Genomic DNA, 58,183 nt, shown 5'->3' on the forward strand with positions numbered 1-58,183 from the left:
CACCTTTGCTGGGGACAATAAAAGGCCACTCTATAATGTGCAGTTTTGTCACACAACACCACACATCTCAAGTATGAGGGAGTGTGTAATTGGCATTCTGACTGCAGGAATGTCCACCAGAGCTGTTGCCAGAGAATTGAATTATCATTTCTCTACCATAAGCCACCTTCAACGTCATTTTGGAGAACTTGGCAGTACGTCCAACCGGCCTCACAACCACGGACCACGTGTAACCACGCCAGCCCACATCCGGCTTCTTGACCTGCGGGATCGTCTGAGACCAGACCCTGAACAGCTGATGAATGTGTGGGTTTGTACAATCAAAGAGTTTGTGCAGAAGTTATCTCAGGGAAGCAGGCATAAGCTACGGACAACAAACACAATTACATTTTATCGGCGGCATGCACAAAGATACTGTGACGAGATCCTGAAGTCCTTTGTCGTGCCATTCATCCGCCATACATCACCTCATGTTTCAGCATGATAATGCTCGTCCCCATGTTGCAAGGATCTGTACGCCATTCTTGGATGCTGAAAATGTCTCAGTTCTTCCATGGCCTGCATACTCACCAGACATGTCATTCACGGAGGATGTTTGGGATGCTCTTGATCGATGCCTATGACAGCGTGTTCCAGTTCACACCACAGGTGTGGAGATCATCCGTTCACCTACTTTGCGTCTCAAAGACACGGTTGGAACCAAAATTTGGACTCATCAGTCCAAAGGACAGCTTTCCACCGGTCTAATGTCTATTTCTCGTGTTTCTTGGCCCAAGCAATTCTTTTTTTCTTGTTGGTGTCCTTTAGTACTGGTTTCTTTGCAGCAATTAGACCATGAAGGCATGATTCACGCAGTCTCCTCTGAACAGTTGATGTAGAGATGTGTATGTTACTTAAGCTATTTGGGCTGCAATTTCTGAGGTGCAGTTAACTCTAATGAACTTAACCTCTGCAGCAGAAGTAACTCTGAGTCTTACTTTCCTGTGGCGGTCCTCATGAGAACCAGTTTCATCATAGCCCTTGATGGTTTTTGCGACTGCACTTGAAGATACGTTCAAAGTTCTTGACATTTTCTGGATTGACTGACCTTCATGTCTCAAAGTAATGATGGAATGTTGTTTCTCTTTGCTTATTTGAGCTGTTCTTGCCATAATATAGACTTGGTATTTATCAAAATAGGCTATCTTCTGTATACCACCCCTACCTCGTCACAACACAACTGATTGGCTCAAATGCATTAAGAAGGAAAGACATTCCACAAATTAACTTTTAACAAGGCACACCTGTTAATTGAAATGCATTTCAGGTGACGACCACATGAAGCTGGTTTAGAGAATGCCAAGAGTGTGCAAAGGGTGGCTTCTTTGAAGAATCTCAAATATAAAATATATTTGTTGAAGACTTTTTTTTGTTACTACATGACTCCATATGTGTTATTTCATATTTTTGATGTATTCACTATTATACTACAACATACAAAAATAGTAAAAATAAAGAAAAACCCTTGAATTAGTAGGTGTGTCCAAACTTTTGACTGGTACTGTATATATATATAGTGTCCTTTATTTTAAAGGGTTTGAAGACTTCACTTTTTTCCTTTCCCTCCTGTTTGGGCATTCATCCCTTTTTGGAATATTTGTTTGAACTGCAGATTACCCCCTTTAACCTAAAATAGTCTCCTACCTCGCATACAGCACACAACCATTCATTGACTGAGGTATAAAAGTAAGCACACAACTCACCTAGCTAGCTAGTTAGGTTGATAGCTGACAGTGGCCAACAAATTGATAAGTAAAGTTACCATACTTGCTAGCTTACACATAGTTGATTACTAAAGAAGCACTATTTTCTTAGTTGTTGGGCGCCACAAAGTAGTTCAAAGTAATTCAAAACAGATATTGGCTGTAAAAGTTAATTACAATAACGTATCAAAACCTACTAGTCTTCTTTATCAAAACTGTCGAAGTAGCTAGCTGGCTAAGAACTTCACTTGCTTTGTTTACAAAATGTGGTGCTCTGTCCTGTCCACAGAATGTAAGTTAAGGGTCAGCATACATAGGTTTGGTTTGTTCATAGCAGAAATCAGCTAGATGAAGCAAACTTCTGCGCTTGCATTCTCCCTTTTTTTAAAGCGGCAATATTACTGTTGTTTTTCCTTCTTGCGCTACCGTAGCAACAACATAGCCATAAGACTTCCTGAAACTAGTTAAATAGTTAAGCAGAACAGTCCTTAGGAGGGAGTTATCACACAATAATCCCTGGGATCGAGGGCCTTGCTGCTTTTATATAATGGTTGCCAAAATATTTATAAAAACATTATTTTAATGAGTAAATACGTTTTTGCATTCTTAAGATGCTACCCAAGCCGCTGGTCATTAGTTATTTTCTCATGTTTTGACCAAGTCGTTAATCCTAATCCTAATCATTTTCTTCATTGCTATGCTAAACAAATCATTTCCATTTAGCTACCTAGTATAGATTTAAGGATAATGAGAGGCAAGAATGTCAATAAATAATGATTTAAAGGTATCAAATAGGCCTACATTGGCAACAACTATTATGGTTAACGAGTCTGAGCTAATAAAGCTATAGTGACATTTCCGTTGATGGCAAGTGAGTGGAAGTAATGTCAGTGGTCCTGGTGATGGAACCCTAGTGGTTAGAGCGTTGGACAAGTAACCGAAAGGTTGCAAGATCGAATCCCCGAGCCGACAAGATTAAATCTGTTGTTCTGCCCCTGAACAAAGCAGTTAACCCACTGATTAGCTCAGTTCCTAGGCTGTCATTGAAAATAAGAATTTGTTCTTAACTGACTTGCCTAGTTAAATAAAGGTAAAATATTGACAGTCAGTGCTTGCCTCTTCTCGTCCCACTCACATCGTTGCCAGCTAAAATGGCCCAGCACTTTTCTGTTCTCAATTAGGGGCTGCCAATAAATCTCACAGCCATTATGTTCCTTGCTTGCTGGCATGTATTGGATAACTTTTGCATTTTGAAGTTTCTACCCAAGTGGGATGGTCTTTAGTCCTTCTCTCATGTTTTGACCCAGTCCTTAATTCTATTCATTCAATGTTGCTAAGCTAAACATATTCAAATAAAATAATATCCAATTGGCCTACATAGGCCATTGGCACTGTGCTGGTTAATGAATTAATGGAATAGCGAGTATTTACGGTTTTCATGGTGAATTATTAGTTCCATGTTTATTCTTGGGCTAGCTAGCCTGCTGGCATGGGAGTGATAGCATTTTTAAAATGACACATTGTTGCCCAGAATGTAGAGGCAGACAGGTAGGTTTATACAACCCCCAACTTTTGCAAACCAAATAGTAGCATTTGAAAATATATATAATGTGCTTTTTTCCCCGAGGGAGATGAAGTTTATGAATTTCTTCCCTGGGCTGTGGGTCAGTGGAATTAGGAGATTAACATGTCATGGTGTCCCTCAACTCATGCATATCAACCAATCAGCATCCAGGATCTAAACAACTAATTTTATATTCAAAATTAATCATTAAGATAAATCAAGAAATCTGTAATTAATTTAAACATTTCTGTTGAGGAGGTTTCTGGTTGAATCACAGCAAACACTTAATTGAAAAATCCTGTCCATAGTTCCCAGCCCTACTGTTGATCAATCACAGACGAAGGGGCGTAGACTTCGGCTACTGAACTTCAACTTGCCTTAAGATAAAAACATTTTATGTTGTGTGTGCGAACAGCCAAAAAAAATATCAGTCGAACACCAAAACAAACAAAAACATCACACATTTTAATTTAGGCATAATATAGACACAAACTGTTTCGACTCGGAAGCATGCAACAGGCTTAACGAAAACATGCTTATGTCGATGCAAAAACGCAATCGTATTGGTTACTTTTTTAGTGTGTTTTGTGGAATCAGGACTTTCTGATGACCACCCATTCTGTCTGTTGAAGCAGGTAGGGCAGCTAGGCAATCATGATTTTCATTCATTTCCTTTAGGTTTGTAGTAATCATTCAAGTAGAGATAAATAAATGCACATGTTTACATTAGGGTCACATTGATTTCTCAATTTAATCATTTTCTCAACTAACTGTCAGCAAAGAGTCAAACAAAAGAGGATATTTTATTAGATGTTGATACCGAGATACAGATACTAATGTGTTTATTGGGGCATTTTAAGCATAGCACAATTAAAATACATCAAAGACAATGACGCTAGTCGCTAGCTCATTTTACCTGCTTCATGCGAAAGCAGAACACAAGATAGCGCAAAGTCCGTGTGTAGGCTAAGTATCAATAGATTACCCCATCTGTGTTTTAAGCCTGTAGAATATAGAACAAAACAATGCAGCACTAAATATATACTGTAGGATCTTGCCATACGTTCTCTATCCCCATTGTAAAGTACGATCAAAGCTCCATCTGTTTCTGTTGCATATTTTTGGGCAAAGTCTTTGCTGACATTCTTTGTCATCAAAAATCTCTATCCTCCTTTGTACTCAGACTCAGAATAAGTACTTGGACAACTGGCACAACTATAAACAAAAAGACAAAAAGCACAGCAGGTTACTGTAATGGAATTAATTTTGCTGGTGTGCGGTCCCCCCTCTGCTTCTCCTACCCAATCCATGGGTACCAGTGTTCAAATGCGACCACTCTTCGGAGGGTGTACCACAATTATTAACAGTCTCCCTCATAGTAGAATGGCTTTGTCATGGTAAGTCTTTGTAAATCACCTCTTTGTTGAGTCCAATGCTGCTGCAGACTACGAGACTAGGAGGTGGCAACAGCTCAGCACTCCTTCCTGGTTCTCACTGTCTTGCTGCTGTACTTTATGGGGATCCCCCAGCGTCTCATTAGATAGACATCAAACATGTAGGCTACCCCAGGCTCCAGGCCCCCGATCACGGCCGTCGTGACAGCCCGCCGAGGGTTTAGCTCCTGGAAGTATTTACACAGGACTCTCTCAGTGTCCGACCGTGACTCAGGCCCCAGGCAGGGTGCCGTACCTCCCTTCTCGCCCTTACCCAGCCTCCGGCGGTACACGCAGTATAGGCTCCTCTCCTCTGTGCCCATCCAGGCCAGGGTGATGGAGTCACAGCTCCTCAGCCTGTTGAAAGACTTAATCTGCAGGGTGGTGGGGAGCGAAGGTACCCCTTGACGATGGTAAGCAGAGGATGCCTGCATCTTAACAGAGGCCTTCAGTGCCCCTAGAGCAGCTTGTCTGGGGGGCGCAGGTCCCTTTCTCTCCAGGTGGATGAGGTAGGAGGGGCTGCCCTGGAGCCAGATCTGAGCCAAGTCTTCTCCCACAGCCTGGGAGCTAAGCTCTTGGCCCTTGCTGGAGATGGTGACCTTGATCTTCTCACTGCTTCCGCAGCTCTGGAGAGTGAGCAGGCCACTCTGCTGCCAACCCCGGGGACGGAAGCTAAAGAACTCCCCAGAGGTTGAGCCTCCATCCCGGAAGGTCACCCACCGGAGCTCCCCTTCCCTGAGTGGTGTGATAGCTGGCCGTGCCTCCTCATGTGTTTGAGCGAACGTTCCAGTATATGCTGCACTGGTTCCATTTAGCCTGTCAATCAAAAAGACGTCAAAGTAGTACTGCGTGTCGGGGACAAGCTCTGAAACAGTGCACACGCTCTCTGTTCCCATACAAACACATTGGAGATCATCATGCTGGTCACGGAGCGCAGCAGGTGACCGGACATCTGTTTCAGCATCCCACTGCTGCCACCACCAGTTTTTGAGAATGGGCCACACAGTTACTTTCCTTTGTTTGTCCTTCTTCTGCCGTTTCTTGTCTTTCTCCTGCTCTTTCCTGATACCCTCCCGGGCGGCACAGAGGTTGCGGTAGTTGTGTTTGCGGTTGACAAGGACACAGTAGTCATAGCTGCGTTGGGTGTGTGGCAGTCTTGTGAGGGAGGTACTGGGGCCCCAGCTGAGGGTGACACTGGTCATTCCTACACCCAGGGTGTGGACATGGGGGTCAGAGGGAAGCTCCGGGAAGGCCCCTGAGGGCCCAGAGCCCTGATGGAGGTACATGGTAGCCCTGGTGTCCTGGTCCTTAGGGCGCAGTCTGAGGATGTAGATAGATGCTGGGGCATAGGAAGGACCTGTGTAGGTGTCCATGGCATTGCCAGTGTAGGTGTGTATCTTGGCTTCAGTTCCAGGCCCTCTCCACCACACCTCTGGCACACTCTTCTTGGTACTCCCTGTGCAGAAAACACTGTTAAGCCACGGGTCATTAATATTCTGCCTCATACATCCGCACACATACTTACATTCACTAGACAGAACATACATTCACACTCATTGAAGATACAGTCTTACAGTTCAATACGTATCCTGATTACTTTAAATGAATACAGTAGTCAACTATAATCAATGAAGTGCAAAGACGATTGTCCCTTATTCATATAAACCCCTTTTCACCATCATCCATTATAATTTCTCCTTACCTTGGGAAATAAAAAGTGACCAAATGTTACACAATCGAAGTGAATAATTTAGGCAGACTTTGGGGAACATAGGGTTCAAACTCTGAATGATTTATGTGTCACAGTATAACTTCATAAAGCTGTTCATTTGTCCATCTAGAATACCCACTGATTTTAACTAAGCAGGCTGGTGAGGGCCATGTTGCATAACATTGCTAGCCTAAATAGGCTACTTTTGGTAACTGTCCTTTTTGTGCTCATCGAGAGATTATTATTATTTTTTAAATTGAATTTTTGTAGCTTAGACTTAGCTCAGCTTAGTTTAGACTTAGACTTAGACTTAGCTTAGACTTATCTGTTCTCTATTTAACCCTCAAGTTCTATTTCTGCAACTCTTTGAGAGGTTTCCACCAGATTTGCTCTATTTTGGGTTTTGCTTAACCCATAGTAGCGCAAATAAAATCTATTTGGCATGAATATGAGACATTTTCAATTAAATGGTAAACGTCCGAATTTAGCTGAATTTCAGTTTGTACTGTATAGGCTATTACTTGCATTCCGTTCTGTACAAATCTATCAATCTTATAAAAGTTATTTTAAAAAGCAGAACCCTCTCTATATGTGTTATTTTAAATGACAAATTTAAAAACCCTTATCCTCAAGTATTGGCAATACAGTGCCTTGCAAAAGTATTCATCCCCCTTGGCGTTTTTCCTATTTTGTTGCATTACCTGTAATTTAAATGGATTTCTATTTGGATTTCATGTAATGGACATACACAAAATAGTCCAAATTTGTGAAGTGAAATGAAAAAAAAAATGACTTGTTTAAAAAAAACACAAACAAAAAAATATAAAAACTGAAAAGTGGTGCGTACATATGTATTCACCCCCTTTGCTCTGAAGTCCCTAAATAAGATCTGGTGCAACCAATTACCTTCAGAAGTCACATAATTTGTTAAATAAAGTTCACCTGTGTGCAATTTTAGTGTCACATGATCTGTCACAGAGTCTGCAACACCACTAAGCGAGGGGGATCACCAAGCAAGCAGCACCATGAAGACCAAGGAGCTCACCAAACAGGTCAGGGACAAAGTTGTGGAGAAAGACAGATCAAGGTTGGGTTATAAATAATTATCAGAAACTTTGAACATCCCACTGAGTACCATTAAATCCATTATATAAAAAAAAATAAGAATATGGCACCACAACAAACCTGCCAATAGAGGGCCACCCTCCAAAACTCATGGACCAGGCAAGGAGGGCATTATTCAGAAAGGCAACAAAGAGACCAAAGATAACCCTGAAGGAGCTGCAAAGCTCCACTGCGGATTTTGGAGTATCTGTCCATAGGACCACTTCAAACCATACACTCTGCAGAGCTGGGCTTTATGGAAGAGTGGCCAGAAAAAAGCCATTGCTTGAAGAAAAAAATAAGCAAACATGTTTGGTGTTCGCCAAAAGGCATGTGAGAGACTCCCCAAACATATGGAAGAAGGGACTCTGGTCTAATGTAGGTTTTTGGCCATCAAGGAAAACGCTATGCCTGGCGCAAACCCAGCACCTCTCATCACCCCGAGAATACCATTGGCAGGGACTGGAAAACTGGTCAGATTTTATTAAGGAATGATGCATGGTGCTCTAGTCGGCTGGCCCTCGCTACATATTCGTCGCAAGACCCACTGGCTCCAGGTCGTCTACAAGGCCATGCTAGGTAAAGCTCCGCCTTATCTCAGTTCACTGGTCACGATGGCAACACCCATCCGTAGCACGCGCTCCAGCAGGTGTATCTCACTGATCATCCCTAAAGCCAACACCTCATTCGGCCGCCTTTCGTTCCAGTACTCTGCTGCCTGTGACTGGAACGAATTGCAAAAATCGCTGAAGTTGGAGACCTTTATCTCCCTCACCAACTTCAAACTTCAGCTATCTGAGCTGCTAACCGATCGCTGCAGCTGTACATAATCTATTGGTAAATAGCCCACCCATTTTCACCTACCTCATCCCCACAGTTTTTATTTATTTACTTTTCTGCTCTTTTGCACACCAATATCTCTACCTGTACATGATCATTTATCAATCCAGTGTTAATCTGCAATATTGTAATTATTCGCCTACCTCCTCATGCCTTTTGCACACATTGTATATAGACTCCCCCTTTTTTTCTACTGTGTTATTGACTTGTTAATTGTTTACTCCATGTGTAACTCTGTGTTGTCTGTTCACACTGCTATGCTTTATCTTGGCCAGGTCGCAGTTGTAAATGAGAACTTGTTCTCAACTAGCCTACCTGGTTAAATAAAGGTGAAATAAAAATAAATAAAAAGTGCTAAATACAGGGAAATCCTTGAGGAAAACCTGTTTCAGTCTTCAAGAGATTTGAGACTGGGATGGAGGTTCACCTTCCAGCAGGACAATGACCCTAAGCATACTTCTAAAGCAACACTCGAGTGGTTTGAGTGGAAACATTTTAATGTCTCGGAATAGCCTAGTCAATGCCCAGACCTCAATCCAATTGGGAATCTGTGGTATGACTTAAAGATGGCTGTGGAACCCATCCAACTTGAAGGAGCTGGAGTTGTTTTACCTTGAAGAATGGGCAAAAATCCCAGTGGCTAGATGTACCAAGTTATAGTGACATATCCCAAGAGACTTGCAGCTGTAATTGCTGCAAAAGGTGGCTCTACAAAGTATTGACTTTGGGGAGGTGAGTAGTTATGCACTCTCAATTTTTCATTTTTTTCTCTTATTTCTTGTTTGTTTCATAATATAAAATATTTTGCATCTTCAAAGTGGTAGGCATGTTGTGTAAATCAAATGATACAAACCCTCCAAAAATACATTTTAATTCCACATTGTAAGGCAACAAAATAGGAAAAATGCCAAGGGGGGTGAACACTTTTGCAAGCCACTGTACTATATGTGATCCAGATATAATCCTACTTTAATACAAACGTCCTTCTAATCTCTCTTACATTCAGGATACAAGTGTGACATTTAGATATTATTGTCCTTCTTGCTTGGAAGGTAAAATGGTTGGACAGATTGTCCAGTGATATACTAGTCCTGGGCTCAGTACTGTGTGTGTGTGAGTAAGAGATAGGGAGAGAGGAAAAGAGAAAGAGGTGGAAAGGGAGAGCAAGACCAATGGACTGATTTAAGTCTCTCCTATCTTGTAGACATTTATGACCAGGGTCAGTCTTTAAATGGACACTATGTCAAAAGTAAATGGCTCCAGTGTGTATTGGATTGAGGTGTAATGAAACTGAATTGATATGAATAGGAATTGCATGTGAGAGGGTGTTGTGTGTAGTTGCTTTTATTTTCTATCAGTGTTTCCCACTTACAGTGTGGACTTTTAGGCGGTTTGTCCTTCAGGGTTCGGGCTGCGAGGGTCCATTCGATAGGGAGGTCACAGGGACTGACGGTCACAGACATCATCACAACCTTCTTCTTCAATGTGAAGTACAGTCTGCACGAAGATAGGTACCACACGAAAAAGGGATTGTCTATGAAATTCTCATGTATTTTTCTTCCCCCTTACAAATGTAATAACATACGGTACTTAAGAAAAGTACTGTAACATGTAGCCGTCAAAGCATTCCAAGTGACATTCTGGTCTCCTTCTACAAGCTTATTGTTCATCTCCTTCACAATAAAATTAGATTCAAACTCACCAATTAACCATGACTCTCATTGTCAATCGCCGACTCAGACATCAATATTTGATCATCTTTGTATTTTCACCAACATAACTCATCAAGGTGAGACATTCAATATTGAGATGTAATTGACCTCTATGTTGTCATAGGCTCTGGGATATTTACTCTGCCCATTGAAAAATAGTATCATTCTTCTGCATGTATTTTCTGGCTCAACTGCTGATGTGCTGCAGTTTATCAACAGCTGTGCCATGCTAATATTGTCAAGGGCAATACATAGTTTAACTGATTGATTAATTCGAATCATAATTAGCAGATTTTTTTCTAATTTAAAAAAAAAAATTTTTTTTTTATGCCTGTCTGCATGGATGGACAGATGGACAGCTCACAGGGATGCCCATATTCCAATTTACTGTTCCCAGTGTTAGAGCTCTACCACTGACATGATCAGCAGAGCCCGGGCCAAGTAGGTTGCTCTTACTGCCCATGCGGCCACACTATGCTCAACCACTGCCTTTCCAACAACCAAAGAAATGGCGATAAAGATTAAGGCTATCATTGTTTTTGCTCAAAACAATGAAGAATTACGCAGGAAATTACCATTTAGGTAGCTTGTAATAAGTGTTTCAATCTTTGTCCAGGACACGGAACATAAACATTCAGTGTGCAATACTATCCACCTCCCCTGACGTGATCTCTATACTGTACCTCCGGGTGCGTCCTTTGGGCAGATGTATGGAGGTGACCTTTCCATCAGGCAGCCAGGCAGTGGGGTGGAGTGGCACCTCATTCTCAGGGGCCAGAGCCGAGTGTCCTTGGGGCCAGGAGGGGCCACAGAGGAGAGTCACGGCCAGGCAGAGATACCAGGACAGGGCCATTGCTGCCATCATTCACACTGTCAACACTCTGCCGTCTCCCAGGGACTGAAAGAGCAGGGGAAAGGTCAAAAGCATCCATCAGTTCCATCACATACAGTTCTGCTCCTACTGTTCATGATGTACTAAAGGGGTCTAGCAGCAGATGATTCATTGATATGAGGAAACATTTCAGCTATTCACATGGAATTATTCATGCGGGAAAGCAAATTGCCACACTATATTACTGGGATCTGTATAGCGCAGCTTGACACTTGGTGAAAAATCACTCATCGTACGACTTTCAAAGCGTGAAGTGGGTTGCAAATATCTCTCAGAAGTGGATTCATTTGAATATATAGATCTATGTATAGTATGCCAGTACAAATGGGTTTGTTCTCTAAATAGAGGGTATTTTTTCATGGTCGTTGCAGCCTTTGTTAACGGAAATCCGCCAATTTAGTTTGGAAAAACACAAACAACATCTGGAGGTGCTTCAGTATAATCCAATTGGAAGACAGATTCTCTTGACAAAAGCAGGCAAAGCCACAAGAACTTTGGAACAGATTTCAGATTAGGCTGTTTTTTCTTTTCTGTTCTCACTGTTGTGATGATTTGAAGATATGATTACAGGTCTTGGCTCTTGTCCCCAGAGAAAAAAATGCATTCATTCAAAGTCACAGTCTTCAAAAAACGCCTGCTTCTCAACGTGTGTTTGTCGGCGTCAAGGCTGTGCCCTGCAGATCAGATGACAATTGTACGTAGGTTCTAGGCATATGCATCTGAGTCTTGATGGGCCTGGGAACTCTGAGTTACAACAACAGTTGCATCATTACAAAGTACGGAGGATCTCATTATCCCAGTAGTGGAGTGAACAACCCATAAAGCTTTTACAGAGAGGGAGGAAGGGAGATAGGGCGAGAGAGAGAAATGAGAGAGGGAGGTGAGAGTGAGAAAGATTGAAAGAGAGAGAAATGAGAGACACGGAGTGAGGGAGAGTGAGAGAACATTTTGAGAACTGAGGTGAGGGGGAGGATGGGGTCCAGAGTAATGAATGAGAAATGGAGCAAAAGAAGGCAAAGTGTGATGGAGGCACATCAATTATTGGTGTTTTCTACAGCTTCATGTCTAAAATGTTCATAACTGGTGCCACATATCGTACAGTGCACTCGCAAAGTATTCAGACCCTTTCACTTTTTCCACATTTTGTTATGTTACAGCCTTATTCTAAAATTTATTTGTTTTAATTGTCCATATAAATCTAGACACAAAATCCCTTATTGACAAAGCAACAAAAAAATCAACAAAAAATTCCTCCATTTTTTAAAAAGAAATAAACTGAAATATTCCATTTACATAAGTATTCAGATGCTTTACTGAATCCAAAGCGTCACATCTGGAGAAAACCAGGCACCACACCTGGCCAATACCATACGGTGAAGCATGGTGGTGGCAGCATCATGCTGTGGGGATTTTTTCAGAGGCAAGGACTGGGAAACTAGTCGTTCTTGAGGGAAAGATGAACAAAGTACAGAGAGATCGTTGATGAAAACCTGCTACAGAGTTCTCAGGACCTCAGGCTGGGGCAAAGGTTCACCTTTCAATAGGACAACGACCCTAAGCACACAGCCTAGACAACACAGGAGTGGCTTCGGGACAAGTCTCTGTATGTCCTTGAGTGGCCCAGCCAGAGCCCGGACTTGAACCTGATCGAACATCTCTGGAGAACCCTGAAAATAGCTGTGCAGCAACGCTCCCCATCCAACCTGACAAAGCTTGAGAGGATCTGCAGAGAAGAATGGGAGAAACTCCCCAAATAATTCAAATCAAATTTTACATGTCACATACACATGGTTAGCAGAAGTTAATGTGAGTGTAGCGAAATGCTTGGTTTTCTAGTTCCGACAGTGCAGTAATATCTAACAATAATATCTAACAAGTAATCTAACAATTCCCCAACAACTACCTAATACACACAAATCTAAAGGGGTGAATGAGAATATGTACATGTAAGTATATGGATGAGCGATAGCGAAGGAGCAATAGATGGGATAAAATACCGTATATACATGTGATATGAGTAATGTAAGATATGTAAACATTATTAAAGTGGCATTATTTAGAGTGCATTGTATAAAGTGACTTGTGATCCAGTTATTAAAGTGGCCAGTGATTGGGTCTTAATGTAGGCAGCAGCCTCTCTGGGTTAGTGATTGCTGTTTAGCAGTCTGATAGCCTTGGATAGAAGCTTTTTTTCAGTCTCTCAGTCCCAGCTTTGATGCACCTGTACTGACCTCACCGTCTAGATGGTAGCAGTGTGAACAGGCAGTGGCTCGGGTGGTTGATGTCCTTGATGATCTTATTGGCCTTCCTGTGACATTGGGTGTTGTAGGTGTCATGGAGGGTAGGTAGTTTGCCTGCAGTGATGCGTTGTGCAGACCACACCACCCTCTGGAGAGCCTTGCAATTGAGGGTGTTGCAGTTGCCGTACCAGGCTGTGATACAGCCCGACAGGATGCTCTCGATTGTGCATCTGTAAAAGTTTGGCAGGGTTTTGGGTGACAAGCCAAATTTCTTCAGGCTCCTGAGGTTGAAGTGGCGCTGTTGCGCCTTCTTCTCCACACTGTCTGTGTGAGTAGACCATTTCAGTTTGTCTGTGATGTGTACGCCGAGGAACTTAAAACGTTCCACCTTCTCCACTGCTGTCCCTTTGATGTGGATAAGGGGGTGCTACTGTTTCCTGAAGTCCACTATCATCTCCTTTGTTTTGTTGATGTTGAGTGAGATGTTGTTTTCCCGACACCACATTCACCTCCTCCCTGTAGGCTATCTCGTCGTTGTTGGCAATCAACTGTTGTGTCATCTGCAAACTTTATGATTGAGTTGAAGGCGTGCATGGTCACGCAGTCGTGGGTGAACAAGGAGTACAGGAGGGAGATGAGCACGCACCCTTGTGGGGCCCCAGTGTTGAGGGTCAGCGAAGTTGAGATGTTGTTTCCTACCTTTACTACCTTGGAGTGGCCCGTCAGAAAGTCCAGGACCCAATTGCACAGGGTGGGGTTGAGACCCATGGCCTCCAGCTTGATGATGAGCTTGGAGGGTACGATGGTGTTGAATGCTGAGCTGTAGTCAATGAACAGCATTCTTACATAGGTATTCATTTTGTCCAGATGGGATAGGGCAGTGTGCAGTGTGATGGCGATTGTGTCGTCTGTGAATCTGTTGGGGTGGTATGCAAACTGAAGTGGGTCTAGGGTGAGGTGAGGTGGAGGTGATATGATCCTTGACTAGTCTTCAAAGCACTTCATGATGACAGAAGTGAGTTCTACGGGGCAGTAGTCACTTAGTTCAGTTATCTTTGCCTTCTTGGGTACAGGAAAAATGGCAGCCATCTTGAAGCATGTGAGAACAACAGACTGGGATAAGGAATGATTTAATATGTCCGTAAACACACCAGCCAGCTGGTCTGCGCATGTTTAAGGATGCGACGAAGGATGCCGTCTGGCCCAGCATCCTTGCGAGGGTTAACACGTTTAAATGTTTTACTCAAGTCAGCCACAGAGAAGAAGGGGGGGCAGTCCTTGTTAGCGGGCCGTGACAGTGGCACTGTATAATCTACAAAGAAGGTGTTTAGTTTGTCTGGAAGCGTGACATCGGTGTCCGTGACGTGGCTGGATTTCTTTTTGTAGTCCGTGATTTCCTGTAGACCCTGCCACATACATCTAGTATTTGAGCCGTTGAATTGCTACTTCACCTTGTCCCTGTACTGGCATTTCCCTTGTTTGACTGCCTTGCGGAGGGAATAGCTACACTGTTTATATTCAGACATTTTCCCAGAACTCTTTCCATGGTTAAATGCGATGGATCGCGCTTTCAGTTTTGCACAAATGCCGCCATCCATCCACGGTTTCTGGTTAGGGTCGGTTTTAATAGTCAAAGTGGGTACAACATCTCCAATGCACTTCTTTATAAACGCACTCACCGAGTCAGCGTATAAGTCGATGTTGTTCTCTGAGTCTGACCGGAACATATTCCATTCCGCGTGAGCAAAACATTGACCACATCAACCAGGTGTGCCAAGCTTGTAACGTCATACCCAAGAAGACCCGAGGCTGTAATCGCTGCCAAAGATTCTTCAACAAAGTACTGAGTAAAGGGTCTGAATACTTGTGTAAATGTAATATTTCAGTATTTTGGTTTTAATAAATTTGCCTGTTTTTGCTTTGTCGTTATGGGGTATTGTGCGTAGATTGATTAGGGGGAAAAAACAATTTAATGAATTTTAGAATAGGGCTGTAATGTAACAAAGTGAGAAAAAAAGTGAAGGGGTCTACTTCTATTTACAAGACTGAGTTCTGATCTAGGATCAGCAAATCAAGCGTCTCAAAGTAGGAGTTTTTTATTTATTTGAACCGTCAATTTTTACACAATGCTTTTTTTTCTGCATTTTTGACTGGATTTATATATCTGAAATAAAGACAACCTCTCTTTTAGTAGAGTATATCTGGGCCTCAATGTCACTTGTTTACAGAAAAATGTTTCCAGAATATTTTTTTTTTATTATTTTTTTATTTCACCTTTATTTAACCAGGTAGGCAAGTTGAGAACAATTTCTCATTTACAATTGCGACCTGGCCAAGATAAAGCAAAGCAGTTCGACACATACAACGACACAGAGTTACACATGGAGTAAAACAAACATACAGTCAATAATACAGTATAAACAAGTCTACATACAATGTGAGCAAATGAGGTGAGATAAGGGAGGTAAAGGCAAAAAAAGGCCATGGTGGCAAAGTAAATACAATATAGCAAGTAAAACACTGGAATGGTAGATTTGCAATGGAAGAATGTGCAAAGTAGAAATAAAAATAATGGGGTGCAAAGGAGCAAAATAAATCAATTAATTAAATACAGTAGGGAAAGAGGTAGTTGTTTGGGCTAAATTATAGGTGGGCTATGTACAGGTGCAGTAATCTGTGAGCTGTACTGACAGTTGGTGCTTAAAGCTAGTGAGGGAGATAAGTGTTTCCAGTTTCAGAGATTTTTTTAGTTTATTCCAGTCATTGGCAGCAGAGAACTGGAAGGAGAGGTGGCCAAAGAAAGAATTGGTTTTGGGGGTGACTAGAGAGATATACCTGCTGGAGCGTGTGCTACAGGTGGGAGATGCTATGGTGACCAGCGAGCTGAGATAAGGGGGAATTTATCTAGCATGGTCTTGTAGATGACATGGAGCCAGTGGGTTTGGCGACGAGTATGAAGCAAGGGCCAGCCAATGAGAGCATACAGGTCGCAATGGTGGGTAGTATATGGGGCTTTGGTGACAAAACAGATTGTACTGTGATAGACTGCATCCAATTTGTTGCGTAGGGTATTGGAGGCTATTTTGTAAATGACATCGCCAAAGTCGAGGATTGGTAGGATGGTCAGTTTTACAAGGGCATGTTTGGCAGCATGAGTGAAGGATGCTTTGTTGCGAAATAGGAAGCCAATTCTAGATTTAACTTTGGATTGGAGATGTTTGATGTGGGTCTGGAAGGAGAGTTTACAGTCTAACCAGACACCTAAGTATTTGTAGTTGTCCACGTATTCTAAGTCAGAACCGTCCAGAGTAGTGATGTTAAACAGGCGGGCAGGTGCAGGTAGCGATCGGTTGAAGAGCATGCATTTAGTTTTACTTGTATTTAAGAGCAATTGGAGGCCACGGAAGGAGAGTTGTATGGCATTGAAGTTTGCCTGGAGGGTTGTTAAAGAGGTGTCCAAAGAAGGGCCAGAAGAATACAGAATGGTGTCGTCTGCGTAGAGGTGGATCAGAGACTCACCAGCAGCAAGAGCGATCTCATTGATGTATACAGAGAAGAGAGTCGGTCCAAGAATTGAACCCTGTGGCACCCCCATAGAGAATGCCAGAGTTCCGGACAGCAGACCCTCCAATTTGACACACTGAACTCTATCAGAGAAGTAGTTGGTGAACCAGGCGAGGCAATAATTTGAGAAACCAAGGCTGTCGAGTCTGCCGATGAGGATGTGGTGATTGACAGAGTCGAAAGCCTTGGCCAGAAAAATGAATACGGCTGCACAGTAATGTTTCTTATCGATGGCGGTTAAGATATCGTTTAGGACCTTGAGCGTGGCTGAGGTGCACCCATGACCAGCTCTGAAATCAGATTGCATAGCAGAGAAGGTATGGTGAGATTCGAAATGGTCGGTAATCTGTTTGCTGACTTGGCTTTCGAAGACCTTAGAAAGGCATGGTAGGATAGATATAGGTCTGTAGCAGTTTGGGTCAAGAGTGTCCCCCCCTTTGAAGAGGGGGATGACCGCAGCTGCTTTCCAATCTTTGGGAATCTCAGACGACACGAAAGAGAGGTTGAACAGGCTAGTCATATGGGTGGCAACAATTTCAGCAGATAATTTTAGAAAGAAAGGGTCCAGATTGTCTAGCCCGGCTGATTTGTAGGGGTTCAGATTTTGCAGCTCTTTCAGAACATCAGCTGAACGGATTTGGGAGAAGGAGAAATGGGGAAGGCTTGGGCGAGTTGCTGTGGGGGATGCAGTGCTGTTGACCGGGGTAGGAGTAGCCAGGTGGAAAGCATGGCCAGCCGTAGAAAAATGCTTATTGAAATTCTCAATTATGGTGGATTTCTCAGTGGTGACAGTGTTTCCTATCTTCAGTGCAGTGGGCAGCTGGGAGGAGGTGTTCTTATTCTCCATGGACTTTACAGTGTCCCAGAACTTTTTTGAGTTAGTGTTGCAGGAAGCAAATTTCTGCTTGAAAAAGCTAGCCTTGGCTTTTCTAACTGCCTGTGTATAATGGTTTCTAGCTTCCCTGAACAGCTGCATATCACCGGGGCTGTTCGATGCTAATGCAGAACGCCATAGGATGTTTTTGTGTTGGTTAAGGGCAGTCAGGTCTGGGGAGAACCAAGGGCTATATCTGTTCCTGGTTCTAAATTTCTTGAAATGGGCATGTTTATTTAAGATGGTTAGGAAGGCATTTAAAAAACATATCCAGGCATCCTCCACTGACGGGATGAGATCAATATCCTTCCAGGATACCCCGGCCAGGTCGATTAGAAAGGCCTGCTCGCTGAAGTGTTTCAGGGAGCGTTTGACAGTGATGAGTGGAGGTCGTTTGACCGCTGATCCATTACGGATGCAGGCAATGAGGCGGTGATCGCTGAGATCTTGGTTGAAGACAGCAGAGGTGTATTTAGAGGGCAAGTTGGTTAGGATGATATCTATGAGGGTGCCCGTGTTTAAGGCTTTGGGGAGGTACCTGGTAGGTTCATTGATAATTTGTGTGAGATTGAGGGCATCAAGTTTAGATTGTAGGATGTCTGGGGTGTTAAGCATGTTCCAGTTTAGGTCGCCTAGCAGCACGAGCTCTGAAGATAGATGGGGGGCAATCAGTTCACATATAGTGTCCAGAGCACAGCTGGGGGCAAAGGGTGGTCTATAGCAGGCGGCAATAGTGAGAGACTTGTTTTTAGAGAGGTGGATTTTTAAAAGTAGAAGTTCAAATTGTTTGGGTACAGACCTGGATAGTAGGACAGAACTCTGCAGGCTATCTTTGCAGTAGATTGCAACACCGCCACCCCCTTTGGCATTTCTATCTTGTCTGAAAATGTTGTAGTTTGGGATTAAAATGTCAGAATTTTTGGTGGTCTTCCTAAACCAGGATTCAGACACAGCTAGAACATCCGGGTTGGCAGAGTGTGCTAAAGCAGTGAATAGAACAAACTCAGGGAGGAGGCTTCTAATGTTAACATGCATGAAACCAAGGCTATTACGGTTACAGAAGTCGTCAAAAGAGAGCACCTGGGGAATAGGAGTGGAGCTAGGCACTGCAGGGCCTGGATTCATCTCTACATCGCCAGAGGAACAGAGGAGGAGTAGAATAAGGGTACGGCTAAAAGCAATAAGAATTGGTCGTTTAGAGTGTCTGGAACAGAGAGTAAAAGGAGGTTTCTGGGGGCGATAAAACAGCATCAATTTTTGTTTTACCTTTCATTTAACTAGTCAAGTCAGTTAAGAACAAATTCTAATTTTCAATGACAGCCTAGGAACAGTGGGTTAACTGCCTTTTCAGGGGCAGAACGACAGATTTGTACCTTGTCAGCTCGGGGGTTTGAACTTGCAACCTTCCGGTTACTAGTCCAACGCTCTTAACCACTAGGCTACCCTGAGTGATGAAGAGAGAGATATTGTCTCTGGAAACATCATTGAAACCAGGAGATGTCATTGCATGGTTGGTTGGTGGAACTAGTAGGTTGGATAAGGTATAGTGAGTAGGACTTGAGGCTCTACAGTGAAATAAGCCAATAAACACTAACCAGAACAGCAATGGACAAGGCATATTGACATTAAGGAGAGGCATGCTTAGTCGAGTGATCAAAAGGGTCCAGTGAGTAGAGAGGTTGGTTGGGGGTATATGTGGGATTGAAGATGCAATGTTCAGAACTGCAGCCAGATAATTAACCCTCTTCGCCACCAGGGATAGCTTTGGCCTTGTGGAGCTTTTTCATTAGTCAAATATGGTCAATAAGGACACATAACACAATTTCTGAGTTATAAAATGTTCACATCCTCTTCAAATTCAGTGTTCTTGTAAGACTGTAATTTGTGATTTTCTTTCTTCATCATGTGTTGAAAGTCTTGTGAAATGTGATTTTAGTTGGAAAGAGCTTCCTTTATATAACTTGTTTTCTTATGTATTCATATGCTTTTTAAATACAGACTGAACCATCAAACTAAATACATTTTCTTTTTTTACCTTTTCAAAATTTCAAAATCACATTTCATAAGATTTTCAACATATGTGATGAAGAAAGAAAATCACAAATTACAATCTTACAAGTACACTGAATTTGAAATGTGTTCTGGGAATGTTCTTTTAACATCAAGTGAATGTGTTTTAATCCCTAAAAGAAGCTCCGTACAATCATCTGCACAATTGGACAGTTTTTGTTTTTTGGGAATATATATTTTTGTTCTCATTAGACTCTTCCCACAACCTAATGAAACATTCTAGGAGCCTTTAAAAAACAGATTAAATGTGTTCTAGGGATGTTCTTGCAACATCAGGCAAATGTTTTATACAAACATTCTATAATCATCACCACGACTGGACAGTTTTTGTGTTATGAGAAGATTTGCTCAGACCTAACAAATATTCTGGGAACTTTCACAGAATTAATTTTGGTTTGCTTTGTTATCGTTATAGACACTGTGTCAGATGTCTTCTGCCCTAGACTTAGGGGGTCCCATCTGCCTCCTGTGAGTGGGTTAGAGGGACAGATTAAATGGCATGGGTAGGTCCCCAAAGGATTTGTGTATCCTCACCAACATGGGATATGGTTTGGGGGGACATGATATGGCGAGGTGGTGGGGGGTGGAGTGTAGAGGGTTCTTCTACCCAACTGCTTGTGTGTTTGAGTGTGTTAGCCGTCTTTCTCCCTTATATCCACCACCCCCTCTTTCTCACCCTCCCTTTCGCTCTCTATCTCACACTCTCGCTCTCTCTCTCTCTCTCTCTCTCTCTCTCTCTCTCTCTCTCTCTCTCACACACACGCACACACACACGTTATTGCTGGATCTCTCTGATGTCCTCCTTCATTATGTCCTCTTTCCTTCTGCTATCACTTCCCACTACACAATCACACTTAGCAACTCTTATGGGGAGCTAGAGGAACAGACTGAGATACCGCCTGACAGAGAGACAGAGAAAAAGGCAGGTTGACTGCCAGAGAGACATAGAAATGATTGACAGACAAGCGGTCATAGTGAAACATACAGTGGTTTAGAGGAAAGCTACAGTATGTAGAAAATGAAGTAAATAAAACCCAGAAAAAATACATAAAAGCTTCACTATTTGCATCATCTATTTGTCCCACCGACAACAAACGCAAAGTACTCCAAACCCCGACACAGCTTTTTCTAACCTCCCGAGGCTGAGAGAAAAAAATAAACTGCTCTGATGTAGAAACAAGTTTGAATAACATCCAGACTTGTTTATCGAAATGAACATTTCAAGATGATGCACACACAGGCACTTGACAACAACATGCTTGTCCTTACCTCACAGTGCAGACAGACTCTCCCACTCCAGAGCAGAATATGAGGGATGAGAGGAGAGATGGATGAAATAAAAAGGCAGGTTGACTGACAGACAGACAAATGATTGACAGACAAGCAGTCATAGTGAAACGTACAGTGGTTTAGAGGAAAGCTACAGTATGTAGAAAACTTTGTAAATAAAAAACAACAAAAAATACATAAAGCTTCATTATTTGCGTCATGTATTTGTCCCACCGACAACAAACCCAAAGTACACCAAACCCCCACACAGCTTTCTCCAACCTCCTGAGACTGAAAGAAAAAAATGAACTGCTCTGATGTAGATACAAGTTTGAATAACATCCAGACGTGTGTATCGATATGAACATTTCATGATGCACACACAGGCACTTGACAACAACATGCTTGTCCTTACCTCACAGTGCAGACAGACTCTCCCACTCCAGAGCAGAATATGAGGGATGAGAGGAGAGATGGATGGAAGGAAGGAGGATAAGAGATGGACGGGAGGAGGAGCTTGAGCAAACAACACAGGTTGTTGTTGGATGCCCCTTTCCCTCCCCTGGAGCTTGCTTTCTGCTTTAGTCGGTGTCTGGCTGCCTCAGCACAACTCCCAGTGTGGTGTCAAGTCCCAAAGCACAGTATTGGGTATCTGTACGTCTCACTCAGTCACATGTGGAGCCTTATCCCATACGAGTCCTACAAGATCTGTGATCGCTATGTGAATGTCAGCATCTGTGAGTGAAGCTTCTCTCTCCTCTCTTCTCTATCCTCTTCTCCTATTTCTCTCTAGTTTTTTCCCCCTCTCCAATGTCTCTTCTCCAGTTCAGTTCAGATCTCAGTGAGCAGCACAAATCAAACTGAGGTAGGCACACGTGCGTAGTGTGTGTGTATGTGTGTTCATGAGTGAATGATGATACAAAACTTGCCCACATTAACCATTTGCTGGAGGATCTGATAAGATCTATATTAAGTATGAACCTTGGGAGCTTGACATCACGTTTTCTTCTGCCACAGCAAAGTGTTGTAAACTGAAAATGTACACAACGTAGGGCAAGAAACATAAAAATCTAAGTTGGGGTGGAGTGGTGTGGTGTTGTATAGTGTGAGGAGGTATGGGTCAAGTACAGCTCTCGGAGGAGCAAGGTGCACATTGACACACAAAGACGCACAATGGAGAACTGCATGTAGGTACTCTTTCTTCCGGTCTTCAGTCAATATCATCAGATAACCAAAGAGGCCATTTGCATTGTGTGCTAACTTCCCTCTCTTTTCTCTCGCCAGGGCTTTTCCCACCCATTCTCTAGCTACTTCAGTGGGACTATTGAGGTCCTCTGAATGGAGCCACTTCACCCAGAGGGAGTATTGTCTGTCCTTAGACAAACCTGAGAGCCCTCTGCAATATGGGGGCTTAAAGCAAAACCTCCTGGAAAAAAATAGATGAATATATTAATGATCAGAGCAGTGGCAAAATCTGTTTCCCCTTTTAGGAAGGACCCCTCACTGCTGCTGGACTCTCTTTCAAAGCTAACAGCTCTCCCCTCTCTTTCTCCCTGGCCCACTTTAGAATCCCTCTGAAGTTTTAAAAGTTGACAATCTGGCAGAGCACGATATGGCTGATGCGTTTGAAGGCAAGATTCTGATTAACCTTTTGGGGTTATAGCCTATATACAACTGACTGTCCGTATATTTAATTTATTTCAGTGCTGCTGTTTAGTGCAGGAAATGGATCAGCGTATCTGATGGAGCCAAAGTCATGTCAGAAGAATATTCCTGTCCCCATAATTCACCTCTCTCACATTGCATCTGTAAGGTAACCCAGCCTGCATGCTAGCATATGACAGGTATATCAGGACAGACATCCACAAAACGCACACTCTCTCTCCATCTGTCATTTTCTATCTCTCTCTGGTGGGGTCTGCACCATCAGAGCTGGCCTGAATATTTACTTTGATTCCACAGCTTTCCCTCTCTTGTGTTCCTTTAATAACTTATCGACAAATAGTCACTGGACTAACTCCATCCGCTGAGAGCAACAAAAACCAAGACAGAAAATTTCATTTAAATAATTGCATGGCAGAAACCACAAAATTGCTGGTTTCATTCATTATTTATGTCTGCTTACGAGTCATGCATAATGCAGGAGGCCGTCTTTATGACGATCATGTATTAAATATCATGTTTTTAAGGTCAGGGCTCAGTCGTACGGGACAGACAGCTGGGCTACTGTCTGCAGAGCGGTAGCGGCACAGTACTGCGACTATGTTGTAAAGTGTTGCGTGGGCAGTGTTTTGAGAAAGAAAGAAAGAAATAGAGAGGGCGCTAGCTGACAATGGGTTAAGAGGAATCTTTATTTTTAACAACATATCATCACCAGCCACCCATCTGCTCCTGAGTCCCTTGAGAGAGAGAAGAGATAAAGAGAGGGAGAGAGAGAGAAAGAGAGAGAGAGAGAGGACAAACACCATCTCAGATCAGATCACCAGGAGGGAGAGGAAAAGGTTTGGTTGGGAGGTGGGAAAGATTGAGCTATTCAACTTCCAACATGACAACAGAAAGAGAAGAGAATGATTGTAGGTGAGTGTGAGTAAGTAGGGAGGGACAACTGTCTGGGATCGGATGGGCAGCCTTTGGATCAGTATTAGCCTCCCCTGGGTGTGGGAGGGTAGGTTTGAAGGTGGGGCAGGCGGTCCTGAGGTAATAAGTGGGAATGTATCAACGTAGGGGTATGAAGATACAAAGAGGGAGGGGAGGCTGGAACCTCCAGGGGTGGCGCCAACAATTCATTTAATTTTCACAGATAAAGGAGCGAGTCCCCTGGGATGGGGGAGCAATTGAAGGTGGGACTTTGTATTCAGATCTCCTTTCTCCTTGCCGTGGTGACTGCGTAAACAGCTTGATTAGCAGGTCACTCATTAGCAAATACAGCCTGCTCTCAATTGGCTCTGGCTGATCTCCGATCACGTACCTATATCTCTTCATTTACAGCTGCCCTTGCCGTCTGTTTTTTTCTATCTTCTTTTTAAAAACTCTGATATGTTTTACAGCCTCCAGTGGTCTCGTCTTCATCAAAAGTGATGAGAGCGAATCTGAGACGTCAGGAAAAAAATCTTGTTTTGATTCTTTGGTTTTTTTCTGGACACATTGCAACTCTCATTCCTCATTTGCCCCATGTCTGGGAAGCATCTCTATCCTATGTTGAATATTGAAATATATATATATATATATATCTCCCCATCCTCCCGGCGAAGCAAAATCTGAGGGCTAATTAGTCCAGAGACACCAGTGGAACGGAAGAACCCACCCCGGGCCACGTACATCCCCTACTGATCTTTGAGAGTAACACACACACGTATGCACACACACAAAACAAAAACTAGAGCTATGGAAAAGCTGAGGCAACAGCTGAAATACCTCAATATGATAGAATGTACTGGAATGTATAAGCCTGTTAATGGCTAATGATTTGGATCTTTGACATTACAAGAAGTCATCATTTCTAAGTTTCCTCTTGACAAATATCATACGCTGTGGCTAATATTCCCCACATCAAACCTCTTCTCACATACTTTATTTTTCCCCTAACTTTACTTCTTTCCGACTATTCTATCCCCCTCCCGTTCTTTTTCTAATTTCTGATCCCTCCCCTCTATTATCCCTCGTTCCCTTCCCTGGTCACGGCGTCTCACACTAAGCTTCCTCGCCTTCCATCATCTCTTTTCCATCTCTTCCCTCTATCATAGTATCCAACTGTCTCTGTGAGTCTTTCTCCATCTCTCTTTCCTACAGTAATTGGATGCTTGATCCATGCGACACGTCCTCTAGGTTCTTAATGAGCCTCTCTCTCCTCAGGCCATCCCCAAACAGACACTAACAGGGCAGCCAGGTCTCAGACATTTATTACAGGCCATTTCTCCACACAGATGAATGTACAGTGACCGGCACAAAACAGATGTCATAAGTCAAAAACAAACACAGTACTGAGTGTGACAGTTAGGGGAGTATGATGCTGGGAGTGGAGAAAAGTGGATCATTTTGTATGCTTATTATTGTAGATAGCAGTGATAAACAGATGCACATGTAGACAAGTGAGAGGAGATGTGTTCTTGTCCAGGTCAAAGGTGGTTGTCGGTCTTCATGGGACACAGCTTACCGGATCCCATTTGCATAGCTGTCAGAGAGAGAAAGAATCATTTGCTGTAATTAAATAATTTCCTGTAATCAAATTTTGTTCAATTAGAGATGAAACACACGAAACACTAGGATCTACACTTAATGTAGCATAATTTAGATAGTGAGGGTAAGTGATTGCACCCACACATGAAGTTTTGGAACCAGCTCTCTGAGCGATCCACCAGACATGAGATCCATTCATGCAGGGTCACCTTACTGTTCTTGTTATGGTCACATGACCTGTATACAGAGAATATACATAAACAAACATAAGTATACTGTTGCAAAAACACACACAAACACGAAGGGAAAATTAAGCAAACAAACACATCTGCACACAATATGCACAGACTGACATTTGTCTTCACCCACAAAGAAACATTATCTTTGAAGGGTACCATTTCCATTTGCGCTAATCCACACACAGCGGGAAGCTCAGTGGGTAATAAACATTATCATTGCTGGGAATGGCTTGACATTGAGCCGGCCAGCCCAACTCCCACAAAACCTGTCACTGCAGACTGGCAGCACACACACAAGATTTACGACAGAGCCGGGAGAGGGGGAGGTGAGTGAGAGATTGAGAGAAACAGAGATTGAAGAGACATAGTAGGGAGGAAAGATAGTGATTAGGACATGGGTTATAGAAGAGATAGTGAAAAATCGGAAACACATACATTGTCATCCTACAAGAAACATGGTATAGAGGAGATGGACTCGCTGGCTGCCCTCTAGGTTACAGAGAGCTGGTAGTCCCATCCACCAAATGAGCAGGTGAAGGGACTCAGGGGGTATGCTAATTTGGTATAGAGCAGACCTAACACACTCCATTGAATTAATCAAAACAGGAACATTTTACATTTGGCTAGAAATTCAAAAGGAAATGATCTTAACAGATAAAAATGTCCTCCTGTTTGCCACCTATATCCCCCACTAGAATTCCCATACTTTAATGAAGACAGCTTCTCCATCCTGGAGGGGGAAATCAATCATTTCCAGGCCCAGGGACGTGTAATAGTCTGGCGTCCTAAATGCCGGAACCGGACAAGAACCTGACACCCTCAGCATACAGGGGGACAAACACCTGCCTGGAGGTGACAGCATTCTCTCCCCCATATGCCCCCCTAGGCACAACTATGACAACATAACCAACAAAAACGGATCACAACTCCTGCAGCTCTGTCACACGCTGGGTTTGTACATAGTCAATGGTAGGGTTCGAGGGGACTCCTATGGTAGGTACACCTATAGCTCATCTCTTGGCAGCAGTACTGTAGACTAATGTATCACTAACCTCAACCCAGAGTCTCTCAGGGCATTCACAGTCAGCCCACTGACACTCCTATCAGACCAGAGCAAAATCACAGTCTACCTGAACAGAGCAATATTCAATAATGAGGCATCAAAGCCAAAGGAACTGAGTAATATTAAGAAATGTAGTATGGAAACCTATCCAAAAACAATTAGGCAAGAACAAATTCAATCGCTTCTAGACAACTTCTAAAATAGGCAAAAAACACAAACATTGCTTCCCACAGGGCCGTGGGGTGAGACAGGGATGCAGCTTAAGCCCCACTCTCTTCAACATATATATATATCAACAAATTGGTGAGGGCACTAGCAAAGTCTGCAGCACTCGGCCTCACCCTACTAGAATCTGAAAGAAAATGTCTACTGATGATCTGGTGCTTCTGTCACCAACCAAGGAGGGCCTACAGCAGCACCTAGATCGTCTGCACAGATTCTGTCAGACTTGGGCCCTGACAGTAAATCTCAGTCAGACCAAAATAATTGTCTTCCAAAAAAGGTCCAGTCGCCAGGACCACAAATATAAATTCCATCTAGACAGGTAACTTCTACAAGGCTGTGAACGATCTGAGAGACATGGCAAGAAGGGCATTCTATGCCATCAAAAGAAACATAAAATTCAACATACCAATTAGGATCTGGTTAAAAATACTTGAATCAGTTATAAAACCCATTGGCCATTATGGTTGATCTGGGGTTTGCTCAACAACCAAGAATTCACAAAATGAGACAAACACTACATTGTACTTTATATATACAGTGTTGTAACAATGTGCAAATGGTTAAACTCAGCAAAAAAAGAAACGTCCCTTTTTAGGACCCTGTCATTCAAAGATAATTCATAAAGTTCCAAATAACTTCACAAACCTTCATTGTAAAGGGGTTAAACACTGTTTCAATGAACCATAAACAATTAATGAACATGCACCTGTGGAATGGTTGTTAAGACACTAACAGCTTACAGATGGTAGGCAACTAAGGTCACAGTAATGAAAACTTAGGACACTAAAGAGGCCTTTCTACTGACTCTGAAAAACACAGAAAGAAAGAGGCCCAGGGTGCCTGTTCATCTGCGTGAATGAGCCTTAGGCATTCTGCAAAGAGGCATGAGGACTGCAGATGTGGCCAGGGCAATACATTGCAATGTCCATACTTTGAGATGCCTAAGACAGCACTATAGGGAGACAGGACGGACAGGACGGCTGATTGTCATCGCAGTGGCAGGCCTCGTGTAACAGCACCTGCACAGGATAGGTACATCTGAACATCACACCTGCAGGACAGGAACAGGATGGCAACAACAACTGCCCGAGTTACACCAGGAACGCACAATCCCTCCATCAATGCTCAGACTGTCTGCAATAGGCTGAGAGAGGCTGGACTGAGGCATGTTGTAAGGCAGGTCCTCACCAGACATCACCGGCAACAACGTCGCCTATGGGCACAAACAGGACTGGACTAGCAAAAAGTGCTCTACACTGATGATTTGCGGTTTTGTCTCACCAGGGGTGATGGCCGGATTCACATTAATCGTCGAAGGAATGAGCATTACACCGAGGCCTGTACACTGAAGTGGGATCAATTTGGAGGTGGAGGGTCCGTCATGGTCTGGGGCGGTGTGTCACAGCATCATCGGACTGAGCTTGTTGTCATTGCAGGCAATCTCAACGCTGTGCGTTACAGGGAAGACATCCTCCTCCCTCATGTGGTACCCTTCCTGCAAGCTCATCCTGACATGATCCTCCAGCATGACAATGCCACCAGTCCTACTGCTCATTCTGTGTGTGATTTGCTGCAAGACAGGAATGTCAGTGTTCTGCCATGGCCAGTGAAGAGCCTGGATCTCAATTTAATTGAGCATGTCTGGGACCTGTTGGATCAGAGGGTGGGGGCTAGGGCCATTCACCCCAGAAATGTCCAGGAACTTACAGGTGCCTTGGTGGAAGAGTGGGGTAATATCTCACCGCAAGAACTGGCAAATCTGGTGCAGTCCATGAGGAGGAGATGCACTGCAGTAATTAATGCAGCTTGTGGCCACACCAGACACTGATGGTTACTTTTGATTTTGACCCCCCCCCCTTTGTTCAGGGACACATTATTCAATTTCTGTTAGTCATGTGTCTGTGGAACACATTCAGTTTTGTCTCAGTTGTTGAATCTTGTTATGTTCATACAAATATTTACAAGTTTGCTGGGGGGGCTGGTCAGTAGAGGGAGAGCGTGGCTCAGAAGAAGGCTGATTGGCACAGAGGATGTCTGTTGAGGATGGAGTGGAGAGAGCACATGTGAAAGGGAGGTGCAACATGGAATGGGGTAAATGCCATGACATGGTGAGACATTTTAACCCTCTACATTCAGGAAATCATTTGATATTCCATTTACAAATTGGTTTAATTTCCCCAAATGTCACATTTTTCCATAGCATTCTCAATGTATACGTTTAATTGGTAAGTATTTTCTTTATTGACTGAGATGAAATTATATCGATAGTTGGCAACTGATAAAGACAGTCATGAAAATAGTGGGGATGTGTATTTGTATTTGTATGTATTTGTATGTGGTGCATAGAGGATAAGGGAAATGTGAAGTCTAGTGTGTATTCAGAGTGGGGCTCACTGGAAGAAGAAGTTAGCACATTGCTCGAGAGGCATCCTCTTGTAGCGCAACTTCCTCAGGTCCCTCTGGCTCAGCTTCCCGTCCTTGTTCTTGTCTAGCAGGGCAAACCGCCGCTACACGATTCAGGAGAGGAAAGAGAGATAACATCTCAGCAGAAGAATATTAAATGACAAAAATGTGCCATTCATGCCCAGGTTATCCTATTTGCCAATAACTACGAGGATGAACAGAGTGGGAGGGAGGAGGAAGGAGGACAACGAGAAGGTTAAGGATGTGGTTAGTTGAATAGATAAAGAAATGGCGAGAGGACAGGAAGGCAGGGATGGGGATATAATATTACCATCCAGTTTACTTTCTTATTGAATAATTGAGTGATTATTGACAGTCTATTTATACTGGGGTTCCTTTAAGCCACCTCATTCTGAGTTGTGGAAGACCACACAATAAGCTGAACAGGAGCTTGTTAACCTTAACAATTTAACACCACAACACAAATCATAGTGGTCTTATGCCAAAGTGCTCTTCATGCCCTTCAATATAGTTCATGATAAGTGTAATCAGGTGCAGTAGCGCTTGGGTAGAGATAAATCTTGCAAACACTGCAGCCGCCCAGGACCATAGTTGCCAAGCCCTTTTCTTACATTCTTCTGTCTTGTCTGTTACCTGGGCTAGTTGGGTGCGCTGGGTATGGCTCAGGCAGCTCTGGGGCAGGGCATAGGGGGCATAAGACTTTCCCATACGACTTAATAGGAGGAACCAGTCCATTAGACGGTATGGGAATTGGCCATACTCCTCCTCTGTGCAGTTTGCCTTGGGAACTTGGAAACAAACATAAGAAAAGCATGAAGTAGGAACTGGACATGAATAAGGCTTATTATGTAGGTACAGTACTGTGAGTGAGTTTGTGTGTCCTACCAAGACAGGGTCCTATATGAGCCAGTCCAATGCGACGTCTCTTGCGGCAGGCTTCTCTATGCAGCAGACACTCATTCCCATAGGTCTTTCCCAGAACACTGCACACTGGTGCCCCCTGCCTGCACACACAAATCATTACACACGTAATGAATAAAGCTTACATTTCTTTATTGATCGAAACAGTTTGCGCATATATTTTGACACATTTTGTGACGTTTTTGTTCATTTTGGTGTTTGGCAGGTTTTCTTTGGGCTGTTCGAGCACACAATTTTTTCTTGAGGCAAGCTGAAGTTCGAAAGTCTATGCCCCTTCACCAGTAATTGGTCAACAGTAGGGATTCTTGAATAAAGTGTTTGCTGTCATTCAATTACTGATGACTGGTTTTCAAGCAATTATTTTCACTTGAGAAATACTGCACCAAACATCTTAGTTAGATTGCATGACTAAGACCTGCAAAAATGTCTAAATATTGACCAATTTCTTGATCTTAGGTTGATTCTGACTATTTTGAAGAAGTGTTACTGTAAGGGAAAACGTGAACGAAAGTTACTCAGAGATAGATAGAGCTAGAGACACCATTTGTTTTAATGACAAACAACTTATACATGTCCTCGACCATTAGCAACTGTAATTACATTTCTGGGGTAAATTAGTTGAAATGAAACAGACCGAGAATAGAACTCCCACAAAGTTACCATTGTACCTGCTGGCAGGGTGGGAGTTACACAGCCTTGGGATGGAAGTAACAGCTATCTCCATGATTCTGGTTTGTAATGGTCATTAACTTTCAGCAAATGTACTACCAGACATAATTTCATGTTTGTGTCGATTTGAATAGTTAATGCAATAGGTTCGAAATTTATGAAAATGAGCCATGTGTCAACATCGCAATGTTGCGCAACCAAAATATTTTGCCTTACAATATTAAATCGGTGTAATGCACCTGTCTTGAATACAACTGAATAAAGTTTGTGGTGTGGCCCTACCGTGGGCAGGTCTTCGGACACACACACTTTGGGACGAGGACTTCGTTGTCCTGCACCACTTGGCACCAGGATCCCATTGGACTGTGACACTTCAGCAGCTCACACAGTTGGACTGGGACATGGGGAGGGATGGAGGGAGAAAAAGGGAAACAGTGGAGGAAGTGACTGTCACTAGGCGTTAAATATTTACTGAGTTTGTGCATTAATTTAATGTTGGATATAAATCAACTAGGACAAAGTTAACAACGATGGCAGACTTGTCTCACCTGGGTCCACTCTTCCCAGGTATGGTCTTAGACTGTCCTCAGCCTGCCTTTGTTTGCGCTGGGATCTTCCTCCCTGAACAACCCACAGAATTTAGGAGCAAAAAGAGACAGACAGCTCTGTTATCAGTTTGTAACATTGAATAGACCCAGAACATGTGTTTGTCTCTTTATGCTGTGATCTTTGAGGCCGCTGTACTAGTACAGCATATTTGAGGCCCTATCCACTCAACATGAGTTGATAACTTCAATTGCTGTGTTCTGGAGAATTTTTTTTTAAATTATATTTTAGGTGGTTGGTTCTCAGACAAATAGAGGCCAAGCAACAGTCAGAGCCTCCCAAACAAGTCTCTTCAGCCATAATACATATGTACATGTCTGCCTGTCTAAATAAAATGAAATAAAATCCCATTTTACTTGTCACAAGCTTCATAAACAACAGGGTCCTTCTGCAACAATGCAGAGTTAAAGATAAAAAAATAAAATAGAAGTAGGGACACAAGGAAATACACTGTGAATAACAATGACAAGTAAAAATAACATGGCTATATTCAGGGAGTACCAGTACCGAGTTGATGTACGAGGTAATTGAGGTAGTTATTTGCATATAGGTAGGGTTAAAGTGACTGAGCAATTGGATAGATAGACAGTAGCAGCAGCAGCATGTAGTCATTTCATTAGCCATTTAGCAGTCCTGTTTAGCAGTCTTATGGCTTGGGGGTAAAAGCTGTTTAGGGTCCTGCTGGTTCCAGACTTTGTGCACTGGTACTGTTTTCCGTGTGGTATCGGTGAGAACAGTCTATAGCTTGGGTGGCTGGAGTCTTTGAAAATGTTTTGGCCTTTCTATTACACTGCCTGGTATGGAGGTCCTGGATGGCAGGGAGCTCCGCCCCAGTGATTTACTGGGCCGTACTCATCACGCTTTGTAGTGCCTTGGGGTGTCTTGCAGTTGCAATCAGTCAAGATGCTCTCAATGGTGCAGCTGAATAACTTTGAGGATCTGAGGGCCCATGCGAAATCTCAGCCTTCTGGAGGGGGAAGAGGTGCTTTCCAGTGCTGCATTTGTGAATCGGGAGGTTCCAGAACAAAAAGTAAGCGTGAGAAAGGGGTGACCGGGGGAGTTCTGAGGTACCAGAATGCATGACAAAAAAAAATAAAAAAAATAGAAATCACCTTAATAGTAAAGCATTGCATGCATATCATCTCATTTGTGTAGTGGCATAGAACAGTAGAGTAGAGGCACATTATTAGTAGCCTAGGGTGCAGGAAAAATGTGACCTTTTATAAATGCATTTCATTCAAATCTACATAATTTTACATGAATGGAGACTTTGGCAGAGTATTTTTTTAATACCACACACACGATCGAAATGGCACTTTGACACTGACATACTGAGAATCTGAAATCAATAAAAACAACCTTGTCTTGAATCCATCAATAGCCTAGGCCCAGGTGTGTGGAGACACATATTGTAGGCTACAATATAAGAAGGAAATTATAGTCCTAAAAATGGCAATGGCTGATGGCTCCTGCCAAAAGCCTATATCTCTTGTTTTACTTTGTAAAACAATATTTGGAAGTTGATCAAATATTTAGGTAGCCTACAGCATAGAGTATTCTCTTTTCAGCAGGAGCCATTTGCTTTCCAACCTGTGTTTTCCCTCAATTGAATTTGAAACAATGCAAAAGGCCTATTTTGTCTGCATGCGTTTTTTTTAAAGACAGATTTGTCGCACGTTCCTGACTGTAGACTATTACTGTTATTGGGCTACAATCAACAGCTCGGTTATTTAAAAAAAAAGCTATTGATTTTGCTAAATGGTAGGCCTTCTCATTGTGTAGTTATTATTCTGAATAATTTCATGTATTTCTGAACAGACAACAGTAATGATATACTTTTAGCAAATGTATTTCAATTTATCAGGGGTGCTGCAGTTCCTTCACAACCCTTCGCGCAATTCTATAAGGAAATAGATGAAGTGCAATGCTGGAGAGATGAGAGTTGCAGGCTGAGCAGTGAGGGAGAGAGATCATATAAAGTGAATCTCATTCTCGCTGTGTGAGAGAAACTGTACTGGCTGCTTCTCACACAGCCACAGCCAAGCGTTGGTCTCAAATCATAGGTTACAATGTTGAGCATTGTAGCCCATGATAAACCCAGGCAGGCCCATCCTGAATCAACCTTTACAATATTAGGCCCCGGCTGAAAATCTACTTTTTCATGTAATTTTTTTGCGGGTTTGGGAATATCAAAAGGCAGAGGAATTTTTACATTGAAAAAACAGACAATTATTTCTCATGCTACGAGAGGTACCGGATCCGGCCAAATAGGTTCCGGTGTTGTGCGGAAAAGCTCCCCCCCTGCCAGAAATACCCTCCCCCTCAATTCTTCATTGCTGCGACTTGCTTGAACGCACACACTCAATTCTTCATTGATGCGACTTGCTTACTAGTTTAAATTTCTGATGACTTTAGGCTGCTTTTCATAAAAAATGCTTATGTTGGTTAATCGCGGGGTGGCACTAATAATGTCTGCAGTCTGCAATGTCCCCCCCGCCCCTTCTATTTTTGAACTGGAAGGCCTGGCACACTTCATAATCATTTTTGTAGCTCATGTTGACCAGTGGCGTGTGCCACAGAAAGAATTTGACTCGAGCCACAAAATTAAGGAAATTAGAAGGGCGGGGGAGGATTTCGGCAAGGCTATTCTCATGCCTGTCTAAATTTTCCCCCATCTTCTATTTTGGGACTGCAGGGCCTGGCACACTTCATAATCATTTTGGTAGATCATGTTGACCAGTAGTGTGTGACACAAAAATAATTTGACTAGCCACAAAATTAAGGAAATTAGAAGGGGGGAGGATTTTGGTAAGGCTATTTTCTTGCCTGCCGAAATCCCCACCCCACCTATTTTGGGACTGCAAGGCCTGGCACACTTCAGAATCATTTTTGGTGACCTATCATGCCCTCTGATTTGTGCCACAGGAAGTATTAGACTAGAAAGGAAGTGGTTATTTCAGCAATAATTGTTTTCAGAGCCCTTTATTGTTCTCTCTACCCATCCCTCAATCGCCCATCCCATGTTGCCTTTCCAACATTTTCTTTTGACTTTTTAAAAGTAAAAATAAAATAATAATACATAAACAATAATAAATCAGAAATTTGTACTCTGGGCAAAAAATAAAGTTCAAATATAAAAGTCAACATGAGTGCATATCCATAATCACAGTAAACTGTTATAAGAGAAAAAAAAATGTATATAAAAAATAAATGTATAATAGTATAATTGTCACTGCCGTTAAAAGAAGAGGACCAAGATGCAGCGTGGTGAGCGTACATTTTATTTTATTTTGGGAAATAGACACCGAAAAAAAACAGCAAACACTACAAAAACAAACCGTGAAGCTAAAGGCTATGTGCCCTACAAACAAAGACAACTTCCCACAAAGACAGGTGGAAAAACAAGGGCTACCTAAGTATGGTTCTCAGAAACAACAATAGACAGCTGCCTCTGATTGAGAACCACACCCGGCCAAACACAAAGAAATAGAAAACATAGTAATGAAGAAACTAGAATGCCCACCCTAGTCACACCCTGGCCTAACCAAAATAGAGAATAAAAGCCTCTATGGCCAGGGTGCGACAATAATAAACAAAACTATGACTGAATGTGCCTCCATGAAGAATCCCCTCCCCAATTGGTCCTCCCCCCACCCACCACCCCTCAACCACAAAAAACAATAATGATAATAATAATAGAAATTAAAACACAAAAAATATATAGCAAGGTATATATACACACATATGTACAGTACATATACAGATTCACAGGACACTCAACTTCTCATCTCTTTTCCTACATCTGTCACGCCCTGACCTTAGAGAGCCTTTTTATTTCTCTATTTGGTTAGGTCAGGGTGTGATTTGGGTGGGCATTCTAGTTTGTCTATTTCTTTGTTGGCCTAGTATGGTTCCCAATCAGATTGGTTTACCGTTGTCTCTCTCCCTCACGACGCCAGGACAGCGGAGTCAATCACCACCTTCCGGAGACACCTGAAACCCCACCTCTTCAAGGAATACCTAGGATAGGATAAGTAATCCTTCTCACCACCCCCCCCCTTAATGATTTAGATGCACTATTGTAAAGTGGCTGTTCCACTGGATGTCAGAAGGTGAATTCACCAATTTGTAAGTCGCTCTGGATAAGAGCGTCTGCTAAATGACTTAAATGTAAATGTAAATGTAATGTAAATGTCTCTGATTGGGGATCATACTTAGGTAGCCCTTTTTCCCACCTTCAGTTTGGGATCTTGTTTTTGTATTGTTGCTGTTTAGCGCTACAGAGCTTTTGTTGTTTTTTCTTGGTGTTCATTAATAAAGGAATGATGTACGCCTATCACGCTGCACCTTGGTCTAATTCCAAGAACGGACGTAACATCAGATATGCAGGTGATATTTCCACCTGGATGACATTACATAATCAGCAAGATGGAGATGTTCTTCATCCGATAGAATGCCTGCCCATTCTCAGATGTTAGATAATCCGAAATGATCATGTCATTTACATTCCAGCCATTGTCAGCTCCAGATTTGACTACTTCAACTCACACCCTTCTGGAAGTCCTGCAATCTCAGATTCCCATCTGTTACTAAACTCTACATTGTAATCAAGTGTTTCAAAATGCTGTACTTTAATTAACATAAACAGTTGAAGTCGGAAGTTTACATACACTTCACAAAATTCTTGTTAACAAACTATAGTTTTGGCAAGTCGTTTAGGATATCTATTTTGTTTATGACAAGTAATTTTTCCAACAATTGCTTACAGACACATTGAATTTTAAGTGAAATAATCTATCACAATTCCAGTGGGTCAGAGGTTCACATACACTAGGTTGACTGTGCCTTTAAACAGCTTGGAAAATTCCAGAAAATTACGTCATGGCTTTAGAAGCTTCTGATTGGCTAATTGACATCATTTGAGTCAGTTGGAGGTGTACCTGTGGTTGTATTTCAAGCCCTACCTTGAAAATTGTAGACCTTCCCAAGTCTGGTTCATCCTTGGGAGCAATTGCCAAATGCCTGAAGGTACCACGTTCATCTGTACAAACAATAGTACGCAAGTATAAACACCATGGCACAACGCAGCCATCGTACCACTTAGGAAGGAGACGCGTTCTGTCTCCTAAAGATGAACGTACTTTGGTACAAAAAGTGCAAATCAATCCCAGAACAGCAGCAAAGGACCTTGTGAAGATGCTGGAGGATACAGGTACAAAAGTATCTATATCCACAGTAAAATGAATCCTATATCGACATAACCCGAAAGGCCGTTCAGCAAGGAAGAAGCAACTGCTCCAAAACCGCCACAAAATAAGGCAGACTACAGTTTGCAACTGCACATGGGGACAAAGATAGTACTTTTGGGTGAAATGTTCCCTGGTCTGATGAAACAAAAATAGAACGGTTTGGCCATAATGATGATTGTTATGTTCGGAGGAATAAGGGGAGGCTTGCAAGCCAAAGAACACCATCCCAAAAAGCATGGGGGTGGCAGCATCATGTTGTGGGGTGTTTTTCTGCAGGAGGGACTGCTGCACTTCACAAAATAGATGGAATCATGAGAAATTAATATTCTGTGGATATATTGAAGCCACATCAAGACATTGGTCGCAAATGGGTCTTCTAAATGGACAATGACACCAAGCATACTTCCAAAGTTGTGGCAAAATGGCTTAAGGACAACAAAGTCAAGGTATTGGAGTGGCCATCACAAAGCCCTGACCTTAATCCCATAGAAAAATTGTGGGCAGAACTGAAAAAGCATGTGCGAGTAAGGAGGCCTACTAACCTGACTCAGTTACATCAGCTCTGTCTGGAGTAATGGGCCCAAATTCACCCAACTTATTGTGGGAAGCTTGTGGAAGGCTACCCAAAACATTTCACCCAAGTTAAACAATTTAAAGGCAATGGTATCAAATACTAATTGAGTGTATGTAAACTTCTGACCCACTGGGAATGTGATGAAAGAAATAAAATTTGAAATAAATCACTCTATACTATTATTCTGACATTTTACATTCTTAAAATAGTGGTGAATTTTTTACAAGGATTAAATGTCAGGGATTGTGAAAAACTGAGTTTAAATGTATTTGGCTAAGGTGTATGTAAACTTCTGACTTCAACTGTATGTTCAGATCATTCCTGAGAGAGAAGTGTAGTAATATCTCCAGATGGGCATGTGGTACCCTTCCTCACCCACGCCAACAAGATGTTACTTCTTGTGGGGTCTTTGCCTTGAAAGTAAGATTGAGAGTATAGGTAATGCACAATTAACCTACTGAAAATATTCTGACCAAAAGGCAAAACAGAATTGTCAAATTATAGTATTGTCACGTTCGCTAGAATAAATGTCGGACCAAAGCGCAGTGGATGTTGAGTTCCACATTACTAATAGAAAGTGAAGCTAAGCAAAGACAAAATCAAATAAACAATAAACTAACAACGAACCGTGACAGAGATTCTACGTGCACTAACTCAAAACAATATCCCATAAACATAGGTGGGAAAAACAGCTACTTAAATATGGGCCCCAAATTAGAGACAATGATTACCAGCTGCATCTAATTGGGAATCATACACAATTACCAACATAGAAAAACATACCTAGAACCCCACATAGTCTAGTTTATTATTTCTAACCCCCCAGTCACGCCCTGACCTACTCTACCCTATAGCTGTGTCGTTGTATACTTGAGAATTATAATCTTACGTCTAACAATTTTGTTGTGGAAAACTGAAATGCCCATCACATTTTTTGCTCATTTTGCTGAATTTGTTTTGAAGGAGTCGATTGTCTCTTCAAATACGGACAAAGATGTTAACATCATGAGAGAAGAAATAGCAGTCAGTCTCCCTCAAAACACTGTTATGTTCATTTTCTAATTTAATATCATTATAGATTAAAAAAACATTTATATGGATCTTTCAAGGTTATCTTTGATCCAACGACTAGAGGGCCACTAAAACACATGTATTTAAATAATTGTGTTACAAGAAACCTATACTATTCCCTTGTTCCCTGTTCCCCGTTTGCTCAGAAAAATACATGTAAAGATGTGTAGCCTACTTGACATTATGTTTTGCTAGATAACCTGAGCCAGCTGTGCTACTTCTGTGGGGAGGTGAACAATAATGAGGAAGACACTAACTGTGAAATTGCTTGTTCACTTCTAAAAGGCAAATTTTTATGAGTACAAACTTGTAAAAGCAGTAATATTTCTAAAAGGTAGTATTTTCCGCTTTGTCTGATAATTAAATAAATGGTAATTCAAGAAAATGTATTTAAAGTTTTAAATATATTAACATTTTTCATCATACATTTCAGATTGGTTGTGACTGCTGCCCATGATGGTTCCATCAGTCCTGTATGAAAACCATCCCATCATTGGAGGATTATGTCTGTGCTGCCTGTGAGGACTAGGTTAGGCTTGAGTTCCAGGCGACGGTATCACCTGGAAAACTATCGGTAAAAAGTGGACAAAATGTTCAGTCGAGCTGTTGCAACTTTCCAATTTGTTTATGTTATTTATTGTCTTTTAATATTTGATTTATTGTCATTTTATATCTTATTATGCAAAGATTTACATTTGTATTTCACATTTAATGTTTGTTAACAAACTAACTTTCTGTGATGTTTTTGTGTTATTGTGTGATAATATTTGTGTATTATCTTTAAATTCTTAAAGATTACAAAATGTTTATGTTTCTTTATAATCTAATTTTGCTTTCTGTGGCACACAATACTGGTTAACATGAGCTACCAAAATTATTATGAAATGTGCCAGGCCTCAACTAACAATCAAGTTGCAGCAATGAAGAATTGAGTGCGTGCGAGTTTCGCGAAGGGGTGAGAGTTCTGGTAGGGGGGGCTTTTCGGGACAACACCTGAACAAAACAGTCCAAAATGGAGAGGTGCCGGATCCCAGCAGGAGCGCTTTCATGCCCTCTTCACAACTGTGTAGGTGTGTGTGGACCATATTAATTCCTTAGTGATGTGGACACAGAGGAATTTGAAGGTCTCAACCCGCTCCACCACGGCCCCATCAACATTAACAGTCTGCTACTGATAATAATAAAACAAATATTCAAGCCAATCCAGTGTCCATAAGTTATTTCACTGTATATATGGAAGCGACTTTTTTGGAGTATATGGAAGCTTGACTGGCACAGAACAGCCCCCCACCCCTGAATCTATCCTCAATCTACTACCAGGGTCTTTGTAGTCTGAGCCAGACCCACATCTGCCCTGAACATATGCTCCATTCTAATGAGAAACAGGTGTATTGTGACCCAAAACTCTGGAGCCTCAGCTCCCAAAGCCCAATTTAACACAAATGTATCGCCCTTTAAACTCCAACTCAATTCCATTTCAATAACAAACAGAGAAATGTTGGTTTACCTCCATCTAATTCCAAAATGTGGGACCATTTCTTAATGTGAATGCTACAAGCTTTCCTACTTCAGTAGGCCCAAATATTTTTCCTTCTGTTGTTTTGACATGCCAAGGGATTTCCTCAGCTGTACACACATGTTTACCTGGTGCCTGGCTGGAAATTAAAGTATGCATTGACTTCTATGAACAGTCCTCAATGTATAACAGTCCCACATTTCCGTACCACCTGGGATGGAAATATACATTTCTCAGGTTACCAGGGGTGTATTCAGTGAGATGAAACATTTAGAACGCTGAAGATAAATATGTAATGAATAGAGCTTACAACATTTAGTATTATACATGACAGACCATAGACTGTGACAGACAGACAGACAATCATAGTGTATGTTCAATAACCTTCGGTAACATTTGTCTGAATCTTCTGTAACATTGTACTCTTTTGAACAGGTCCCAGCCTCCTAATGTAATGAGGAGAAATGTTATACTCACCATGGCCAGGTCAGGGTGAAAGGTCAGGACCAGCAGGCACAGCAGGTTTATAGTCAGGTGCATTGTTGTCAAGATGGCAGGCTGACCATGGGAGAAAGGAGTTTCTAACAGGTCAATTCATCTGTTATACCACTTGTATAACAAATGTAAATAAAAAAATCTAAACATTTCAACAATATCCTTTGAAATTATTTTTATGCATAGACTGTAAAACAACCGAAGTTACAGAGGAGTGAAAGACAAATACAACTTTCAGATTGTCAATTTATCCATAAATGCTTGGATAACAGACACATATTTCTTAATTATCTCCTTCCCTAATTGCAGCTCATTTATTGTAATTTCCCTCCATTATTTAACAGTCATTCCAATAATGTAGAATAAAACAATGAAGCTCAGTCCGAAGAAAGCAATAATTTCCCATTACTGTACTGTAGAAGCCAGATTGAGTTACATGGAGAGGACATTAGACATCAACAGAGGAAGTCATTATATGGAACAAGTCATGTTCCTCCACTGCTTCAAAAATCTTACCAGTTTCACTTGCTTCTGTCCTCCGTTGCTATTTTCCTTGTTCTCCTGCGTCTTGCCAGCTGCATAGCTTTTCCTCTCCTTTTCACACACCTTTTGAAGGTATCTGTTTTTATGGTCCAATTCTGCTCCCATACTTTCTCTCTCCTTTCATTTGATTGTCTATTTTTACATTTTCACCTTATCTCCCCCTCCTCCCTCCTTTCTGCCTCCTCCTCTTACTAAAATGTTCTCTCACTTCAGTTCACATTATCCCCCTGTTGAGAGGCCACATCAGCAGACCCAAAATACTCAGAGCAAAATACTTCAGTCATAAGGCAGTCAATCGATTAGACAAAAACAGAAAATGCTATTCAAGACATAGGTAAAGGTAACTATTGTGAGAGAGTGTATGAATAGGGCTTAACTGTACCTATGATGTAAAAAGAGGAATAGAGTGAGTGAATGAGTGAGAGAGATGGTGGAGAGCAAGAGACAGAGAGACAGAGAGACAGAGAGAGATTTATTGGCTGAGCCCATGTGTTCTCTGGCCTGTAAATATGTCTGTGAACGAGTGCCAACTTCAATGAGAACCAGTTTCCCTTCCTTAAAAACCGGCCATCGTGCACACCTCAAATACACTGCAGAGGTGAATGGGGATAATAGCAACTTTTGTATGTTCAGTGTTGTAAAAGAATGAAGCCCATAGCAATTACTATCCTCCATTTTCAGAGAACCTCATAGGTATGAACATACATTTATCTTCATCAATCCTCATAAAGGAACAAACTTTACACAGTTAGTCAGGGCTGAAGATACTGATGTAGGGAGGAAGCTCCCGCTTAGCCCAGTCCAAGCTCTTCTCTGTCCTGGCACCTTAATGGTGGAACCAGCTTCCCTCACAGCAGAGTCCCTGCCTATCTTCCGAAAACATCTACATCTGAAACCCTACCTCTCTAAGAGTATCTTAAATAATCTCATAGAAACCCCCCTCTCGTACCCCCCCCAACACACAAAAAAAGCCTTTTGTGAACTAACACTCGTACTTGACTCTTTTCCCCTCTACTAGCACTGACTTTGCTGATAGCTACTTTTATTGAGGAAAAATGTACTTACTATGACTGTGATATGTGGTTGTCCCACCTAGCTATCTTCAGATGAATGCACTATAAATTAATAAACGTAAAAAATGTGGAGAATGACTTACTGAGTAGACCGCAGGGGTATTCAACTCTTACCCTACGTGGTCCGAAGCCTGCTGGTTTTCTGTCTTACCTAATAAGTAATAGCACACAGCTGGTGTCCCAGGTCTAAATCAGTCCCTGATTCGAGGGTAACAATGAAAAAATACAGTGGAACTGGCTTCAAGGTCCAGAGTTGAGTTTGAGGGAGCAAGGGTATCAATGTCAGGAGAAGCTTAACACTGTCACCTAGTGGCCATTATGATGCACGACTGATATATTTTGGGGGAATTAATTTGATGATGGTACTGTATACAGTACATGGACCAACAGCAGAACCTCAATTATTATTCCAAACTTTGAGTTAGCTAACCTAATTTCTCTATTTTCTTTCTGAATTAAAAGCTCTCAGATTTCTCACTAGATTAAAATGTCATGACCTTCTGAAACTTCGCTTCAAACGCACGATCGTCAAATGGGATTTGAGAGCCAACTGGAGTGGAAAAAAACATGTACTGTCATCCCTCTGAAAACCGTTCAGAGTTTGTGTGAGAGTGGTTGTGTGAGTGTGTGAGTGAGAGAAATTCTCCAATCCCTTATTTCCATGATTACATGTATTTTTTGCAAATCTTATATACACCCTACACTCTGATAACACATTATGGTAGCATAAGCCTGCTATCTATACTGTAGCAGTTTATATCCCAAAATGTGCACAAAACCTGAGACCAGTGAGCGCGCGCACGTTTACTGAGGGCGGGAGGAAAGTATGACAGCTGGCTTCAGCGTCAACAGCGCTACAGTAGACTACAGAATGTTTGAGGTCGAAGCTGGATGAGGGCTGAAAAACAGGTAGCCTAGTTATTTAAATGAATATAAAGATAGGCCTACAACATTTCCAACGCCTTGTACTTTTGCTATCGCACCGTTCAAACGGTCGTTTTATGAAACAAACAATTTGCACCACTTATTATCGTACACATTGAGATTAGAGGTGTCGCCAAGCCATTGAGTTCCAGGTGATTTCCGAACGCTCCGCAAAATCGAGTAGAAGAGGATGTTTTTGAAATGATTAAAAAAAAAAAATGCATTTCCTCTGGGAATTCGGCCGAACTGTAAGGTATGATTTAATTTTCATCGAAAATGTTTGTTTTCTGGTGGACATTTCAGTTACTTCACGGCACGTCCACGTGGATACATTGATTCTCTGCATGACATAATTTGACTTTATCGTTACATTGTAGCCTATCGGTTTTGACAGCGCGTAATACTCCGCTGTAGTTTGCGTTTATCTTCGCCACACTGCAACCTGGGGATATTTAAAATGTTCTTTACATTAGGCCTATTGCAATAGTTGAATTGGAACCACATTTCAACGTCAATATAATTAACAACATGAATAGGTTAGTAGGCTTTGAGAAAATGCGGTTTAAATCCTCTTTCTGCCAATTTTGTTAGTATTTCCACTTATTGTTAACATTCTAAAGAAAACTGTTCTTATATAGAGAAACAAACTTGGTGATAACAAGAGGATTACTTCAACTTCAGGACAGTAGCCACTTCCTTCATCTGACAATTATCTTCTTTGGAATGTGGACCCAGTAAACATTTAACTCTGCCCTTCCAGGTAAGAGTCAATATCACACTTTTGCTAATCACTATGCTAATTCAAAATCCTACCATATTGTACCTCAAATGAATCTGTTTACACTGTTGTAATTTTCTTTATCCATGGTATTCTGCGCATGTCTCCTGTCATATGGAAAGAGGAGATACTGTATATAGACATAATATTAACATGATAACAACAATAACATGTCAGTAAGTCATTATTAAAGGTTAGCCCTTAAGACCTTCTGTAGAAGAGTAAATAATATAAAGTACAATACATGGGCAACTTGTCAATGAGGTCACATTTGCCATTTACTCAAAGACATATGAGATTTTCTGAAATGTCCATAGTATCAAAACTTGAGTCAATGCAATGGCTCATATGGTTGTTCTCCTGTCTCTCTTGACTGTTGTGTTTCGTCACTATTTTTGACTTGCACTGTTAGAGCTCAGAGCTTAAACATTTAACTGTACCCTGCAATTACATCTGCGACCCTGCGCACTTGACTATTAAACTCATCTAATATAATCTATTCAGGCAGTCTGCTGGGTCTAGCCATGATTCACAACTTAGGTCGACCTACTATGCTCTCATCCGTCAACCGAGCATCCTATGGCCAATAGTAAAATCGCTCTCTCTCCCTACTGCTCTCCAGTCACGCAGAAGACGCACCATGTTTTATGCAACGTTATAACCCTGGTGGTGTGACTCAAAACATCTCCTGGAAAAGTTACTTTACCATGAATGTTTATGTTATGCTTAGATATTTATGTAATAGTGATATAAAAAGAACCGATGGATTTATGTAATTTGTCAGTTCATTGATGGATAAATAAGAGTATTTCATTCAAGCTTTTGAATTAGTTTATATTGTGAGTTTCACTATTATAGGGTTATAAGTGTCTTGTATTTTGGTTCACATTTGTACAAGAGAGCACCTAATACACATTATCCCGATACACAATCTACCAAGACCTGTTATTCTCGATTAACACTTGACACTGTCTGCCAAGTGAAATAGATAACCCAGAAAGTGCTAAGCTGCCTGTGTCATCACCCCATATCTACTAGTGAGCTGGACATATATTGATGCTCTGGTGGATGTTTTCTCTTCCACTTCCACATATCTCCGTGTGTGTTCCCCTGGCACCTGTTTGTGAAGGCCCCATCCTGCTTCTGCGTTGGCTACGTTGTGTTTACGACCACACTACCCCACAACAGCTGACTGTCTCCACTGAGGGTCTGCCCATGTAGCATCCCCCACAACCTGTAGTATCAGGGTCTCTCTCATTGGGTGTGTCTGTGTTTGTGTGTCTGTGTATATACAGTGCCTTGCGAAAGTATTCGGCCCCCTTGAACTTTGCGACCTTTTGCCACATTTCAGGCTTCAAACATAAAGATATAAAACTGTATTTTTTTGTGAAGAATCAACAACAAGTGGGACACAATCATGAAGAGGAACGACATTTATTGGATATTTCAAACTTTTTGAACAAATCAAAAACTGAAAGTTCCACTTCATGATTGTGTCCCACTTGTTGTTGATTCTTCACAAAAAAAATACAGTTTTATATCTTTATGTTTAAAGCCTGAAATGTGGCAAAAGGTCGCAAAGTTCAAGGGGGCCGAATACTTTCGCAAGGCACTGTATGTGCATGTATTTCTCATACCCACAGTCTTTCATTGGCAGTGTGTGAAACCGTATCACATACCAGTCAGATCCAGTAATCATAGTGTCCTTGAAGACTGTCTAGTTGAGCAGATAAGATATCATTATTCGAGTCAAGAGTTTACTTGAATTTACAAGTAACCTGATATTTTTAAGGTGAGTTAGCAATGAATAACAGAGCAGTTTAATGTTGTTCTCATCTCCTTTATTGCCAGATTGTCCTGACAGTGTAATCTCATGTCTGTTGTTTTTCATTGTATTGTGGATTAGCAATGTGTTATAACATTTCTATGTCAATTTAATGTCTGACTGCAGAGAGGCCTTGGGTAGCAGGGCTCAATGGAACACCGGGTGTGGGTGTGTGTCTGTGTGCGTAGCGTACATGTATGTGTTTGTTTCACTTTCTAGGACTAGTGAACAATAAATGCCAGAGTGGCTCACAAACCACACTCTGTAATGATATGACCCAGAAGAGCTGGTTGTGATGTGGGGGTTGATGTGACTTAGACAGTAGTCTGATCTGTTTCTCCCTTTATCCACACTCTAACTATGAGGCCGATCATTACAGCTTTATTTAGCCATGCTTATTAATCGTATCTGACCATTGGGCTGTGTTTCGCAGTCCGGTGGAAGGTGTGTGTGCCACTGTTTTGAATCTTTCATTCACAATAGGTAAGCAGCTTGGTTTGAAGAAATCAACTGTGGGAGCAATTATTAGGAAATGGAAGACATACAAGACCACTGATAATCTCCCTCGATCTGGGGTTCCACGCAAGATCTCACCCCGTGGGGTCAAAATGATCACAAGAACGGTGAGCAAAATCCCAGAACCACAAGAATGGGACCTAAAGAATGACCTGCAGAGAGCTGGGACCAAAGTAACAAAGCCTACCATCAGTAACACACTGCGCCGCCAGGGACTCAAATCCTGCAGTGCCAGACGTGTCCCCTTGCTTAAGCGAGTACATGTCCATGCCTGTCTGAAGTTTGCTAGAGAGCATTTGGATGATCCAGAAGAGGATTGGGAGAATGTCATATGGTCAGATGAAACCAAAATATAACTTTTTGGTAAAAACTCAACTCTTCGTGTTTGGAGGACAAAGGATGCTGAGTTGCATCCAAAGAACACCATACCTACTGTGAAGCATGGGGGTGGAAACATCATGCTTTGGGGCTGTTTTTCTGCAAAGGGACAAGTACGACTGATCCGTGTAAAGGAAAGAATGAATGGGGCCATGTATCGTGAGATTTTGAGTGAAAACCTCCTTTCATCAGCAAGGGCATTGAAGGTGAAACGTGGCTGGGTCTTTCAGCATGACAATGATCCCAAACACACCGCCCGGGCAACAAAGGAGTGGCTTGGTGAGAAGCATTTCAAGGTCCTGGAGTGGCCTAACCAGTCTCAGATCTCAACCCCATAGAACATCTTTGGAGGGAGTTGAACGTCCGTGTTGCCCAGCAACAGCCCCAAAACGTCACTGCTGTAGAGGAGATCTGCATGGAGGAATGGGCCAAAATACCAGCAATGTTGTGTGAAAACCTTGTGAAGACTTACAGAAAACGTTTGACCTCTGTCATTGCCAACAAAGGGTATATAACAAAGTATTGAGATAAACTTTTGTTATTGACCAAATACTTATTTTCCACCATAATTTGCAAATAAATTCATTAAAAATCCTTCAATGTGATTTTCTGGCTTTTTTTTCTGAATTTGTCTGTCATAGTTGAAGTGTACCTATGATGAAAATTACAGGCCTCTTTCATCTTTTTAAGTGGGAGAACTTGCACATTTGTTGGCTGACTAAATACTTTTTTGCCCCACTGTACATTGAGTTCTATCTTTCAAGTCATTTTTAAACCAGTTACATGCAGCCTGGTTTAGGCCAATTGAGAAAAGCCTCTGAATTAGCAGTGAGTGATCAACAGTATTGAACGCATTTGACAGATCAGTGAAGAGGGCAGCACAATGTTGCCTTTTATCCATACAGTTAAACATCATTTATAACTACGGATGCAGAAGAGATAGTGCTATGAACTGGTCTAAAATACGACTGATGTACAGTATCAGTCAAAAGTTTGAACACACCAATTCAAGGGTTTTTCTTTATTTTTAATATTTTCTATATTGTAGAATAATAGTGAATACATTGAACTATGAAGTAACACACATTGATTCATGTAGTAACCAAATAAGTGTGAAACAAATCAATATATTTTATTTAATATTCTTCGTAGAAGCCACCCTTTGCCTTGATCACACCTTTCACACTCTTGGCATTCTCTAAACCAGCTTCATGAGATAGTCACTTGGAATGCATTTCAATTAACAGGTGTAGCTACTTTATCCAATTGTGGAATATCTTTACTTCTTAATGCGTTTGAGCCAATCAGTTGTGTTGTGACAAGGTCGGCGTGATATACAGAAGATAGCCCTATTTGGTAAAGACCAAGTTCATATTATGGAAAGAGCAGCTCAAATAAGCAAAGAGAAACGACAGTCCATCATTACTTTAAGACATTCCGGATTGACTGACCTCATTATACCCCATAATGACAAAGCAAAAATGTTTTTTTGTTGTTGAAATGTTTGCAAATGTATATATAAAAAAACGGATCATATTTACATAAGAATTCAAACCCTTTAATCAGTACTTTGTTGAAGCACCTTTGGCAGCGATTACAGCCTCGAGTCTTGGCTATGACTCTACAAGCTTGGCACACCTGTATTTGGGGAGTTTCTCCCATTCCTCTCTGCAGATCTTCTCAAGCTCAGGTTGGATTTGGATTGTTGCTGCACAGTTATTTTCAGGTCTCTTCAGAGATTTTAGATCAGGTTCAAGTCTGGGCTCTGGCTGGGCTACATTGAGACTTGTCCGGAAGCCACTCCTGCGTTGTCTTGGCTGTGTGCTTAGGGTCATTGTCCTGTTGGAAGGTGAACCTCAGTCCCACTCCCAGGTCGTGAGTGCTCTGTAGAAGGTTTACATGAAGGATCACTCAGTACTTTGCTCCGTTCATCTTTGCCTCGATCCTGACCAGTCTCCCAGTCCCTACCGCTGAAAAACATCCCCACGGCATGATTCTGCCACCACCATGCTTCACCGTTGGGATGGTGAAAGGTTTCCTCCAGACGTGACGCTAGGCATTCAGGCCAAAGAGTTCAATCTTGGTTTCATCAGACCAGAGAATCTTGTTTCTCATGGTCTGAGAGTCTTTCAGTGCCTTTTGGCAAACTCCAAGTGTTCTGTCATGTGCCTTTTAATGAGGAGTGACTTCTGTCTGGCCACTCTACCATAAAGGCCTGATTGGTGGAGTGCTGCAGAGATGGTTGTCCATCTGGAAGTTTCTCACATCTCCACAGAGGAACTCTAGAGCTCTGTCAGAGTGACCATCAGGTTCTTGTTCACCTCCCTGACCAAGGCCCTTCTCCTCCGATTGCTCAGTTTGGCTGGGTGGCCAGCTGTAGGAACAGTCTTTTTGGTTCCAAACTTCGTCCATTTAAAAATGATGTAGGCCAGTGTGTTCTTGGGAGACATTTTGTGGTACCCTTCCCCAGATCTGTGCCTCGATACAATCCTGTCTCGGAGATCTACGGTCAATTCCTTCGACCTCATGACTTGGTTTTTGCTCTGACATGCACTGTCAACTGTGGGACCTTATATTGACAGGTGTGCCTTTTCAAATCATGTCCAATCAATTCAATTTACCACAGGTGGACTACAATCAAGTTGTAGAAACATCTCAAGGATGATCAATGGAAACAGATTTCACCTGAGCTCAATTTTGAGTCTCATAGCAAATGGTTTGAATACTTACAGTTGAAGTCGGAAGTTTACATACACCTTAGCCAAATACATGTCAACTCAGTTTTTCACAATTCCTGACATTTAATCCGAGTAATAAATCCCTGTTTTAGGTCAGTTAGGATCACCACTTTTTTTTAAGAATGTGAAATGTTAGAATAATAGTAGAGAGAATTATGTATTTCATATTTTATTTCTTTCATCACATTCCAGTGTGTCAGAAGTTTACATACACTCGATTAGTATTTGGTAGCATTGCCTTTAAATTGGGTCAAACATTTTGGGTAGCCTTCCACAAGCTTCCCACAATTCTTAGGGTGAATTTTGTCTCATTCCTGCTGATAGACCTGGTGTAACTGAGTCAGGTTTGTAGGCCTCCTTGCTCGCACACACTTTTTCAGTTCTGCCCACACATTTTCTATAGGATTGAGGTCAGGGCTTTGTGATGGCCACTCCAATGTCTTGACTTTGTTGTCCTTAAGCCATTTTGTCTCAACTTTGGAAGTATGTTTGTGGTCATTGCCCATTTGGAAGACCCATTTGCGACCAAGCTTTAACTGATGTCTTGAGATGTTGCTTCAATATATCTACATATTCATTCCTCATGATGACTTCTATTTTGTGAAGTGCACCAGTCCCTCATGCAGCAAAGCACCCCACAACATGATGCTGCCACCCCAATGCTTCAAGGCCGGGATGGTGTTCTTTGGCTTGCAAGCTTGCCCCTTTTTCCTCCAACCATAATGATGGTAATTATGGCCAAAAGGTTCTATTTTTGTTTCATCAGAACAGAGGACATTTCTCCAAAAAGTACGATCTTTGTCCCCATGTGCAGTTGCAAACCGTAGTCTGGCTTTTTTATGGCGGTTTTGGAGTAGTGGCTTCTTCCTTGCTGAGCAGCCTTTCAGGTTATGTCGATATAGGACTAATTTTACTGTGGATGAAGATACTTTTGTACCTGTTTCCTCCAGCATCTTCACAAGATCCAAGGTCCCTTGCTGTTGTTCTGGGATTGATTTGCACTTTTTGCACCAAAGTACGTTCATCTCTAGGAGACAGAATGCGTCTCCTTCCTGAGCGGTGTGGTCCCATGGTGTTTATACTTGCGTACTATTGTTTGTCCAGATGGACGTGGTACCTTCAGGCAGTTGGAAATTGCTCCCAAGGAGGAACCATACTTCTGGAGGTCTACATATTTTTCTGAGGTCTTGGCTGATTTCTTTTGATTTTCCGAAGATGGTAAGCAAAGAGGCACTGAGTTTGAAGGTAGGCCTTGAAATACATCCACTGGTACACCTCCAATTGACTCAAATGATGTCAATTAGCCTAACAGAAGCTTCTAAAGCCATAACATCATTTTCTGGAAATTTCCAAGCTGTATAAAGGCACAGCCAACTTAGTCTATGTAAACTTCTGACCCACTGGAATTGGGATATAGTGAAATAATCTGTCTAAACAATTGTTTGAAAAATTACTTTTGTCATGCACAAAGTAGATGTCCTAAACAACTTGCCAAAACTATAGTTGGTTGACAAGACATGTGGAGTGGTTGAAAAACAAGTTTTAATGACACCAACCTAAGTGTATGTAAACTTCTGACTTCAACTGTATGTAAAAAGAAAGTAATTTCTGTTTTAACTTTATCTTCATTTAACTAGGCAAGTCAGTTAAGAACAAATTCCTATTTACAATGACAGCCTAGGATCAGTGGGTTAACTGCCTTGTTCAGCGGCAGAACGACAGATTTTTACCTTGTCAACTCAGGATTTGATCCAGCAACCTTTTGGTTACTGGCCCAATGCTCTAACCACTAGCCTACCTGCCTCCCTCATCATGAGGCATTTTGTGTAGATTGCTGATTAATTGTAAAAAAAAAATCAATTTTAGAATAAGGCTGTAACGTAACTAAATGTCACTCGTTTCAGGAAAATAGACATATGTCGCAGGTCACTGCATCACAGGAGAGCCATTTAAATGTAAACTTTATTTATCAAAATGCTTTTTTTTCATGAAAGCTAGGTCATATGCACTTCACATGAGTTCCACACGTTGGTATAGCCACAAAAGCAAGGCTTATCTCTCTGAATGACTGTGTGACAATCCTGAATTACTGTGTGACATTCAGCTCCTTGTGACTTGCCTATGATCAGGCATTGCAATGAACATTCCTAAACCACAAGGCAAGAACAAAGACTTGTGATTCCAACTGAAGTGAATACATTCCACATCAAGTCATAAATAATATGGCTATGTGTTCTAATACGCCAGAAGTACTGAGTACAGATTTAAAGCATACTTTAGAGTTGAAGTCATTATTGAATAGATAAGAGCATCTGAAGACAATAACTCAAATGGAATTACCAATGGAATTTCTTTTCTACCCTTTTATCAATGGCAAAAGGCATGTGTAACAATTGCTTAACACTAAGGGCTACTGTATGTTGAAGCTTAAACTCTATTGGACCAGTTAGGTTCTCTACTTGAGCAGTAGGGAGAAATTAACCGCACAACTGAATAATTTAGGAAAAGAATGCCGGCTTGATTCTTGAAAATAAAAATAATTACAAAAAAATGAATCACCTATATCATTTTGAAATTTGTACAATGAGCTCAATATGATTGAAATACATCAATAGTACAATAGACATACTGTAGATATCGGTCATATATCCTGTCTATAGTTTACTAGGGTGCACCCAACTCTATCTTAATCTGAGGATCTCTCAGCACGATCACTAACATTTGTTTATTTCAATTGATTGATAGCTGACCTAGCCTAAATATTAATGGCTTGTGCGTATGCTTGGTTCAGTATGAACACGCACAAAACGCAAGCAATATCTTAGCTAGCCTAATCACTAGACGCTCGTTCTCCATACGAAAACTCACCAAAATCCTGGTGTCAATCTTTCCCTCAATCCCTTCACAACACGTTTGTATAGATAAGTGAGTGTTAATGCCCAGTTCTCTCTTTTTAGTTACATTTTCTGCAACTTTTCAATGATTTTAAACTTTATCTTTCTTCAATGGAATGGCGGTAGCTCTTCAAGTTCCTTTCTAGCTCTTTTTCAGCATGTTGGCGCCAACTAGTGTATAATGTGAGGTTAGGAGAGGGACGAAGAGAATATTGAGTTTTGATTGGCTCAAAATAAACTGCTCCTCATGCGGCTTCTGACAGCTGATTTGTAATAGCTGTCAACTTAAACATATCAATAGCAATATAGTATATTATGATTGGTTTTAGGAATCTCACAAGTAACGATAAGTATTCAACATTAGTTAACCTGCGTTACACATGTGAGCATAGAGATTATATTATTTTCTATGGGTGAGAGACGAGTATTGGCCAGGGAGAGTAGAGAAGGGTTTAGTATGTATTCCTGTTGCTTCATAAACTTTATTGACCAAACTGGGAGTGATTGACCCTGATGCAGGGCAATCATCAACCTCGCTCTACCCCGCAGCCAATCAGATGCCTGAAATTAAGCAAGTTGTCAAACGCACTGCAGTCTTATAACGGTGGTTCATGTCAAGGTCATGTGAGCACTAACGCATGCACATTGCACAGGACACCACTGATTCTCTGCAACGTCCCTGAGTGTTGGGAGGATGAGAGAATGCTGTTAGGAAATGTGATTATAATCATATAGCTGTTGAAATGTGAGCCGTTTCAAATCACCTTTCCTGTATTAAAATCCTACCCTGACTCACACTGCAGCAGTGCGCTTTGGCCATTATACAGAACCACACATCACATTGGGGAGTCATTATGTTTGTTAGGGACTGTCCGTTATTTATAATGAGGGATACCTGGAGAAAATCGGACCTCTCTGAAATTAAAATGGATGGCCCACCATTCAGTAATATGTATTTTGACCTTCCATGAATGCAGTTTTAGAAACTAGTCTTTGACTAGTCTTTGTTTTGTAAGCTTTACATGGAAAAGCAGCCAGAAGTTTGTGGATTCAAAGACCACCCCAGACAAGGTATGGGGTGAAAATATATCCATTATAATACAAGCATTGCATGAGTCTACAGTATCATCTTATTTGCGGTCCGAGAAAAAATAGCCTTTTATGAATGCATTTCATACAATTCTACAGAATTTTACATCACTGTAGACAAGCACAATATTTTTTTAATACTACAACAGAGCATGACGACAAATGAGTGCATGTTGCTGCACTGGAGATGTTTTGCTTTCTATGCAGGCTATTGTTCGACTATCCTCTTTCTTAAGGTTACAGTTGATAGACATCTTTTTCCCGAATAAAAAAAAGTTAAGGTCATATAGGCCTAGCTGTTTGGAATAGTGCTAAAGTTTTCTAACAACTGTAAACATTTTTCATAACAGAACCAGTTAAGAATTAATTGTCTGATCATCAATTAATTGTTTAACACAGCAACTGCAAATCAACAGGTAGGCCTATTGTCACGATCGTTTAGAGATGGATTAGACCAAGGTGCAGCGTGGTAGGGGTACATTTTTTTTGTATTTAAATGACACCGAAAAAACAACAAAATACAAAAACGAACATAAAGCTACATGCAGTGCAGAAAGCAACTACACACAAACAAGATCCCACAACTAAAGGTGGAAAAAAAAAAGGCTAAGTATGATCCCCAATCAGAGACAACGATAAACAGCTGCCTCTGATTGAGAACCATACTAGGCCAACAAAGAAATAGAAACATAGATTTGCCCACCCAAGTCACACACTGACCTAACCAAATAGAGAATAAGAAAGGCTCTCGAAGGTCAGGGCGTGACACCTATATGCACTTGTAACTTTTTTTTTCATTCGGGAAATATCATTTTCAAATGTATTATTTATTTCTTGATTTTGTTGTTGTAAAATAGCTTTATGTTGACTGTGATTAGGGCATTGGAATATAAGAGCATCTGCTAGGTTGAATTAACTAACTAGGCATGCATAGTTCACCGCATGATTCTCAAACCAAAGACTGCCGAAACTTGTGTTTCTAAAAGGGAATTCAAAGGCACTGTAGAATGATAGTCTAGAAAGGCATTTTTGGTTATATTTAGTATTTAGTTCTAAGTGATTTTTTATTTCATTTTATACAGCCTAAATGCGAAATGTAGAGTCATGTGTGGTGGAATATTGGCTGAGAAATATAACACTTTTACTACAACTAGTGATGGAAGGACTTACATATACGTAACCGAGCCAAGCTCCTCCATGAAAAATACTATATGAAAATAGCTTTCATTGACCTTTCTTCATCATTATCTTTTCATCTCAGTTCTTTCTTGTTAACGCCCACATCTGACAGCTGTATAGGTTATAATGGTAGCAGGCCCTGGTCATATATACAGTATGTTCCATTCCTTATATACCCATTCTGTTTTAGCTCTTCAAACTGGACAGCCTGGATGCTGATAATAATGGAAATGTAATCACAGTCATGAGTTTTGCTCCAACATAATATCTCCTCTGGGACTAATTAGTCCCAAACAAAAACACACAAATATATCAAAAGCAAGGGAGCATCAATAATCAAGCACTGGGCAAACTTCCTCCTATCTGGCCAAACGATTGGGACTCCATAAACACAAAGAAGACCGGATCAAACATATCCATTCATATACATTGGAAAGAAGTAAAAGATCCAATCTGTACAAATACAAAGTAAAATCAAACTAAAAATACAATGTAAAAGCATTCGCATGTAATACATAGCCTAGGTTATCTCAGTAATGTAAAACATAAAGAAAATAAGAAAACCATTATAATATCATTCTAAATTTGACACTTAAACAAGATCCTTCCTTGCAGACACCTCTGTAACAACAGTGAAATTACAAATGAAAACACCTGTTAAAGGATTAAGGACATGATCTGTAAACACTTGTAACCGGAATTACCCTATGTCACATAAAATTTTAGGGTACACAGAATTCCGAAGTTGTAACTTAATTTATCCATTGCCAAAGGTAGAAAGGAAATACAAAATACACTCCATAGTAAGTGATTACAAGGTTATACATATTGCATAATTCCAGTTTTCAATCAAGCACATTAGATTCAGATGCTTTACTAAAAACAGAAAAACCTTGATCACCATAATCATTACAATCATATCCTCCTCCCGGAGTAAAATCCTGGAGTAAATCCAACCAGTCCCAAGCATGGGTTAAATCCTGCATTGTCCTTAACCTCTTGTCACAATCCCTTCTATTTGGTCATAGCTAAAGGAAAAAACAAACAAATTCCATCAAGTACAGTGTTATTGGGAATAAAAGTACAACAATCATCTCCAAATATCTATTCCTCCATGTAATTTTGCTAGTCGCCTGTACGTACCTGTTTTCCTAAGGCTGTTAATGTAAAGTCAGTATAGTTAATGAATCTCTGTTGATTATAATTTATCCATTCTAAGTTTTATTTAGGTGTTTGTCACACTCTTACCATAGTTTGCGTTGTTTGTTTCTATGTTTTGTTTGGTCAAGGTGTGATATGAGTGGGCATTCTATGTTGTATGTCTAGTTTGTCTGTTTCGATGTGTTTGGCCTGATATGGTTCTCAATCAGAGGCAGGTGTTAGTCGTTGTCTCTGATTGGGAACCATATTTAGGTAGCCTGTTTTGTATTGTTCCTGTTTCCAGTGTTGGTGTTTTTGTTACGGACTGTTTAATCTTAGTTAATTTTGTCGGTTTATTGTTTTTGATTGTTATAGTATTCTATTAAAATGGAGAATCATCACGATGCATTTTGGTCCTCCTCTCTTTTGCCCTACGAAGAACGTTAGTGTTATCCAAAGAAATATTGATTCAAACCCTGATTTAACCTCATCTCTTGCTTTGTATTCATCGGGAACTCCTCTCGGCTGTCCAATTGCATCTAGGTATACGTTTGGATCTGATTCATAAGCTCTCCTTCCTCTTTGCTTTACAGACTCATCCTGCTGTGATTTAATGATAGACACCTGTGGTGTCACACTAACCAAGGCACAGAGACCAGTCCACCCTTCTGGTAAAACATTCAAGAGTTTGTTCTGCCCACACATCCAGAAACTATCAGCTTTACCTCTGTCCTGATTCTTTAACATCGTTAGAGATTGTGTTACTTGAGTTATATTACCACATTTACCTTTGATTCACAATCATTCCTTTATCATCAAATCTACTAACTCCTGCAGTTTCTAACACCCAACTAGTTTAACAATTAACTATAGTGTTTCCCACATCTATCCCATTATCTCCATAGCTGTAGAAACATTCATATTTAATTTTTACAATCGTAAACCTATCATTATGAGGACCATTTTATTCAGTTCTTATTTCATATGTTGCACATTCATGTTCTCCCAACATATTTTTGTTTATTCACTCCTGCCTTTAGTGCTACCTAATGCCAACCTGCATTCTATGTTACACAAAGGCACATAATACTTTCTGTGACTACATTGAACATTTTTGCATTTAGCACATTCCTTAACTAATGCAGGTTCAGATCTGCCAAAGGAGATTTGCTACACAATATACAATTGTCCATCCTATGTTTAGCTGTTGTGTACCGAGCCCACTTATACCAGTCATTCTTTACTGCTTTTCTATTTTTTGGTCAATGTTTGATTCTGGGGAAGTTTCTTCATTGTGGCTACTCCAGTTAACAGCTTCCTCATGCTTTCACCCAGTCTTCCCCTTTTGGCCCCAGGTTCCGAGAGGTGTTCCCAAATCATGTCATTTTCCCTTTGTCTCCCATCTGCTCCATTTCAACTGATAGGCATGTGCATATCCCTAATCAACATTATATTGTCTTGAAGTAATTCAATACTGTATATGCTTTCACATCAATGCCTTCAACATGTTATTTAGAGTACAATTACCCTAACATCTATCCTTTTTCACACCATGCATTAACAGTATCTCTCTCTCTCTCAAACCCAACCCATCTGTATGTCTACAGTGAGAGAGAGAGACTCTCTCCGGTTCCGCGTCCTTTGTCATGGTGTTTTCAAGCTCACCCATTATTCAGCTGGACCTTACTACTTGTGAGAATTATGCACCCACCAAAGAGAGACATGACGATCTTTACCACTGCAGGTGCTGTAAGAAGTATACCCCCAGCCTGATGTATGTTGATGTACACTCAATCTCCAGAATTCAGCCCATGCCCTTGGTTATTTCTGGCTTCTTATGTGCTGTTTTTCACCTGAGGACATACACACTAACACATGGGTTATTGAAAAGTTTTAAAAAGTACAATAAAAGTTTGTAGAAACATGTCAAATTATGTTTAAAATCAAACCTCAGGTTGTTTTTGTCATAAATAATATTTCAACCGGACAAAAGCTTCGTCAATAGAAAAGGAGAAACAAGAAAGGCGTGCTCCCAATCACGCACTTGGCTTATGTCTGGAAATGTCCACTGTCCACTCATTGAATGTGCTGTATCTCCCTCATTGTTCAGAGAGGAAGAGGAAGCCATAGAGATTGCGAACTGGGTCCTAAGTCTTTGTATGCTGGATAGGCTTTCAATGGACAAACAGCCTTTCAAAAGAATAGTACTTCCTGGTTGGATTTTCCTCAGGTTTTCCCTGCCATATCAGTTCTGTTATACTCACAGACATTATTGGAACAGTTTTGGAAACTGTAGAGTGTTTTCTATCTAATCTACTAATTATATGCATATCCTAGCTTATGGGCCTGAGTAGCAGGCAGTTTTATTTGGGCACGCTTTTCATCCGGAAAATACTGCCCCCTACCCAAAAGAGGTTAAACTTTTACCACAGTGTTCAAAAATGCCACCACTATCACTTTTACTCTTACCGTAATATAGGTATGTGTAATGTTCAATTTACTTAGAATTGTCCCTATATTTTACATGCCTATATTTTACACAGCCAGCTGTCCTTTCTCGTCTGTGAGTTATCTCCTCTAATATTATACATAGTCTCTAGAAATAACACCCCTCTACTACCATAACCTTAATTTATGAGCCCCCTCAGATCCCCAATGTAGTCACAGTTCTTCTAACCCATAACACACAAGTCACTACTCCTAATTTTCTTCCAGTTTGATACATATTAAAACATTCTCAAATCAATTTTAGTCAATTCATACCAGTCCCTCCTCAGGAATAATAAACACACTTATGTTCCTCAAAACAAAAATAAATTGACAGATATAAATAAGTTATAATAACTGCACATTTGTAATAAAT

The 58,183-nt window shown here is 41.3% G+C and overlaps 2 protein-coding genes and 1 long non-coding RNA gene across 4 annotated transcripts; 1 reads left to right on the forward strand and 2 right to left on the reverse strand.

Moving 5' to 3' along the window:
- Window positions 1-3,750: 3,750 nt before the first annotated feature.
- ndnfl (neuron-derived neurotrophic factor, like) lies at window positions 3,751-10,968 on the reverse strand. Its single transcript, XM_064932920.1, has 3 exons — window positions 10,790-10,968; window positions 9,767-9,891; window positions 3,751-6,195 (listed from the first exon to the last, which is right to left on the reverse strand). The coding sequence occupies exons 1-3, from the start codon at window positions 10,966-10,968 to the stop codon at window positions 4,778-4,780; spliced, it is 1,722 nt and encodes a 573-aa protein (XP_064788992.1). The 3' UTR covers window positions 3,751-4,777.
- Window positions 10,969-24,950: 13,982 nt separating this feature from the next.
- sparcl2 (SPARC-like 2) lies at window positions 24,951-42,050 on the reverse strand. Of its 2 annotated transcripts, XM_064933109.1 has the most exons (10): window positions 41,943-42,050; window positions 40,760-40,849; window positions 40,226-40,306; window positions 31,281-31,353; window positions 31,015-31,126; window positions 30,028-30,146; window positions 29,776-29,930; window positions 29,113-29,225; window positions 25,334-25,428; window positions 24,951-25,186 (listed from the first exon to the last, which is right to left on the reverse strand). In XM_064933109.1, exons 3-10 carry the CDS (start codon window positions 40,286-40,288, stop codon window positions 25,131-25,133), a joined length of 786 nt encoding a protein of 261 aa, XP_064789181.1. In that variant the 5' UTR covers window positions 40,289-40,306; window positions 40,760-40,849; window positions 41,943-42,050; the 3' UTR covers window positions 24,951-25,130. The 2 variants fall into 2 exon arrangements, with proteins under 2 accessions (XP_064789181.1, XP_064789180.1); XM_064933108.1 differs by lacking the exon at window positions 41,943-42,050 and having other exon boundaries at window positions 40,760-40,929.
- Window positions 42,051-42,767: 717 nt separating this feature from the next.
- On the forward strand, window positions 42,768-55,985 carry LOC135511624 (uncharacterized). The gene is made up of 3 exons (XR_010451280.1): window positions 42,768-43,036; window positions 43,422-43,543; window positions 55,914-55,985. It is a non-coding gene; the product is annotated as an uncharacterized LOC135511624 (long non-coding RNA).
- Window positions 55,986-58,183: the final 2,198 nt, after the last annotated feature.

The sequence above is a fragment of the Oncorhynchus masou genome, chromosome 24, assembly GCF_036934945.1.
Source record: "Oncorhynchus masou masou isolate Uvic2021 chromosome 24, UVic_Omas_1.1, whole genome shotgun sequence".
NCBI lineage: Eukaryota > Metazoa > Chordata > Actinopteri > Salmoniformes > Salmonidae > Oncorhynchus > Oncorhynchus masou.

Coding starts and splice junctions, on each gene's coding strand:
- sparcl2 (XM_064933108.1), bottom strand. CDS start 40,891: ATGGGAGCAGAATTGGACCATAAAAACAGATACCTTCAAAAGGTGTGT. Junction 29,931..30,027: donor TCATATAGGACCCTGTCTTG/GTAGGACACACA, acceptor TTTGTTTCCAAG/TTCCCAAGGCAAACTGCACA. Junction 29,226..29,775: donor AGCGCACCCAACTAGCCCAG/GTAACAGACAAG, acceptor TGAATCGTGTAG/CGGCGGTTTGCCCTGCTAGA.
- ndnfl (XM_064932920.1), bottom strand. CDS start 10,968: ATGGCAGCAATGGCCCTGTCCTGGTATCTCTGCCTGGCCGTGACTCTC. Junction 9,892..10,789: donor CCCAAAGGACGCACCCGGAG/GTACAGTATAGA, acceptor ATCTTCGTGCAG/ACTGTACTTCACATTGAAGA. Junction 6,196..9,766: donor ACCGCCTAAAAGTCCACACT/GTAAGTGGGAAA, acceptor TTTTCTGCACAG/GGAGTACCAAGAAGAGTGTG.